This window comes from Salvelinus sp. IW2-2015, linkage group LG4q.1:29 (genome assembly GCF_002910315.2).
Source record: "Salvelinus sp. IW2-2015 linkage group LG4q.1:29, ASM291031v2, whole genome shotgun sequence".
NCBI classification, from domain to species: Eukaryota; Metazoa; Chordata; class Actinopteri; order Salmoniformes; family Salmonidae; genus Salvelinus; species Salvelinus sp. IW2-2015.
Window position 1 is genome coordinate 57,130,680 of NC_036842.1, and position 72,089 is coordinate 57,202,768.

At 42.3% G+C, this 72,089-nt stretch overlaps 1 protein-coding gene across 2 annotated transcripts; it reads right to left on the reverse strand.

The window, feature by feature from the left end:
* Positions 1 to 8,809: 8,809 nt before the first annotated feature.
* Positions 8,810 to 47,906, reverse strand: wnt7bb (wingless-type MMTV integration site family, member 7Bb). 2 transcript variants are annotated; one of them, XM_023985137.2, is made up of 4 exons: positions 47,258 to 47,906; positions 39,552 to 39,778; positions 21,042 to 21,313; positions 8,810 to 15,473 (listed from the first exon to the last, which is right to left on the reverse strand). In XM_023985137.2, the coding sequence occupies exons 1-4, from the start codon at positions 47,332 to 47,334 to the stop codon at positions 14,994 to 14,996; spliced, it is 1,056 nt and encodes a 351-aa protein (XP_023840905.1). In that variant the 5' UTR covers positions 47,335 to 47,906; the 3' UTR covers positions 8,810 to 14,993. The 2 variants fall into 2 exon arrangements, with proteins under 2 accessions (XP_023840905.1, XP_023840904.1); XM_023985136.2 differs by lacking the exon at positions 47,258 to 47,906 and adding an exon at positions 44,783 to 45,188.
* Positions 47,907 to 72,089: the final 24,183 nt, after the last annotated feature.

The window sequence follows — 72,089 nt, forward strand, 5'->3', positions numbered from 1 at the left end:
AGATATTAAGGTTCTTAGTAGGGTTCGGGACGATACCAGTATTGCGACACACGTTAGTATCATGTTAAGGAATCAAAACATCATTATGTTGTCATCCGGAGTCACATTTATTTATTTTCCAAGCTATAGCACAAACTATTTTATATTCAAAGGGTTCTACAAAGAGTTCTACCTAGCACCAAAAAGGGGTCCCCTATGACAACAAACCAAAGAACCCTATATGGTTCTACTTAGCGTCCTTTTTTTCTAAGAGTGTATGGCCATCACTACCCTGTAGATTGGGGTTTGCAGTCTAGCTAATTCTGTATTCAGTTGTGAAATGAGGGGTTAAGTTCTCCATTCCAACCTTGATATTGAGGCTAGATCCATCTGCCAAAGCTTGGTCTGAATGTAAGAAGTGTCTGGGCTCACGGTTTGTTTTGCTTCTGCATCCAGCCTGTAATCGGAGTAATTTATACCCTTTTCTACCCCTGTAATTAACAGGCTTCCTAATACTTCACCTCATACTATACTGTACGTGGGTCATTCCACAAATGTGGTGTCTTTTGAGAAGTGTAACTTGGTCAAACAAAACTTTTGATTTCACCTAATTTTAACATTCTGTCATAAATAGCACATGTTCAACTTAATAAAAATCATGTTTTCCCATCTCAAGAGGTTACATTAAAAAAATGTGTATGTGCCTATTAAGTGCAAATATAGTAACAGCGTTGACAACTTCATCTTAAATCGGCCATAAATCCCGTTGTGACAGGAGGAATGGAAGCTTGTGCAACAGGGAGCGATAATTGAATGTAAGCTTCACCAACATATTTAAACTGTTCAATAATTTCTAGCCTGTCTATCTATGGGTAATAGGGATGACGTGTTATGCTCGACTCGCTCAGTTTTCCACCACAAAACAACAGAAAATGGGCAAAAAAAGTAAAACCAGCGCACCTACTTTGCACTTAAATAAATAAGTTTCAACTTAAACGAGAGTTCAGTTCACGTAACAGTGTTGACCTTAAAATGAGGGACTGACGTAAATGAACCACTAATCACGAAATTATCTTCAGGAAGGACTTTGGAAAGCAACAAAATAACTAGGGCTTTACAATGATGGTGAGAACTTGGTGAAATGTTGGTGTTAAGTGGGTTAAAATCACGGAGGGTAATGTCAAAATGCTAATTGTTTGCCCGTCTTTATTCATACAAAAAAATAATATTTATTGAATTCTCCTTGTGTTCTATATTAAAGGGCACTTAATTTAATATAAGAGGCTTTTAAAATTCAATATTGGTGCACAATTTATATTTAAAATATCAAAGGGGTGAAAAAGGCACTCTTTTCGTGGAATGACCGACATACAGAACGTTTAACTGTCCCACATGTCAGCACAACAGGAGCTATTGAGATGTCAGCTTCAAACTGAAAACACAAGGAGGTTGCCATAGTGACAGTCATCACTCACACACTACTCTAACCACCTCCATTTCGCGGCAGTGTTTTTGTATTCTGGCCAAATCAGGGCACGTTTCTTGGAGGAAGTCAAAAGGGAAGTCTAATGTTTATCATTCATAAAAGTGAGTAGTAGGAATATGATTAAAAAGTAGGAGGCTTAGGTTTTATTCAGTCTATTGATGTTTGAGTCAATCACAGCACAAATATGTGTTTGAAGAGTCAAGACAGAATATTCTACAGAACCATTTGATCAACACTGTAAATGTCTTTGAAACTACCAGTATTTTCTGAAATAGTTTGAACTATGTTCAGAAGACTCCTCACCTCTTTCCTAGCCTTCTCTGATGAAGACAGCACACTAGGAAACCTGGCCACAGACAGACAGACCTCTGTCCGTCCAGGCTGAGGAGTTCTATCCATGCTGTCATCCATCTGGAGATGAGAACCACACTGCCGCCTCACCCACCGCCCGGTAGACAGGCTTCCCAGGTCACGTCTCAGCTAGCACGCGTTGTATGGTCGACCAGTCGGCCCTCTGGTCAGGCACCACGCCCTGCCTACAACCACTGTCTGACAGCTCCCCTCTCAAACCAACCTGGACTCATCGGAAAAGCCTGGCTAGAGCCAACCAGACAGATGCTGGGCAGGGGACAGGACAGACAGGGCCTGGGCTGCCTGGCTGGTTGTGTCTGACTGGGCCTGCCTCTGAGCCCCATCATCCTGTCCACATAGTCGTCCACATGGCCCAGGGAGCAGGCTTTTATGGCTGGGGTGATGAGAGGTGTAGCTGTGGGTCGCAGGGCAGTGAACTAACTGGCTGGGAGTTAAAAATGGATTTTACTGCTGCTGCAGAGACCTAATGGCACTTCCCAATGAGGTCTAATGCGTTTATGTATTCGTGGATTCTGTTTTATTGCAATTCTGCTCAATAAAACAGAGAAATGTAAGGGCAGAAGTTTTCTTTGGAAAGATGATACATACATGTAAAAACCAGAAGATATTAAAATTAGAAACACATTAATTTTTCCTTTTCAGCCTCAAGCCGCTAATTGAACGAACATATCCGACAACTGGTAAGGTGATTTTAAAATGAACACATAACCATGCATTGAAAGACGACACATCTGCAGTCAAAAGCATCGGCACGACTTTGAAAGTCATTTAGTCTGTCAACTCTGTCAAGTTTATGATATTTATTTTCACAAACGGCTTAAAGCTCCACATTGTATTTGCCGTGTTGTGTCGTGAGGACTCATAACAAAGGAGTTGATTAACACCCCATAATAATGCATTACCTTGGTTTACATTTCCAACACACACGGTGGCATATTCGTGATGTGTTACAATCTCTCACCCACAGAACTAAAAAGTCGAAACATCTGCGTGTGTGTGTGTGCATGTACAGTATGTGATGATGTGCCACAGGATGGTGAAAACGTAATGTAGATAGGGGATGCAAGGACGCCAACACAACACCAGGAGATTTAACCAAGAAATACATACATAAATGAAAAAAATAACACTTCAGATGCATGGGCAATGTCCAAGCCAACGCCAAACAAAGGATATAAATGGTTCTTATATTTTATTATTATTTCTTAGGGTCAACAATGACTTGTAACATAGTATCAATTAAGAAGTATCAATTTCTTATGAAATGCTGATAGTTGGCCTGTTTAGGCTAACTTTATTTTATTTTATTATTTGTTGTGATTCTAAAACCAATAAATACAAATAATTTTGTTCAAGTCCAAACAAACAGTCAAATTAGACTGTCAAATTAATTTGCCCCTGACTCAACCTTGTGTATCTCTTTGACCAAACAGCATCTATTGTTAAGCTGTCGGACACCACAAGTAGAGACCGCTGGAGAGTGTGCGTCTTCATTTGACTTCAAACAGTGGCAGAAAGCCATGTTAACTGGATGTTTTGTGGCACAAGATTTAAGGAAAAAAGTATTATGGAGGATGTGAAATATTCATTCATTGTGAGTTCACCCATCACCGGGTGACCTGCCAGAGCAATCCAGAAACAAGTAGCGGCTTATTCCCGTCTTGTGTGAATCTTGAGTGGGAGAGGGATGTGTGCAGGGGGGCATCAAATCACATACTGTATCGCAGGGTCTGATTTGTGTCCAGTTCATGTTATCTGTGCACCAGAGTTTCATTCAAGTAGTCTGTTTGGTTAGGTTTCACTGATCAGTGAAGTTACATCTTAACACACAATATAAACAAGTTGACACAGAGGTATTGGGCCTTTCTTGAGCGTTAAGGTTTGTCCTCCCCAGGCTGTACAGGCAAGTACAGAATCCCCCCTCTGTAGCAACCAGGCAGGGCAGGGCATAGCAGAGCTTGGCAAAGCAGTGTCTACGGTGCCAGAGCGAACGAGAGCTGTCCGCCTGCGGAGAGGAGAGCCTTAAACAAAGACACGTGTTGCCAGAAGATGTCAGCAGCCTGTTCCTCAGGAGGGTGTAACTCGATCCCCCACACACACTCATCCACGGAGGGCAGAGAGGGGGAGGTGGCTGGGGGAGGGAGATGGGGTTCAACGCTGTGATCAAAGGCCCAGCGATGGACCAAAGGGCTCTGTTAGATCATCAGTGCGACCTATGTGCATCCGTCAGGCATTAGGGTTCTGGATTGCGGCTAGAAGCGGACGGGTTGGTGAGGTTGGGCTGGGGGGGACGGAGGATTGGGGGGGGTGAATAGGACCAGCATAGACAAGAGGGGAAAACTGGGTGGAGGAGGAGTGGGGGGGGGGACTGGATTACAACCCAACCATCCTTTTACTTCTCCAAAACCACATGACGCTCATGTCCAATGCCCTACATATTCAAAGGCATGTACTCCAGCCAGCTCCAACCCTGTGACACAGATGGAGACCGAAATATACAAGCGCCGGGCGGCGACCGGTCTCTCTGATGTTTCCATCGGTGTGGTGTGCTCTGCTGACAGAAAGAGTTAGCCATCAATCTTCTGAAGATAGAGATAGACAAGTCCACTCGTATTTTACTTTCATACGGAACACCGCCAACTGGCTGAAAGCAGACAACGGTTTGAATCAGAACGATGTCTCTGTTATCCAAGAAAGTAATGACGGCAAGGGAATCATGTAGTATAGTGAGTCAGTTGTCCCGTCACCCAGGATGAGAGTTGAATGGTGAGATGACGCAACCTCCATTGCATACTGTAGGCCTATATGTCGTGGTAACCTCATGCTGAACTGTGGTGTTGTCGTGTTTGTGTCTTTAGACCTTCCATCCCCATGGAAAAGCAGGGGGGTTAAACAGTTATTTCCAAGTTAGTGACCCAGATCAGTAGCTTCGGCTGTAATCACCACCTCCGCCGGTATTCTTTCCACAGACAGGCCAGTCAGACCCATAAAGGAGATGCTCACTACTGGAGTTTACCCATCTCTGTACACAAGCTACCATTTACTCCAACCCAGCACCAGCACGAGGCAACGGCATGTAGCCGCTGTCATATACAATGTTTTGTAAATCAATTCCTTAATCAGTGTTTTATACCAAACATTTCAACTGTATCTGAGTTCTAGTTTAACCATTGCCAAAAGTGCCTCATTGAAATGAATGTAAAGTCAGATGTCTTTTCAATGTCGGCAGATAATTTTTTTGCTTGTTGACAACATCTCGCGTGCTGTGAGAGCTAACCAAAATGTTGAAAATTTAAATATTTTCCAAATGTCCAGGGATTTGGGCTGTGGGGTATCGAGTTCTGTGGTCTCAGCTGTGTAGCACATTGATGTTGTTTTATCAATTCAGAACAGATCACTCAGAGCATGGCGTTCTGGGCCATTTTATGGTTTGGACTTGGTTTGTAAATGCTAGAAAACACAGCATTGCTTCTTTCTTTCTCTCTTTCTTTCTTTCTTTCCTTCCTTCCTTCCTTCCTTCCTTCCTTCCTTCCTTCCTTCCTTCCTTCCTTCCTTCCTTCCTTCCTTCCTTCCTTCCTTCCTTCCTTCCTTCCTTCCTTCCATCCTTTCTGTCTCTCTTTCTTGTTCCCGTTTTATTCCAGCATTATTACCTTTGACAAAATGGCGTTTTGTTTTCTGGTGTTTTACATGTCTGTTACTGGTCCAACAGTCACTGGTGAGTTCCAAAGCATTTTGTCCTCTGTTTCTTTTGAGGAGGGTGGGCTTGGGGTTTAGAGGAGGGGGGGCAGTTTAAATGGATGTGCTATGAAAAGGGTTGTCTGCTTTTAGAACCCCAACCTCACTTCATGAAAACAAAACGCGAGGAAGGAAATATCCTCAAGGAGAAGCCGTGGCCTAGCCAACCACTGGACACCGAGCCGCGCTGCACAAAGCGCGTGTGGGCTGTCCTCGAACTCTCCCCACCAATGTCTCCATGTAGAAACCCACTTCCCTAAGGGATCTGTCTGTCTGTTCCGCACAGACACACACACATATACCGACACTCATGCATATAGACACTAAGAGATACAGACTAACTGTAGATACAGTCACACATTCCCCTCTCTCTTTCATTCCTCCTCTCGCTCTCTTATTCCCTCTTCTGAAGTTTAGAATGTACTGCTCTCCTATTTTATTTCTCCTCTTCTCTTGCTTTCTCTCTCTCTCTATCACACACACACACACACACACACACACACACACACACACACACACACACACACACACACACACACACACACACACACACACCCCCTCTGCTCAGCCTGGGGTTAGACCCATCCTGTCATGTAGGAGCGCTGATGTTGTCCTTACTGTAGCTGTGGGGCCTGACTGAGGGCGTCACAGCATAAGTATTAACCTCGCTCGTATTTTACAAGCACCGCTTACCGCCCCTGTCCAACATAAACAGGTGTGCTGGCCAAATTGGGCGTCATTACTCCCTAGGCTAATGTCTCGTCTCCACACATACAGTACATATAACTTTCACTTTCACAATATCTACGAATCTGAAATTATTTACAGTTTCAGTTACATATAGTTATTAAATATCCATTATTTAACATATTCCCCCTGAAACATATGAGTAAATCATGTTGTATTTGTATGTAATATATCAATGTATTACACATTCATGTTACAGTAACATTCTAGAGTTTTGTTCAGACTGTTATTCAATCACAAAACCCCCACCTTGTGTTTTTGTTAGTCTCAACAAGGCAATGATTATTTAGGATGAATATGCAATTCATTGATATCGGTTGACCGTTTGATGCAATTATGCATGTAGGGATGTAGCCTTCTGAACACAAGTATTGTGTGGTAAAGTTTGTACTCAAGAAGACTACATATACTGTAGTACGTGGTACTGTTGAATAAATGCAGGTCATTGAAATCTCTTTGAGGGAGAATCCAAGGTAAATCCCATAGATGAAGACTACACCAATAGATCAATGTAGTAAGACGCAGGGTAGCGTATGTTGTCAGGTATGTTTGAGAAGTCTCTGACTGGGGGCTCTGACGATATGATCCCGGCTTCGCCATGCGGTCTATGATGTCACTCAGGCCTCTGCCTTTGAATAGCCATGTGTTCCTCGCCACTAATATCAAACAGATGATGCGAAACCTCAAAATGACGGTCTTTCAGTAAGACGAGCAGTCAAAACAATGTAAAAGAACTGGTGAGAAACACCATTCTAACCTAACAGCAGATAAAAGACCACATTGATTTTAGAACTGTTGCAATCTTTGTTGCACTCAAATAGGTACCTTTTTTCTGTTGATTTCATTTATCGCAAGTAGACTTCATGAGTTTTGGTGTGTTCTTAGATCACATAATAGGACAACATGCATTTTAGAACTGAAAAACATTTTTGAGCTAATGGTGATCCTTGGACTTCAGCTGATTTACCTTTCTTACAGAAACACTGTAAGTGTAAGTCAAACTAAGATCACAATCAAATTGCCTGGTATGCTGTAAAACTTCCCAAATCATTGTTACAGTGTGCTATCATACCAGGACGGAGGGGTTCAGCAGCACGGCAGTGCCTTCAGACTCTCTTATGAGCTCATCCAAAACCAACATGTTCCTCGAATAACAAACAAGACAGGGAAGAATGCCTTAGAATGATACATCACTCTAGGGAATTTTACATATGTCCTCTATGTGTCTCCCAGGCACACTGTAATTGATGTTCAGTGTCTGGAAGACAACAGTCCTTCCTTTCTTCTCCCTGGATCCCTGGATAATCTCAAATGTCAACTCCAACGACTCCTTGATTTTAACCCCCCCCCCCCCCCCTTCTGGTTTTGAGGTAATTTATTTTTCGCCACCCTCTCCTCTCTCCCTCGCTGCAGCTGTGTCTTATCTATAAGGGTTGGGTCTCTGATCCAAAGGTTCTCTTCTGTTTCACTGAAGTTACAAATGACTGGGTGGAGTCATATCCCCTGAGCCAAGCTAGGAATCTATAGTGCTTTTGTGAATTCAGAAATGTTAAAGGAAAAGACAGGACACCCTGGCATCTAGACTGGTGTTTTTCCGGGAGTTCTGTGTGAGGCAGGACCGCCTAGTGTGTCTTTGTTACCTCTTTAGTGTCCACCCCATATCTATTCTACATAGGGCCTCTCTGAGGCCTGAGCTGTTCTGATACTTGAAGCTGACAGTTGGTTCATGTGCCTCTGGCTCAGGCCCATTAGACCATAGGTGGTAACGGTGCCCCATTTCCAGCAGCAGTGAATCAGGATGTTTGTCAGCTGAAGGAGGATAACACTGCAGTGTCAATCTGCGGAGGCACTTCATTTGGCATTGAGCAGCAGAGACTTTCAGAGAAAAGGAGCGAAAACATTCCCTCGTTTTGATCAGGACCTCACGAGGGTGGGTGTCCAGCTTCCTGTCCTCTCTTCATCCTCTCTATGCTCTGTGGGCATCTGACTGGGTTCAAATGAGACTTGGCAGCCTTTTGGGCCCCTCTTATGCTCTTTAGACTCCGAGTTCATCCCAAATGACACCCTATTCCCTACAAAGTGCACTACTTTCGACCAGGCCCCATGGGGAATAGGGTGCCATTTGGGACACATTCTCAGCCATCTTTAAGTTAAAGGATCCGCTTCTCTTGCCAAAATGGTGTACATCGGATCGGACCTCCCCCTCTTGTTTGTCCCCTCTCTAAACGCTTAATCATGACCATAGATGTGGGCTGGTCATGGGAGCAGATACAACCAGTGTCCATTCTCACTTGTTTCAATGGCTGTGTTACTTTGCAACTCTTTCTCCCCCAGCCGGTCCCTGATTTGGAAAAGCAGACACGTCGCGCTCTCCCAGTGTGAATTAGACCAGATGCATTAGCTTGCAGAATATAACCCAATGAACTAATGATTCTGTCAACTAAACAATAGCTGCTTTACAAGAAGGCACGCACACAGCAGTCTGTTTTTCTATCTCATATTTTTTTAATGTTTTTCAGAAACAAATGGATGTATTTTTCTCCATCAAGGGTATAGTATGGGGGGCGTATGTGGTTCCGGTCCCCAGGGTTTCAGACAACTAACAAAACACATCTTACTTCTGCTCTGCTGCCCAGCTGTTATGTTTTTCACATACAGGAGAACGAGTGGGAGCGCCCACCAAATGAATAAAGTAGCATGGCTCTTTTCACAGTATGTAGCGCCCCTTTATAAAAAGATCTGAATCAAAATTACGTTTAACACACAGCAACCATTTATACTTTTCACATCATGAAAAAAAAAAAAATATTATGAGATTTGTTTTCAATAAAATGTACTTTTGAAAAACAACTGGTCGTTCTGGAGTATATTTTGTACAAAGGTCAAAATATTCCACTGTTCTGTAAATAGACTTATTCATAAATATTGTCTTTATATCAATTTATCCATAATATGTACAAATAAAGGTGGACCCTTGTCTGTTCCAAAGCAGTAGATATAAATATAGCACATGTAAAATATACCATAAAACTCAACAACAACCATGGACATATTGATTATGACTCACAATCATGTAAAAAATAGTCATGTTGACACCATTTTTATGTATTGGATTTAAACAGTATTTTGTATTGGAATTTTCTGGTAATTTCGTTTTTTATCTCAATTTGGCCCAAGTAAATGTCATGTTTATTTTTGTTATGTCTGGGATAACTGACGGGCCGCTCCCAGATGGTGAGGGTAGGCAGCAACACATCCACCACGCTGACCGTCAACACATGGCACCTCAGGGGTGCGTGCTTAGTCCCCTCCTGTACTCTCTGTTCACCCACGACTGCGTGGCCGTGCACGACTCCAACACCATCAGTAGGTTTGCTGACTACACAGCGGTGGTAAGCCTGATAACCGAAGACGATGAGAGCCTATAGGGAGGAGGTCAGTGACCTGTCAGTGTGGTGCCACGACAACAACCTCTCCCTCAACGCAAGATGAAGGAGCTGATCGTGGACTACAGGAAGCAAAGGGTCGAACATGCCTCCATCCACATCGACGTGGCTGTAGTGGAGCGGGTCGAGAGCTTCAAGTTCCTCGGTGTCCACATCAGTAAGGAATGAACATGGTACACACACATCAACACAGTCGTGAAGAAAGCACGACACGCCTCTTCCCTCCCAGGAGGCTGAAAATATTCCTCAAAAAGTTCTACACCTGCACCATCGAGAGCGTCTTGACTGGCTGCATCACCGCTTGGTATGGCATCTGCTTGGCATCCAATCACAAGGCGCTACAGAGGGTAGGGCTTACGGTCCAGTACACCACAGAGGCTCAGCTCCCTGCCATCCAGGACCTCTATACCAGGAAGTGTCAGAGGAAGGCCCTAAAAAATGGTCAAAGATTCCAGCTACCCAAATCATAGACTGTTCCCTCTGCTACCGCACAACAAGCGGTACCATCTGGAACCAACAGGACCCTAAACAGCTTCTACCCGCAAGCCATAAGACTGCTAAATAGTTGGTTAAATAGTTAACCAAAAAGCTTCCCGGACTATCTGCATTGAACCCTTTTTGCACTAACTCATTGTACTCATCACATATGCTGCTGCTACTGTTTATTATCTATCCTGTTGCCTAGTCACTTTATCCCTACCTATATGTACATATCTACCTCATTTACCTCGTACCTCTGCACATTGACTCGGTACTGGTATCCTGTGTATAGAGCCAAGTTATCGTTACTCATTGATTATTCATTCCTTGTGATATTTTTCTATTATTTTTCTCTCTGCATTGTTGGCAAGAGCCCCTAAGTAAGCATTGCACTGTTAGTCTACACCTGTTGTTTACAAAGCATGTGACAAAAACAATTTGATTTGATAACTAATGCTAAAATAACAAGTTCTCAATTTTAAATGCAACATTCATCCAAATTACTCCATCAATCTGTCATGGATATTTAGAAAATGACATAACCCTTTTCAGTTCCTCAAATGCTAATTTCAAGCTGGGCTAAGTAAACAAACCCAAGTCTGGGTGAATGACTTTCAGAGTCCATATTAGAATCCATTCAACATTCAAATGAACTATCAACAACCAACAAGGGAACTAACAATTACCAACAAATGAATTGGTTCAAAGACGAGTAGGCTATTCGTTTTTATCTTACTTTTTGATCTGATCTTAAGTGGATTTGACTATTAACTATTAGAGAACACAAGAATTTCCGTTTATGAAAAGACAACATAAATGTGATTCACACCAATTTCTCTCCTCCACAGAACTGCTAGCTTGACCCAATGTTGTACTTCCTTAACAGTATCCCCACACTCTCTCTCACTTGCTGTTTCCGACTGCACATGCACATCCTTGTTCCATCCAGCCTTCCCATCCATCTAGAAAAACACACTCACAAAAGAATGACACTCGTTTGTGTCCAAAAGCAAGAAGCCAAATGAGGCACTTCTTATTCAGCACAGGTAATTTGCATGGAGCTCCACTTCCCTATTTGTGGTCCTGTGTGGCTCAGTTGGTAGAGAGTTGCGCTTGCACCGCCAGGGTTGTGGGTTTGATTTCCAGGGCACCCATATGTTTGCACGCATGACTGTAAGTAGCTTTCGATAAAAGTGTCTGCTTAAATGGCCTATAGTATTTAGTGACTCTAGGGGCCAATGCTGCCAACACAGAGAGTATGGCGAGGGTTCAGAGGGTTGAGGTTGAGGTAATCACTGTACAGGTACTCCATCAACATGTAAAGGCATCCATAACACTTGAAATGTACTTATTGATATCAATAATCAGTGTTGGGTAATAGTATTCAACTAGTAATAACCTACATTTTGCAGTGGCTTTGTGGTAGTTCATCTTAGTAGTGTTTTCAGCAGTTAATTACTTTTTTTGCCACGCTACATACTGGAACTCCTACACACTACTTTTTTTTGCAAAAATTCAATAAAATATGTGTGAAGTAGGCAACAATTTCCTTTCTTTTTCGGCATCAGATCTACCTAATTCTCCCGTGAAACATATATTTAGTGCTTAATAGTTTAAATTACACTGTTAACATCTGACGACAGAGAGATCCGTTCTTGCAATTTGTATTCTATGACACTTCAAGATTTAGTTATGATAATTTCTCACAAAGTCGTTTGGATGTAGTGAACTACTTTTTCAAAGTAACTTTAGTGAAGTAAACGATATGTTTATTTAAGGGTAGCTTAACTTCTTCCAGTGTGAAGTAATTGGTAGATTGGTAAACTATATTTTCAGAGTAGCTTCCCCAACACTATCAATAATAGGCATTTCACTACACCCGCAATAACATCTGCTAAATATGTGTATGTGACCAATAACATTTGATTTGATTTTGATTTAATAGTATCTCATATCAAATTGTGATATATTGACTACAGCAGGCATACAGTCAAGAACATGTGCAACAAATGGTGACTGAGTTAGACCGATTATTCAATGATAGAGTGAGAAGATGTGGCTTTACAGGCTGCTCTGACAATCCAAGCCAGACAACCCCAATTACCCAGAAAAGGCAACACAAGAACTCCCTATGAAGCTTTAGGAAACCCAAAGACTCTCTCTTCCACTTGCTCTCCCACTCGCTGCACGCATGTGACTGACTGACTCAGCGATGGGCCGCGAGAGATCATTTACTTTTGTTTTGTGCGTACCATAATCAAGACAGACGAACCACAGATTATTATGAACATGTGCTGTGTACAAAATACTGTCAAAGTCAGCAAGCTGGTTGATTTATTTATTTATGATATTTAATGATTTATGCTTCCTTCGCAACGCCAATAGCCATATTCGCGGTGGTTGGAACTTCTGAATAAGGGATTTTTTTTTATATAGACAATGGCGGCTTAAAATCTCTACATACAATGGCCAGACATATTAAGAATGTGTTCCATTGCAGAGAGTCAGAGCCCAAATAATAAGCCCTTTGGATATTTGGTGGAACAGTTGTCATGGGCAACTGAGATGAGCACTGACACGCAATATTATGTGAATCAACATGCACTTGGGCCAAACAATATATGGTCTTCTGCCATAAAAAATGAGATAACTCTCTGGATATTGTAGAGAACTCAAACATGGCAAAGTAAACAATTGACTCCAATTATGTTAATCAGTAACTTCAGGATTAGTCTTTCTAATATGTGGGTGTAGCGATGAGAAACTATCTGAGAGATAAATCGGATCATTTTCACACGTTTATCCCCTGGTTTGTGAGTTTATACTGTATCTTGAAATAGTAACAGGCTGCAGGGGTTTTAATCAATATTAGAACACATACTCATTTGATAAACTTTCAGGTCTAGACGGCATTAAATAGTTTGCTTTAGTCAGCAGACTATCCGGTTAATTCAACTACTATTGTATTTGAGTAGCACCTACATTGATACCATCATTGAAAACGATGAAAGCACTAGATTTACATCGATACTACAATAAAACAGCACCTTTTACCTAAATTGTAACGTTTATTATTTACTGTGCACACAATGACAGATCTGTCTATCTCATGAAAATCCAAGAAAATGAAACAAGAAAGAAACTGGCCTGTCTGAGAAGTAAACCTTGCGTCGTCATGATCTCAAATCAGCAGAAAAACAACGTCTCAAAACGTCTCATATCAACATATGAAGCTTAAGCACTAAAAAATAGATGATGAGCATCATGATCGATTATGATAAAGTGCCAAAATGATGTGTTCTGATGTTTTACGTCACTGAAACTCTATGTAACCGGACACTTTTGTATAGCATAACCGCAACCAATGAATACAGATGAGAATGAGATCACAGCTTTGTATGCAGTGAATGAATGAAGCCATTGGCTGACGCCTTGCATTTCCTCTCGAGACCAGCAGACTTCACTCACTTTGATTCTTAGTCTTGTTTTTCTTTGTAATACATTTCAAAACTCAGTCAAATTGGAGTTAATATGATTTTCATTTGAGGCGTCTCTCGACAACACATGCAGCAACATGTCAATATCACGTTAAATGAATTGAGGAAGGATCTTTGCGGTTAAGAAAGGGGTGCTCTTTCTACTGTCTTTGCCTGAAAATGCAAAATAACCCAGACAGGATGTAGGCCTACCATCTGATTCATAAATGACTGCAAACAAAAGCTATGCTACAGCAAAATAGAACCAATGTGATTGATTCTAATTGTAAAATGAACTTTAATGTTGATTTTGTTGTTGTTGTAGTCAACACACCAATAGCAATGAAACCATTTTAGAAAAAAAGGGGGATTGATAGTGGGATGGGTACCATTTTCTAAAAGACACGCAAAATCTTCAGTCAGAGTTTTCTAAAAAGTATTTTTTACACTTAGTACAAAAAAGACATTTCTACCCGTTAGTGCTTTGTTTTAAGATACTATAACATAAATAAACCATTTATTTTCAGTGTTCAAACAGACAGTTCCAGTGTGACTGGAAAACGGACATACTCTGTTCCAGTTGGCAGCAGAGGGCTTACTATAGAGACTCAGCTTTCGGTGCGCCCCAAGGCACCACGCTAACACAGCGTTCTTCATGTCTACACAGCTCCAAAAAGAAAACACCTCCTGTTTGGGGGCTAAAATATTCACCTCTGCTCTCTCCCTCTGTGGAAAAACAAAAGAAAACTCCAAAGAGTTCTTACTAGAAGACTTTTAGATGACTCTTTCCCAGAGTCTCATCCCTCAACAGTTACTGTCATTTTCTACCACATCTCCAGTCTCTTTCTGTTCCATTTAGAAGCCATTCTGGGAAAAACAGAACTACAAATCCCAGAGTGCAATGCACAGTTCCCGTCCAGGCACAATTTGTTTCCTGTAGTCCCAACTTTTAGAGTCACTTTGAATACATCACTACATGAGCACACATTATTTTGTCTCAGTCAGTCAAAGATTTGGGGTAGTATTATTACCTATTGATATTTAGCCTTTACTTTCTTAAAAAGCAAATTTTGATTCTGCTGTGCAAAACGATGCCATGAAGAGCTGACATGAAAAATTCCATTCCTTTTTTATTGTAAAATCTTTCATTGTTCCTGTTCCAAGACATGTCCATTTATCTTTCCTCTGGGGGTGTTCCTCCTCATCCAACTAGTCCTGCTACGCCCCTCCCCGTCATAGTACCGTACTGTAGGTCCGTTATGCCAAACCCTTTTATTTGCAGGTAAACACCTCCGTCCTCTCGCTGCACGTGTTGCACTTGACAAAGCAGCACCACTGGAACTTACAGTTGCACTGCCACACTTTGGTGTACTGGTGCGTGTTGTAGCCCCGGCCGCAGCACATGAGGTCGCAGCCGTCCGTGTGTGGCGAGGTGCGGTTACACAGCCTCCCCTGGGTACCCACGCTCCCCGTGGCCGCATCCTCCTCGCAGTAGTTGGGCGACCTCTCGATGTAGACGAGGTCGGTCTCCATGGGCTTGCGGAAGCCCTGGGTCTTCTTCACCTTGAGGAAGGTGGGCTGGCGTAGTCGGCTGGCCCGGACCACTTCCACATGAACCGCCTCGTTGTACTTGTCCTTCAGGATATAGCCGATCTCTCGGAACTTGGGCAGGGTCGTCCAGCAGGTCTTGGTAGTGCAGGAGCCCGACACGCCGTGACACTTACACTCCAACTTCATCCGCTCTTCCAGGACCTGCATGGACACACAGGAAGAGAGTGTCGTAAGAGGTTACATGGCGTTACATGACATTACATTGCATTCCTGTGGCAGGCCCAGCTTTAAAATACTGGAATGACCTGACTAGGGTGGAAACAGAAACCAAGGCCAGGGTGAAGAGGTTCCTAGCTCTTCTGCTAAATGAATGATGGAAAAACAGTCAACAGAAGGTCAGTGAGAAAAGATGGCCCTTGGTATAATATCATATTAAGATCGGAGTCTGTAATAAAAGACCAAGCTGTTCTCAAATGTTGTTGAACCACCGCACCTTTATCAAAACTTCTAATTAATTACCTCTTGAGACAACAAATAGATACTATTTTAGTGTGTTTGGTAATAACTACAGTGCCTTGCAAAAGTATTCACTTCATTTTTCTTATTTTGTTGCATTACAACCTGTCATTTAAATGGATTTCTATTTGGATTTCCTGTAATGAACATACACAAAATAGTCCAAATTGGTGAGAAAAAAAATAAACTTGTTTAAAAAAATTCCCCAAAAATAAAAAACTGAACAATGGTGCGTGCAAATGTATTCACCCCTTTGCTATGAAGCCCCTAAATAAGATCTGGTGCAACCAATTACATTCGGAAGTCACATAATTAGTTAAATAAAGTCTACCTGTGTGCAATCTAAGTGTCACATGATCTCAGTATATATATATATATATATATATACCTATTCTGAAAGGCCCCAGAGTCTGCAACACCATTAAGCAAAGGACACCACCAAGCAAGCGGCACCATGAAGACCAAGCAGCTCTCCAAACCGGTCAGGGACAAAGTTGTGGAGAAGTACAGATCAGGGTTGGGTTATAAAAAAAGATCAGGAACTTTGAACATCCCACGGAGCACCATTAAATCCATTATTATTCATTGAAAGAACATGTCACCACAACAAACCTGCCAAGAGAGGGCTGCCCACCAAAACTCATGGACCAGGAAAGGAGGGCATTAATCAGAGAGGCAACAAAGAGACCAAAGATAACCCTGAAGGAGCTGCAAAGCTCCACAGTGGAGATTTTAATATCTGTCCATAGGACCACTTTAAGCTGTACATTCCACAGAGCTGGGTTTTATAGAAGAGTGTCCAGAAAAAAAGCTTGCTTAAAGATAAAAAATCTTTGGTGTTCGCCAAAAGGCATGTGGGAGACTCCCCAAACATATGGAAGGTGGTACTCTGGTCGGATGAGACTAAAATTGAGCTTTTTGGCCATCAAGGAAAACGCTATGTCTGGCGCAAACCCAACACCTCTCATCACCCCGAGAACACCATCCCCACAGTGAAGCATGGTGGTGGCAGCATAATGCTGTGGGGATGTTTTTCCATCGGCAGGGACTGGGAAACTGGTCAGAATTAAAGAAATTATGGATGGCGCTAAATACAGGGAAATCCTTGAGGGAAACCTTTTTCAGTCTTCCAAAGATTTGAGACTGGGATGGAGGTTCACCTTCCAGCAGGACAATGACCCTAAGCATACTGCTAAAGTAACACTCGAGTGGGGAAACATTTAAATGTCTTGCAATGGTCTAGTCAAAGCCCAGACCTCAATCCAATTGAGAATCTGTGGTATGACTTAAAGATTGCTGTACATCAGCGGAACCCATCCAACTTGAAGGAGCTGGAGCAATTTTGCCTTTAATCAGAAAAAATACCAGTGGCTAGATGTGCCAAGCTTATAGAGACATACACCAAGAGACTTGCAGCTGTAATTACTGAGAAAGGTGGCTCTACAAAGTATTGATTTTGGGGGGGTGAATAGGTGAAGTTTTCTGTTTTTTTTGTCTTATTTCTTGTTTGTTTCACAATAAAAAATATTTTGCATCTTCAAAGTGGTAGGCATGTTATGTAAATCAAATTATACAAATCCCCCAAAAATCTATTTTTAATTCCAGGTTGTAAGGCAACAAAATAGGAAAAAAATAGGGTGAATACAGTCGTCTAATGCAAGGTGAAAATGTGACAGGATTCTGTCCAACAATCCTCCATTGGGCTTGGTAAAAGTATGAGAAATGTCATGATACTTATGAATCAAAATGCTTTAAAAACGTCCTTGACATTTTTAAAAGGACATACTCAGATAATAATCATACTTGAATACTTGAAACCATCAAGTTTAAACATCGCTCCTTATAAGAGTTTACTTAATATTCTTTAAATAAAAGTCTGGGAACATACCACACTGTTGCATGGGCGAAAAAGACAACTGTTGTCTATGTTGTATTTGCAGCACTGTTTGGACGGCATGTTTCTATGGAAGCTGGTATTTCTCTGATATAACGTCAGCTTCACAGTTCACACCAGTGCTTTCCTAGTTTGTTTTCTCGTCAGTGTTACATATACATCCTTTAGAGAAAGACCAAGAGACAATCTGAGTGAAGAGGACATATTTATTTGAGTTCAATATTGGGTCTATTAATGAATAACCAAGAGTTGGCAGCAGATGGTTGGTAAATGCACTCTTTGTTTGGAAGTGGAAACGGATGTCCGTTTTCAATGACAGATCTGTGGAATTCCAAACACATTTGTTTTGAAGTATTTTACTTAATATTGTGTTATAGAATGGGGAGTTTTGTTTTATCTGAATTCACACTTGTTGTTTGTTCTGTGCATTGTGCCACATCCACTTACGTCTAAGGGTCAAACATTCGCATCCTGGCTAAGCGTAGAGCAGGATTGTCAAAACAATTTGGCCCCGGGGGCCGTATTCAGTCTTCAACGAGGTCTGGAGGGCCGCACTGAAAATGTGTTATATTCCCTCGCCATCAAAATCTGAAGAAATTGTTCTATAACTATCGTTTTTTAAATGTTCTATGGTCCCTGACTGTCTAGCTTTCATTTAGGTGATTATTGCTGAACTGGACACAGTTCAGAAACTGTATGAATGTAGGTCCATTATCATTACTACACAATTTTGAGTTGGTTTTAGTTATTTTAAAATATATTGAGTTTGTTTTCCACCACCAATTTTTTTCCCAAAACAATATATATTTTTTCAATATATTTCATTAACTCAAACCACCCCCTGGGGATAAGACCCCCTCACGGGCCGTAGAGCGAGGAAAAATGCAATTTCTGGTAATATTCTACCATGTAATTATCCCTACCTTCCTGAAGACCACATCAAAAGCAGAGGAAAATACATCTAAATCTCATATAACCATACACCATTACACTTGAGTTAAATGTGGATCATTCGGCTATTTTATTTGTTGCAGATACGTTGGGAAGACATCCTCGACAGATGACCATTAACTGTTTGCATCTGGATCACGGTGTACACTGGGATCATGGTTTGGTTTATTAAGTAAAGAAACATGGTGTTTAAATGAACAAGCTCGATGCATGAAGTACTGGATGTCGCAATAAAACAGATCCTCCAAAACCAACACTTCAAAGTCTCTTATCTTGAATCAAAACACTCTTACATGTTCAGATAGCAGACATATCTCTTAGAAACTGAATCGTTTTTGAAATGCACTAGCACTGGTTCATTTCCCCTACCCCACGCCCTCACCAAGCTCATCTTCAGCTCCAACATGTGGCACACAGTGTAGGAGAGAACTCCTACTAAATGCCTAATCCTAGGGCATCTGGGAAATATTGTGTGGTGTCCACAGCAGTTTAGTGTCAGGAATGAGACAATCCTTGTTCTACAACAGGCTTCTAGTAACTTACTGTAGTACTGCGTTCTACCACTACAGTACAAACTGTATTTTGTAGAGAATAGAGAGGATAAAGTAATTGAGAAATAAGAGACTGTGGCTCTTGTACGAGACATGGAATACATTAACACTTCTGTAGTAGTCTTAACATGACTCTCAACCTAATTGGGCGCTTTTACTTGTAAGAACCAAGCATGTATTTGTTGTATAAGATGTTCCGTTTTGTTGGCAGGGCATTTTTCCAGAGCAGTTTTTTTTCCTGGCACGATGCCTTGCCAGCAGTAGTCATCGTTTCTATCAGACACTTACAGACACTTCTATCAGACACTTTGTACGCTGAGTTATCGATTAATACACGCCGTTAGACTCTTACATTGACACTGTATGTGATTTGAAATCCCTCATTAGCAGATATTCGATTGAAAGAGTGGGGAGAAGGTTAAAGATTTGAGGGTCAACCAACAATCTCATCACACATGGTGATTCAGAATGAGGATTTCCAAAAAAGTACGGCAGCACAACCCACAATGATTGTCTATGTGAAACAGACTGACTGAATGGTTGGAAACATTTACTTTACACTGTGTCCATCAAACCTCTTGTCTGCTACCAATTAGTCAGATATGACCAGATTTCTGCGAAATAAATCTCTGGTCAAACTAACAGAGAGACTAAATAATTCCATGGGTTTGTCTGTATTTATTTGGGATTTACAGAACTGGAGCCTACAGTGTTTGTGTCGGAATGTTCTAGATGCAGAGCGATCTTTGTAGTGGTAGAGTAGTAGACTCTCAAACTTGTTAGACACCAGAGTATTTCGTTAAATGGTCTAGGGCCAGCTTCAATCAAACCCCAAACACTGTAAAGAAAAGGACATTATTCCTGTGCTGTGAAAATGCAGCCATTCAAACTGGAAATATGTTTAGTTGAGTTTCCCTCTTGTCTCGTTAATCAACAGACTGCACTAGAAAAAGTCATTTTCCCCCAACAACTCCAGTTTCCACAGCGTGTGTTTGATTGAATCGCATCATCCATACCAAACCTCTGCCAGGCCTAACTCAGACGCAGACAGGTCACCTGACCGCGATCCCCTCATATCAGTCTGCCTGCGTTAACTCCACCATTGTCGCTGTGCTTTCAGAAACAGAATGGGTGCAGTGAAATAGCAGTGCTGTGTTTTTGGTACGGCTGAGAGAACTGCAATAATATCCTGTTCCTGACTTTACACTTCATAATTCCATGAAAGGGCTGGATGGAGGGCCATGGCAGAACTCCATCTGGCAGCTGGCGGCCGGCCGCGCTCCGCTTCCCCAGCGAGCAGCGAGCACACGATAAAACCCTGAACTTATTAATTAGATCCATTTGTCACCAGAATGCCAGAGAAGCACAGGCAGACAGTCAGGCTCTCTCGCTCTTTCTTTCGCTCTCTCTCTCTCCCTCTGTCATCTTTCTGTCATTTTTGCGCTCTCTCACTCCTTCTTTCTACATCTCTCTCTTCCTTTTTCTCTGTTGTTCACTATGCCTCTCTGTCTCTCTCTCTACCCTCCCTCCCGCCCTCTCTCTGTTATGGTTCATGTTGTTCTGTGTTCTGGGATGACTAATAGCAAACAAACATGGCCCAAGTGTGCCAGATCACTCCTAGAGAAAAATACACCCCATTATAGTAGGGGGAAAAAAACAGTAATTGAGCTAAAGCAAAACAAGCTGCTGAGAGGCTAACTGGGACTTGTCAATCAGCACGTCACCCAATCAGGGGTTCCCGCCACCAGTCTGTAGGTTTCCACTCTTTCTCAGGCCTAGGGTGTTTACACATGGATGCATGCGCACAGACACCAAACTAAAAAGACAAAGATGCATTTCTTCTATGTGGGTGTTTACCTTTCTCCCTGCCTCATTGTTGTGGAGGTTCATCAGCCGGCGCGTGGTCTTCTTGATCTCGCGGGCGTCTACGAACCTCCTGGAGAACTCCACGCCATACTTGATGTCTGCCGAGCAGCCTCCCCACTTCCAGCCCTCCTCCTGATTATAGTAACCCTGCTTCTCCCGGTCGCAGCCACACTGGCTCAGGTTGCCCTGGCTACACGCCGCCGTGATGGCGTGGGCTACGCCAGCGGCCGTGATAGCGTACGTGAACGCAGCCTCCCGGCTACCTGAGAAGAGGAGACGGGAGAGAGAGTAAGGTCGTTAAATAGTTGTAGAACTACAACGATGACAACTGAACACTATAGAAGCTGGTGTGTACTGTGACCTCGTTGCTCCCGTTTTTATTCTATTCACACTTGATCTAGACACGGAAATCCGGCATAACCCTCCAGGCAAGACCTCCCCTGCGTCCCTCCCTCCTTCCCCTCCTGCACCTTAGTAACATGGTCACAGCGCAGACCACAAAGTCCTTAAGCACAGCCTCCAAGTATGCGGTGCTGTGATTCCAGGCAGAGTGGAGAGAGGAGAGTACTGTAGCTAGGTGCTGTCCAAAGTGCTGAATTCCTCTCCTCGAGCACCTTGTATTGCTGCCCACATTACTACAGCTGTGGTCTGCAGGTCTGCCTGGCTGCTTAGTGCACTTACTTTCCTTTTATTTTCTTGGCTATCTCTCTCTCTCTCTCTCTGTCTGTAGTAGCCTGGCAGCAAAGGTTTCCCTCTCTGGTGTTCTCTCTGTCTACAGTACAGTCTGCAGTGGTTAGGACTTCAGTATTGCTGGTAAAGGCTAAGGCCATGTACGCGTAAGGTCAGAGGACAATCAACAGGCAAAAGTGATGCCGTGTGACATATGTAGTCTCAAATGAGATTTATTGTTCAGGGCCGTCAACACAGATGTTTTGTTCTACCATCCCTTTTCAAGTATGCATCCACTAGTGCTGTCCCATGGTCAGTAGGCAGTGCTCAGCCTTTAAAAGACTGCTGTGCTCTAAAAGGGTCCGTGGGCGCTGTGCTGTCACTGTGAGTGACCCAGGTGTCCCCTGAGCCGTCCTTAATGTGAGAGAGAGTAGAGAGGCTCTGCGCGTCAAAGAGAGAGGGTGGAGGGAGAACAAACGCTACTGGTGACTAACCAGTGGGTTTTAGTGGGCCTCTAAGCATTTATGAGGGGGAGTGGGGGATCTTTTCTTTTTTTACATGGCTGTTCCTGTTTCTTTTACGTAACATACTTTGCCTGTAACGTCACAGCAAGCACGCTGTAGAACTCATGGTTGTGTTTTCTTCTTACTCTGATGTTTGTTCCGTCTCATGTGAATACTATTAATCAAGTATTTCAGATATCAAGGAGAGTTTATGATCGGACCGGTATACTTTCTGCTGTCTGGTCCACATGGCCTACTGTACCAGGCTACCAGCATGAGGGAAGGGGAAAATATCTTGATGTTCAGCAATGTGTGGCCACTCCATATTGCAATGTATTTAGCCAAATTACAGAAAAAACATGACATACCTCAAACGTGAAAAGTGATACGTTATTTGCCTAAGCAAATAAATATTTTACAGTTTAGAAACTTACTAGACGTAAAATCACTGCTTAATTGTTCTTATTTTACAGCCCCAAACACTGTGGTCACAGCCAGTGGAGGCTGCTAGTCCGTGCTGGAGCTAGCCCCGGCCATGACTGCTGCTATTGCTAATGCCCTGGCCTGCCTGCCCACTGCCTGCCCACTGCCTGCCGTATGTACTGTATGAGGAATGACTCACAACCACCAGCCTTCCTGGTTACCAACAGAGATGTGACCTGCCAGCTTGTGGTTACTTAAAGCTCAGATTGACTTCGAAATTGGATGTCTGTGCATGTCCTGTGGACATCGGGGATCGCCTTCAAAACTGGCCACTAGGGGCAACAGTGAGCACTATTACCATCAAGTGGGTTTGGGTTTAAAGGGATACTTCGGGATTATGGCAATGAGGACCTTTTATCTATTTCCCCAGAGTCAGATGAACTTGTGGGGAAATAAATTCCACAAACGTGTTTGTCTATTTCGATGTGCTGTTACATTTGTATAGATGTTTTGGTTTGTGTCCGATGCACTCAGGGTGTTGTTACATGTCCACCTGAAAATCACCACAATGTTCCCACCCCCAATTTGTGAATATGTGTGATCAATCAGAGTGGTAGACACTCATTTTGCATTTTGGGGTATTAACCATATCGCAAACCTTAACCCTTAACCATTCGAAATGAATGCCTAAACTTGATGGTTTAACCCTATCCAAAAACTTTAACCCTTAACCTAACTATTTGGAATGATGTGGAGTAGGAGGAGCAATCTGGGGTGTAAAAAACACTTCGAAATTTGACGTTTGGCGGAACTTCAAAATTTGACGTTTGGAGAAACATGGTTAAACATCAGAATCTGAATTAAAACTGGTAAAACCGTGAGATCTTGTTGCTGAGCTATCCCCACCTCACGCACACAGTCACACACACGGAAACACACACAGAATCGCACACACAAAGTCACATGTACACAGACACACACAAAGAGACACATACTCAAAATATACACACACACCGAACACACACACGGCGGGGCAGTGTAATGGTAAAAACAGAATGGATACTGGAGTTTCCAGGGTAGGAAGGGTGGTTCCCTGTGCCATAGATGCAGGCCTGTTTCTGGGCCCATTCTGCCTGCACTAAAACTGGTCATGGGGAAAATGATGATGATTGGGTGGGCTGGTATTGGTTGACACCCCCTGTTGGCTCTGGAACCAGGGCCGGAACCAGAGTTTGAGTTTTAGTGAGGTCCCAGGATAATTTTTTTTGAATGTTGAAGCTCATTTACTGCATTTCTATACAATAAAACAACTTTAAAATGCTATTTGGAAAACAGGAAAAACAAGCAAAATCTACCCCAGCCATTATCACCTTGGCTGCTGTAGGTTCATTCACCTCAGTCGATCTACAAACACATAGCCTATTACCTATACAATTGTAATGTTATAACCCTGAAAGAGGGGAAATATGAGAAATGATTCACACTGACACGTAGCATCAGTAACTGTTCAGTCGGTTGTAATGATGAATTGCATAAAATCATCAAATCTTTACATAGATTGCATAGTGTTCACGTGTGTATTCCTAGGCCACACTAATCAAGCTCCGCACAAACAGACATCAACGGAGCACACAGATGATCGTTTTATCACTTTAAACATGAATTATTACAATATTACTTACGATTCTGTATTAATATCAGTGATGTAGTGGTAAAACAAAAGTGGGTAACGGATGAACTATAAACTGCAGTGGGTGATCGAGATAAGATGAACAACCACCGATATAAACGAAAAGGTAATGACAACTTTTGAACTGTATTTTTTGCATTTTGATTGCATTTTAATGTAGGCCTAGGCCATGTCGAGATGATCATATTGAAACATATATTTTTTTTTTTAAAGTTACTAACCTGTTTGACAGATTTTCTCAGGGGACCCCACATGGGGACTGACCCCCAGTTTAGGAACCACTATTACAAACCTCTCTCTCTGCTTGCTTCCTCTCTCTCTCTGTTTCCTCTGCTTCCTCCTGCATGCATTGCAGTCTGCCTCAGCCTCACCAATGAGCGCCACATCACTGTCTGTCTCGGTAATCTACTCTCTGTAAAGCAAAGTTATTATAAGAACTTAGTAGCCATTTTTTTGTGCTCCTGGTTAATGTTAGCTTCTTAGTTCATTCTTCTAGCTGGCTAAGTAATACTAGCCTGAGCCCTTAAATGTTACTACAATAGAAGTGTCTAAGGCAGCTAGCCACCTGACTGACTGACATATAAGCGGCTATTTACCAGTTGTCCACTCATTCTCCGAGAGTCAGTTTTTGTTTGTTTGGGGGATGTCTGTACACAGGAGTCGTGGGTCGGTTTTAAAATGGCCTTTTGTCCAGCATCTCGCAAACACATTGTCAGCAGCGTCTCTAGTTGCCTACTTGAGCCCGGAGACATTTGGGGTAGTTGGGGTAGTTTGTTTCGTGTCTCACTCATTCGCAAAGAGGCAGGCGCAATCAGAAGTCAGTTGATCACGAGTATAAATGTTCTGAGCTTTGATCGACGCCGGGAGCAATATTTAGATGTGTACAAAATATTGTTTTTTCTATATATATTTTTTTTAATTACGGAGGTCCCAGACCTCGGTGTCCTCATATGTAGTTATGGCCCTGCACGGAACTGCCAGCCAACACTAAGAGTGCTTAGTCTAGTAACGAGAGAAAATGGTAGGAAAGCAGCACCCACTTTATTCTGCTGCAGTGATCCTATGCACATTCGGGAGTTCCGTTTGTGGGAATCAGCATTATCCATCACACAATGACGTCAACATCATGCTTGCATGTCTTTATTCACATTTTAATTCACACAACTGGTATTCTTGAATCAGACTGTTTACAACTGTGCAAGGAATGTTTGCAGACCCAAGACCCTAGGGAGTTGCTTGATGCTTGGACTAGCTAGCAGAATAACATGTGTTGATACTGCTTCCATGGAGGAGATGTTTGATGTTTGATGCTGCAACCTTGAGATGCCCCATTTCTGTGTTTGAGTCTCTGAGTATCAGTGAGTGTAAGGTTTGATGGAGTAGTGTTGGTGATGAAGTTTCATCATTGATCCGTGAGGTGATTTATTTTGTATTGATAAGCCAGATGTTCAAGGCTGTGTTGGTGTGCTGGACGTGATGCTCAAAGAGATGTACAGTATGAATGGGAGTTGTGTACACGGAGACCCCGCTTGATGAACAGGAATGTGGTTTATGAAAGAGAAAAAGGCTAAAGAGGCAGCAGGCCCCAGAGTCCTGACAGGATTCCAGGAAGAACCACCCTGGGATAGCCTTCTCTGCTGCCAGTGGAAAATTGGACTGACCAGAAAAACCTCAATGAACTTGGAACAGTCTGGGGAGAAGAATAGGGGAATATTAAACCAGATGTTTAATGGAGTTTAGTGGCAAGTGTCTGTGACAGTGTCCAAGATGGAAACTAAGGAAGGGAAGGAAGGCACAAGCTTTTCCCTGAGAGCAGGTACCAGTCAACATCCCGGGGCCATACAGGATGGCTCGCTACACCCTGTATGGAGGAATAAACCTTGTATGGAGTGGGTGTGAGAGTGTGGCCTTCGCATAAGCTGACCACTGCCTGGCCTCTGCGTGTTTGTCATGTCTTGCCGTACCAAATGGACCCAAACATTTCTGGATGTGGTAGCCGGACACTTTTACATCAATCTGTGTTTAAAACGGAGGCGAGTGCACCACAAAACAAATTTCACATGACACAGCAATGGAGTTATAAGCCTGAGAGAGTACAGACAGTGCTAGGGCACACTAGCAAAGCTCTCCTCGTGACAAAGGAGATGATTGTGGACTACAGGAAAAAGAGGACTGAGCACGCCTCCATTCTCATCGACGGGGCTATAGTGGAGCAGGTTGAGAGATTCAAGTTCCTTGACAGTAGTGAAGAGGGCACGACAAAACCTATTCTTCCTGAGGAGACTGAAAAGATTTGCAATGGGTCCTCAGATCCTCAAAAGGTTCTACAGCTGCGCCATCGAGAGCATCCTGACTGGTTGCATCACTGCCTGGTATGGCAACTGCTCGGCCTCCGACTGCAAGGCACTACAGAGGTAGTGCGAACGGCCCAGTACATCACTGGGGCCAAACTTCCTGCCATCCAGGACCTCTATACCAGGCGGTGTCAGAGGAAGGTCCTGAAAATTGTCAAAGACTCCAGCCACCCTGGTCATAGACTGTTCTCTCTGCTACCGCACGGCAAGCGGTACCGAAGCACCAAGTCTAGGTCCAAGAGGCTTCTAAACAGCTTCTACCCCCAAGCCATAAGACTCCTGAACACCTAAATCACATTGCCCCCCCCCCTTCACCCTTTTACACCGCTGCTACTCTCTGTTGTTATCATCTATACATAGTCACTTTAATAACTCTACCTACATGTACATATTACCTCAACTAACCGGTGCCCCCGCACATTGACTCTGTACAAGTACCCCCTGTATATTGTCCCGCTATTGTTATTTTACTGCTGCTCTTTAATTCCTTCTTACTTGTATTTCTAATTCTTATCAGTATTTTTTTAAACTGCATTGTTGGTTAAGGGCTCGTAAGTAAGCATTTGGCCTTTGTTGATGTTGTTGACAAGGGAGGAAAATAGGACACAAAGGGACACAGAAAGGATACATTGGGGACAGTCGCCGTAGAAACCACGGTTGGTTCACAAGTACTGAGGTTACTGCCAGCCCCTGGCCCTCTGGCGAGCTCCTGGCCTGGACACTGTGCTGCCTGGAAACACTACAACTAACCATCGCTGTGCTATGGACTGGCAATGTGCTTCCTCTTTAGAGCCTGTGTTTGTTTGGAGCTGTGTACGTGATGGGGGACAGAGGATCAGACCAAGGGGCCAGGGTTCCGGTCTAGAAGCATGGTTTCGACTGCTCCTTCAGTCTTGTACTGCAGTTTAACTGAGTCTCTGGTTCAAAAAGAATTTCTTTAGGTGGCCACATAGAGAAGTCAGACTGGAAAATTCCTAATAAGACACTTTAGTCATTACCTTTGTGCACAAAACATCCATTGAATTATTCAAATAATTGTCGCTGAGGCTGATTTTTTCCCCCATCATTAACATTTTATATTCATCCAATGTCTGCCATGTTTTTGGATGACGTGATGACGTCGTCGCGCCCCTCCCTGGTTGCGGTCCAATCGTGTTATTTTTACCCCCTCAGCCCTCGCGCTAGCCACTTTCCCTCAGGAGAATCCCGGTCGAAACTGGATGCAGACTGATTGACATCTTATGTGGCGGTCCAATTCACAAAAGTTTCTCCATCGACCCTCAAATTAGCTCGAGGGCGAGAGTGAACAACTTTAATCACTTCTGGGGTTGATAAGACCAACAATTCAAAGCAAACTGTAGTCACATGTCAAACTCCATTGGCCGCAAAGTGTCAAATTGAATCAACACGCTGCATTTTCGGCACGTGAGACAAAAATATACAGATGACATTGATTTTAGCGGTGGCAAATGGTAATATGATGCTCAAAGTGACTTCATAAACATATTTTGGGAATTCTGAAATTTACTGGAATAAAAGACCATAAAACTAGCTAGCCAGCTACCTGACAGGAGTGCTAGCTAGCTATGTTAGCTTGCTAGGTACATCAATAGCTTCAGATTGGTTGTTTTCAGGCTCAACAAGATTTCCACCGATCATCACTCTCCCTCGCTTGGGCAAGGGACATTTAAGGTACACTCGGTTGTGACGATGGCAAACGTCATTCAAGGGCTGAGGGTTGAGGTCCGAGGGCTGTCTAATTCACGTTTTGACCGCAGCCCCTGTATGCACATGTAAAGTTGGACTGCGTAAACCGGATGCAACCTGGACATAGACGGTCCATGAATCGGCATATGTGAACGTGAGTAGATTACGTTGACAACAACGGTCGGACACCTTGGACGCGGTCTCCAGTTCTTTATACCTCAGTGGGTCAGACAGAGAGCTGTCCCAGTGAGTCACAGAGCACACGAATGACTTAATCACTGCTCTGGGGCCGGGGCACAGGGATAAAGAGAGAGGAGGAGGAGCTGGGGAGAGGGGAGTGGGCCCCGGACGGAATCAGGGTGGGAACCCAAGCAAAGCAGAGGCAGAACACACACACTCACGCACACACATACACACAGACAGATACGGATACATCGATATACCCTTGCATGCACGCACGCACGCACGCACACACACACACACAAACACACACACACACACACACACACACACACACACACACACACACACACACACACACACACACACACACACACACACACACACACACACACACACACACACACACACACATACACACTAAGCTAAGCTCAGCAGTGCAGACCAGTGGCCTCTACACACAAGCCAAGCGCCTGTAAAAGAGAGGGGGGAGGCCTTTGCTGCCGGAGAGGAAGGCCCCTGTCTCTAAATGCACTCAGAGAGGAGGAGGAGGCGGAGGAGGAGAGAGGAAGAGTGTCTTGCTTACAGCATGGAAGCATTACAGTTGAGGAGGACAGTTCTATAGTTCTATAGTTCTAGTTTGAAGTAATCTGTTAAAGCACAGACTGAGAGCCCATAATGTACAGCACACATGTAATCATTGACTTGGAACAAAGAAAAAAGGTGGCACCTGCTGGTAGCCACAAGGTGTTGCAGTTAGGCAGTGTGGTTTGTGTTTGCTTGTGTTTGCAATTCAACTGCAACCACACAGGCATGAAAAGGCATTGCGGTTTCAGAGAGTCAGAGTGCCACTAGGAAAAGGGTTGAGCATTATCCCGAAAAAAGGAAAGGCGACTAAATACTAATACTGAATCAGTGTTTCTAATGATAACCCAAGAAGTTTATGCCATACATGTATGTACTCCACACGTCCCAAAACAACAACACACAGTCCGCACCCAGTGAGTTTGCAGTGCCCTAGTGCTGTTACTTACCCTCTCTCTCCAGGGCCCCAGTAGAGGAAAACCCTTGCTTTGTATACCAACCAATTTCTCTCTTTCTTTCTTTCCTTCTCTCTCTCACTTTTGCTCTCTCTCTCTCTCTTTCTCTATCTCTCTCTCCCCGAGCTGACTAATGCACTCTGCACTACTGTTTTTCGTTCCGCTTTATGTACCGTTGCTATGAACATATGCTCTGAGCAAATTATAGACAAAGTTGTGGTCCTTGAGGTTTGCAGCTAGAGGAATTAGTGCAGCCATGTTCCTGTACAATAAAATAATATTGTTTTACCAGAAGTACATACTGAATACACTCACATTGCAAAGCGCGTATATATACTGTAATGCTGTGGGAGTCACACACTCAGGCAGGCGGAATAAGTCTTAAGTTCTGGTCCATAGGACGATGACGAAGAGAGAACGAGTTAAGTGTTAGTTAGAACTGAAAAACAATATGAGGGCATTCGGGGCGTAATGGTTTTAAATACTGGGAAGCCAACCAATCTGCCTCTCTAAGACCCACAGTTGGATCACTGTTCATGTGCCCGAACTTCTCCCATCTATCTTCCCCGAGGTGAAGATAAAGATTCTGACACAATGATGACTCTGCCCCCCAAAAAACTTGCCAAAATCCATCAAACTAACTTGAACGGAAAATCCTGTAATGAGTCGGGACAGGTCAAGACCTCATCTAATTGAGCAACTCAGAAAGTAGTTCATTTGATGTCATTGATAGAGGTTCTAGTCAATTTGAATGATTGGCATCTTGTTTGTGTGTCAACTGTCAAGTAGTACGCTGCCTAGATATCCAACGTACTGGTTAAACTGTAACTCAACCACTCACTTGAGTCTCAGAGGATATCTGATCGTCCCGACATTAACAACATGCAAAGGCTCCCACTTTCATATTGTCACCTCGATAAGGGGTTAAAGCCTCTTGAACATTTCCACCTCCAAAACCTCTCTGTATCTGTCTCTCAATCAACTCTCTTTAATGTTCAATAGTGCTGTGATTGTTGGCACATGTAAATGTGCTCTGCCGACTTGCGTGTAGTGGATACTGTTAGTGCTGGGATTGTGTGGAACAAAGCGCGCTTTGAGATTACAGTTGATCCTCTCACATCCTGTTCCCCCGCGTCTGGCGGCCAGGCGGACACAGACGGACACAGATCCCAGCGGACGATAACACCACCCGGGTTATCCACCCACCCCGGCCCATGGCATCAGGCCCCCGGGGGGCCGAGGGGTAGGGCAGGCCAGGACACCCAGCTCCTGTCAGCAGACAGTATACTCTGTAGGTGAGAGGGGACCCCCATGCTGTCTGAGAGAGAGGGGGAGAGGGGTAGGTGGAGAGAGAGAGCAGCCGTGGGGACCAGACACAACTGGTTCCCCGACGTAGGAGGTGAGGCCTGCCTAGGCAACAAACACATTATGGAAAACACTGCCCAGTGTCTAAGGCGGAAGAGATCCTGATGACCCTGATAAAGCCTACAGATGATGCTACACATACCAACCTTTGCCATGCCTTGGGGACTAACAACCCACTCTCTGTAGGTCAAACCACAGCCAGACTACTGTACCTGATAAAGGCTACAGATACAGCCCACACTGTAGTGGAACACAGCCAGACTCACCACATAACAGCACAGTACCTGATCAACTCTAATGATCAACTCTAATGATCAAATCCAATGATCAACTCTAATGATCAACTCTAATGATCAACTCTAATGATCAACTCTAATGATCAAATCCAATGATCAACTCTAATGATCAACTCTAATGTGAAAACTCTAATGATCAACTCCAATGACCAACTCTAATGTGATAAACTCTAATGATCAACTCTAATGTGATAAACTCTAATGTGATCAACTCCAATGATCAACTCCAATGATCAACTCTAATGATCAGCTCTAATGTGATCAACTCTAATGATCAACTCTAATGATCAACACAATGATCAACTCCAATGATCCACTCTAATGTGAAAAACTCTAATGATCAACTCCAATGACCAACTCTAATGTGATAAACTCTAATGATCAACTCTAATGTGATAAACTCTAATGTGATCAACTCCAATGATCAACTCCAATGATCAACTCTATATGATCAGCTCTAATGTGATCAACTCTAATGATCAATTCTAATGATCAACTCCAATGATCAACTCCAATGTGATAAACTCTAATGATCAACTCCAATGATCAACTCCTTGATCAACTCCAATGATCAGCTCCAATGATCAACTCCAATGATCAAGTCTAATGATCAGCTCCAATGATCAACTCTAATGTGATCAACTCTAATGATCAACTCCAATGATCAACTCCAATGATCAACTCCAATGACCAACTCTAATGTGATCAACTCTAATGATCAACTCTAATGATAAACTTCAATGATCAACTCCAATGTGATAAACTCTAATGATCAACTCTAATGATCAAATCCAATGATCAAATCCAATGATCAACTCTAATGATCAACTCTAATGATCAACTCTAATGATCAACTACAATGATCAACTCCAATGATCAACTCCATGTGAAAAACTCTAATGATCAACTCCAATGACCAACTCTAATGTGATAAACTCTAATGATCAACTCTAATGTGATCAACTCCAATGATCAACTCCAATGATCAACTCTAATGATCAACTCTAATGTGATCAACTCTAATGATCAATTCTAATGATCAACTCCAATGATCAACTCCAATGTGATAAACTCTAATGATCAACTCCAATGATCAACTCCATTGATCAACTCCAATGATCAGCTCCAATGATCAACTCCAATGATCAAGTCTAATGATCAGCTCCAATGATCAACTCTAATGTGATCAACTCTAATGATCAACTCCAATGATCAACTCCAATGACCAACTCTAATGTAATCAACTCTAATGATCAACTCTAATGATAAACTTCAATGATCAACTCCAATGTTGATAAACTCTAATGATCAACTCCAATGATCAACTCCAATGATCAACTCCAATGATCAGCTCCAATGATAACTCTAATGTGATCAACTCTTAATGATCAACTTCAATGATCAACTCCAATGTGATAACTCTAATGATCAACTCCAATGATCAACTCCAATGACCAACTCCAATGATCAACTCCAATGTGATAAACTCTAATGATCAACTCCAATGATCAACTCCAATGACCCTGATAAAGCCTACAGATGGTGATACACATTCTACATGTTTCCATCCTGTCAAGTTCCTCGTCCCATTCTGTTTCCCATGGCCTCAGTGGCTTGACAGGGAGGAGCGGCCAGCGGATTAGGCCGACCCACATGATGATGGCTCCAAACATAGGTATTTTATTCGCTACCAGTCTCGCATAGCACAATGCAAGCATCATCTGCATAGGGTTATCCACATGATATGAGTTACTTGGCTATGGTTGATTCCGTTTACTGAGTGCTGTACGGGCTTTATGTTGCACATTAAATCAAGTTCTACAGCGTTCTCATCTTTCCATGATAACGCTGTAGAAAGTCTGATAGCATATCAGCTTTGATTGCAATAATTTGCTTGAGAGTAATATAGCCAACAGGAAGAGGAGAGTGGTCCAGTATTGCTCAGTTAGTGCAGCATAGCGCTTTCGCTGCCAGGGTTGTGGGTTCGATTCCCGGGGCCACAAATAGGTAAAATGCATGCACACATTACTGTAAGTTGCTTTGGATAAAAGTGTCTGCAAAATGGCATATATTATTATAAATAGTGAAGTTAAAAGGAATGGCCTCTGTAGTTGTATACTACTAAAGTGATGAATGATATTTTGGGAGAGTTCATCGGTGTCAAAGCATCCACTTACGTTGCTCTTACAGTCTTAAAAAATGTGTTTTTCCTCTCTACATTAAACAAGGATGGGTTGGTTAAACACTTGGCTGTGGAATGGAATGTGTTAGGTTACGAGCTGTGTGTCAGCAGAGACTTTTGCAATCAGATGGGGCATCAAATCATTATTCTAGCAAGAATTTAATTACTACATTTCACTCCCCACCAGTCTGTTGGATGTAAAATATGGGGAGAGAAGACAAGCCAATAAACGTAAAAAATAGATGACCACTATCATATGATAATGTACAGTCACTCCTTCCTGGGATTCAATGACTCATTTATAGTGTTTACTTTGCAAAGGCTGACATTTTCTGACCGGCTCTCTATGATCTTTTACATTTCGAATGCCTTGAGGGGGGTTCCCAAAAGTTCATATTTGAAGGGAATATGTTTCTTTTCAGATTTGTATTTGACTTTTCCATTTAAATGAAAACATTTGTGGTTGTAGAAAACTTCAGCTGGTCATAATGAATATTCCAAAGTGCCTTTCCTTTAATTTAGTCAAATTGGATGAAATCATGCAACACATGCATAAATTAAACCATATGTGTATGTTTTGATCATAGCAGTGCATTTAAATACATTGTTAGGTTTGGGAGGATAGTCACTCATAATTAGGATCAGATTCTATGGAGATACTGTCTGTGTTTGCATTCTTTTACGATACAGTTTCACCACAAATTACGAAGTGATTCTGAGAAAAGGAAGGAAATCTTACCAATTCATTTATAATTGGCATGGAGTATTTAGTTGCCCCGCAATTGTGACCTTCAGCTATATTACAGTTCATTAGACAAAGCTATACTTTCCTTGTTTGACAAATGACCAAATGACCAAGAATAACAAATCTACACCTGAAATGTATTGCTACTTCAATGATAGCATCTTATCTCATTAAAAGGACCACAGGAAAAAATGTGACATAATTGGGAGACATTACATGGCAAGGAATTCATTTGGACTGAATTGCCAATAAAGACATGATTTATTTCAGCCTCTGTGAGCTTAGCTAGCCTATGACAGCTCAATCTCATATAGTACATCACAGTATAACAGTGGAGTCCTTTAAACTGATGATAGCTGATAGCACTCCTTCCAAGAGTTGTCAATGTACAGATGCATGAGCAACTTGTAGAAAATCATGATTTTCATGAAAACAACCTCCATTGTGGAACGAGAGACAAACCCAACCAACTCATCACTGATTTGATCAATTTATGCTGCGGGCTGATATTAGCATAACTTTTGCAGAAAATGCATGTTCTGTGCACAGGCACAGTATTCCTTTAAATAAACACGTAGAAAATTGAGAAGAATCTTCTGCATCTGACCAGTGGCAAAAATATATACCATTTTGCTTGTGAGTCACCTGTTGAAGTCAAAACTTGAACATTATTCACCTTTCCTCTGTTCAGCCCACTTCTAAACAGAGATAAAAACCCACTCTAATCAGTCTGACTTATGGAGCGAGGTGATCTGTTGACTGTGACCCTTCCCCCTCCCTGTCTGATGTCTGATCCGGGGGAGCTGGTCTGTTTAAGGGAGTAGTAGTTTGCATCTTCAGCTCCTGATCAAGTATGTGCCTGTCCTAACCCTTTCCTCTCAAGTGGCTTCCAATGAACCTGCTGACTTCCACATCTTTTATCTGTATAGACGTCTGTTTGGCTCGGGCCTACCCCAGCCGCCCGGCCGCTGGGCAGCAGTAGCACTCCCCCTCTACAACCCTCACCCCACCCCCCAGGGGGATGTGTGGGAGTGAGAGAGCGCTTCATTGGGGAGACGATACTGTATTGTATGCGCCCAGGCGAGGGGAAATAGAGACGGAACCACCCCCATCCCCTCCCTGATACCCCCCACCATCTCCCACATTCCACCCCAGTTAAGTTTTTCCCTCTTTTAAAAGCCCCCAGACCTCTCGTCCGCTTGCTAACCAACCGGTTGGAGCTGCTAGGCATTTTTCATGCCGTCCGTTTGACTCCTAGCTGGTCGTGCCTTGGAGTGCCTCTCTCCAGAGTTGTACTCATGGAGTCAGGCTCAGCGCTATAACTCAACTCACTGCCTGCCTGTCTGTCTGTCGGCTGCCTTCAGGCTGCTGCTTCTAAGAAAAGGTGCAGCGAGAGCAGGAGGCAATGCAATGTAGCCCATAGAGCAGAACGGCCTGCTAGTCTGACAGCTTCTCCTCTCTGATGATTGAATAGATGTTTGTGTGTGAAAAGCAACTTGGTCAAAAAAACGAAGGGACTACTACTGCATTGCTTTGTCATTAAATGTAGGATGTAGATTGAGGTCTCCAGTCTCTAATAGATTCTAACAAGTGGATTCCCCAGCCCAGCCCGGGCTTTTAGTGTTGGTATGAAATAAAAGCAGCATTCCTATGTCGTGCACTGAGAGGTTCACCTGCCCCTGTCCTGCATCCATTCTCCATTCTTGTGCAATGAGCCAGGGGCCAGAGTAATTGAACTTTTGCAATATTTCACCGCTGAGCACAACAAGAACCTCTTTGAGATGAAAAGCATGAATCACTATGGTGACAAACTGGTTGGAAAGTTAAACAGAAAGTAACCAGAGCAGGGCAGTTATACGACTGGGCCTACGTCTGCCTTTGATGCTGAGTGTAGCCGTTGAAAGGTGTCTGTTTTCATACTATAATCGCTAACGTCAAGTGCTCTGCTCTTCTGTTCAGGCTGTGAAAGCTGTTAAAGCTGAAGGTGCCCAGGCTCGGGGGCTCAGGATATCTCTGGTGTAGATGCTCTCCACAATCTACCATATATCACATGAGATAACATCAACTATTTCCAACTGAAGACGGCATTTTTCATCCTAACTGACCAGTGAGCAACAGGCCAAAGTAGACAGCAGTGTTAAAACTGATAAGGTGTTGACTTCCCACAATGAAAAACTAGGGTTAAAATTATGGTTGTAATCAACCCACCATACATCACTTTTATTCAGCACTGTATTAAAACCTTACTTCTGAGTATCACTCTCTTGCCATTTATCCTGGCCTTTTCCACGTCTCCGACCAGCCCTACTGCAACAATCTGCTTTGACTATCCATAGCCCCTCCCTGCCTTGATGATGGATCTGACTTCAGTTGTATTATTTACTGTTAATAGAGGGTAATATACCATTCAATAACACCCACTTCTGTTAGCACGGGATAATTCACTCCATATTTTATGGGCTCAAGGTACAGAGCAGTGCCAATATCATTCTGCTAAGGCACATTACAACGTGAGTGAGTGAGATTGCTATAGCTTCTGTGTCCAGAGGAGGAAACACAAACATATTTTACTACCCAGCATTCAGTGTTTATGGCCTTGTTCTCCAATGTGTCAGTTAGAACATAACAGGAGAGCCAACGACTCTTTGCACAACAGAGGAACTGTTGAAGGACGTGACCGTAATGAGTATTGTTCCATCCATGTTTCCATCCATCCTTTAAAGTCCCATCGAACTAACAGAGCTGCCAGTGTCAAGGAAGGCTGTGTTAGGATCAGCAGATAAAGGATGTATATATATACAGTATATATCTATATTTACAGTATAATAACACAGAAATAAGTATCAAATGAATGGCCTTTTTTTAAACAGAATCTTTCCTTGAATCAAGAATTTTGGGGTTCTGTCCTACTCAATAACCCAGCTATTAATGTGTACTTTCTTGGAAACCGAATGCAATACCACGGAACCCGGCCAAACTGACCGACTCCATCCAAGTGCAAGCAGCGCAGAGAGAAAGCATTAGGCTTGTGGTTCCCTGATCTTTAACTCTTCAGAAAACAACGGCATCTCCCCCGATACAAAACTAAGACTGGATCATTGAGAATAGGAAAGGTTTAGTGTTCATAATTTGGGGGATTTGAATGAAAAACTTCAGTGGGAGTGGAATATGCATTTTTCTCCTTGCAGTTAATTATGATTATGTGGGAATTTGCAGATTCGGGAGGAGACGGACTGTAACATTTGTCTATTGAGGAGGTGTATTCCATGACTTCATATGCCACGCTGAACAACACTACTGTCATACATACAACATCATTAAAGAACACGGCTACTCTCATCATTCACTAATTGCACAAATCAAATTAGTATCAAAAACAATCTATGGCGTATTGACAATAAAACCCTGAGATAAATAGTCAATAAATGGTCACATCCATCCACTGACCTTTCTGCCTACAGTACTGGAGCGGTTGATCTCACGGGTAATTGGCCATGGCAGCAGCCAATCACTAACCAGTATGAGTCAATCTCTACAGTACCAGTACCCACTGTCTGGCTCTAGCTCTGAGAGAGTGTAGTGAAACATCCCTGGCTTCGCTGTCAGTGAGTATCATGGAGGAAAGTATGGTAGCACAGTACGAGAGAAAAAATAAATCTGTCTCATCTCTGCCTCCTCTAGAGAAGAGGTTCTCTCTCTCTCTCTCTCTCTCTCCGGGGGTGTAGGATGGAGGAAAACATCCGCCTAAAGTTAAATCGCACGACTAACTAAAGGCTTTGACCAGAGATGTGGCTGGTTCATGAGTCAAGTAGTTCGAATTATTCATGCAAATGTTCTAAAAACATAAGCAGCGTAGTTCACATGCAGTATCAGTAACCTGATCGATTTCTCAGTGATAAAGCAAGGCGTGACATGTGGTACTGTTCAGTTCAAGTCTCCCTGAAACTTGGCAAAAAAGAAAATATGAAAAAAAGGAGTGCAAAAGAGATGCTGAACGCAGAAGAAAATGAGACGAGATCCATTACAAAAGCGCCAGATTTACAACAAAGAGAAACGCTTTTAGAGGGGTTGGCGCTAAGTCAGCCGCTCCTAAATAGCAGTGATTGTTAACAGAGCTATTGGATTAAATGCATAGTCGAACCGCACTTTAACAGCGACAAACATTTCTAAATGAAACAAATGTATAAAAGTCCCTGTAAAAAAAAACATACAAAAGAGGTCTGCGGAATTCCGTTTCAAACAAAAGCACCGTAAATGTAAATGTTTGTCTGCTTGTAGCTTGTTCTGACTGTCTGTACATGCACGCACATCACAACACACACACACACACACACACACACACACACACACACACACACACACACACACACACACACACACACACACACACACCACACACACACACACACACACACACACACACACACACACACACACACACACACACACACACACACACACACACACACACACACCCAACAACACACACACACACACACACACACACACACACACACACACACACACACACACACACACACATGAACCAAGCAATGGACACAACCAATTTCCTAAGATTAACAACAGATGTGTCCATCTATTTCTGTTCAACAACGTTCTCTACAATAATACCATTGGTTGTCTCCTCATTTGCTATATCATTTTTCAACCATACTTTTTCCCCATTAGACTTTGGTGCTTCTGGTAACCTTTCCATAAGTTTGCTGCAGCTAGCAATGTATGGCATGCTTTTAACCAGAAGTTCAACGCAAATCATAAGTCAAAGGAAATCAAGCCACGCTGCAGAAATGTAACGGTGTGATTGAAATGAGGACACATCGGACTGGAATCTGTTGTAACGGTAACATATGAAGTCATCTTGAGTTTGAGTTTGCCAACGTGTATTGTTATACAATAGAGAGTCAAAGACGTTGTGTGCAGTTGGTTAATGTTTGACTCTGTGATGTGCGCAGCTTGGGTTTGGCTTGTGAAGAGGCTTGGGTGGTCGGGGCTTGGTAGTGAATTGAGTTCTACTCTCAGGCTACCATTTGGAGGAGATGGTGACATCCTCAATCCAAAATGTAACCTGTTTTACATCACAGCTTCAATCCTTTGCCCGAAAGCAATGATCAATGACTACCATTGCCATCCAGTCCTCCCTGCAAATAAGATTTGAAGTAACTCTTCAAACGTCAGCCTTATGCCTCCCCACAAATGTAGCAAACGTATTGCGCCACACATTTACAGTAGGTCTATGTCCGCAAACATGCCTTTCAGAGTTGTGGACATTACAGCGTCAGTCCACGGTACAGAAGACAACGAGCTCTCCCAAGGTGCCCAGACTAACCTACTCGCAGCTCCTGTCCGAAGACAGTCCTCTCCCCCAGGGCGGAGCAATTCCACCGGCCGTAGCGAAACTGGTACTGACACTCATTGATGCCCAGCTGGGCGCCCTCCCCCACCACGATGATGGCGTCCGGGCGGCTCTGGCAGATGGCCCGTTGGCGAGGGGCCAGCCCAGGGATCTTGTTGCAGATGATGTTGGCACCCAATGCCACCACGGAAGACAGGGCCCTATGGATGGAGAGGTAAACATACACACACACACACACACGCACACACACACACACACACAAACATAGTCAGTTAGCAGTACTGGAGGACAGATAGACTTGAGTCACATTACATAGACTTTATGCCTCTCCAGACCAGGATTAAATTCAACCAAAGCCTTGATGAGCATTCCGTAGGCACTCAGTGCTGTCTTGCTAAAAATATTACAATTTCATGGATCAGAGGTGAATCAAAGAGAGCATCTGAAACCATTATCTGATGCGAAGCTGAATAATAACACTACACAGCATGGGAAAACAGATCCAAAGCAGAAAATTACATTGTGTTTATTTGCTTGCTGACCATGCCTCTCCGCGTTGGTTTGGCTCGTGATCGTAGAGAAATGAGTTGGGGTTTTGCGTTAATTGTTAGGTAACGTGGTTAGAATTGTTTCCAGGCGTGGGCAAGCCGCACGCCGGCACAACCGTGCCTTCCATTTGTAACTGGGCTTCTCAAATTTAGGCAGGGTTCACTTCTCAACCAAGAAGTCACACAACTATGCTATCCTTATTTCATTTGATATGTATGAGTTTAAAGCTCACATGCGGCATAACACACCGCCTATAAATATATTTCCTGTGCGAGACTTCTTTCATTTATCCACATTTGTAGAGCAATGCCACGGTATGCCTGGCAAGTACGCAAGGTTTCCGACACCAGCCCTCCTGCACGCCCTATGAAGTGTTGTTCCTCCAAGCGTAAAGATGAAGCAGTCATTTAACCCATGACAAGACACTTAGGAGCTTCTACTACTGATCGTCGCTTTGGGAGTTAATATAATCCCGATTGCTGACACATGTTGGATGGGTTTGGAACAGTCACGTACCAGAAAACAGACGGCTTAACAAATGGGGTTATTTCTCCATCAGTGTGTTTATAGCCATCCAAACCCTGCAGATACATGCCTTTCAAACATGTCAGTAGGAGCCGTAAAAGAGCATGAAGACGAATGCCAGCTTTGATGTCTGACGTAGGCCTTCAAGGGCTTTACCACAAGCAGGGCAGGCTGATGCAGGCAAGTTGTGTGTCAGCAAAAAAATGACAGAGAGGGAGAGAGAGGGCGGAGAAAGGGGGGGGGTCAGAGAGAGGGGGAGAGAAGAGAGGGAGAGAGAGAGGGAAGAGAAGGAGAGAGGGGAGAGGGAGAGAGAGGGGGAGAGAGAGAAGAGAGGGAGAGAAGAGAGGGAGAGAAAGAGGTCGACTGCATTTGTGGATTACCCTTCAAAAGGATTATGGAACAAAACCATACTGCCCTTATGACTCAAAGAACAAAAAGAGTGAATGTTGACCTAACATGTTCCTCTTCTGTTGATTAGCTGTCTTTCTTTCTTTCTATCTTTCTTTCTTTTAATAGTTTACTCTCCGTTAGTCAACACCTCTATAAAACAATTTGGGTTGTGCGTCAGCTTACATTTACATTTGAGTCATTTAGCAGACACTCTTATTCAGAGCGACTTACAGTAGTGAGTGCATACATTTTCTATGTGTTTTTCTTTTTCGTGCTGGTTAAAGCTCATGCCTTTTACTAGATTAGCTGTCTCCAGACAAAAAATAAACCTTGAATGCAAAACCACATGACATGTTCAAATTAAACTATAACTGCAACATGACATGTATCTTTGGCAAAACAGAGCTTTTTCTTATTCACACTATTTGGTACTTCATCTGCACTAGAGGAGAATGTACTATGGATGTAATGTGAGTAAGTGTCAGTTCTTTCCATCCTTGCAAAAGTTGTTAAAATGCTTAGAAATGCTAATATTTGAGTCCAGGGAAGTCAAAAGAAACTGCAAAGGATTTCAATGGTTCACGGGAGACGGTTCAGACATCCCTTCTTGCTTCAAAAGTGCTGCACCATGAGCAGCACAGACCTCTCCTCTTTCCATATCCAAAATGATATGCTAAATTAGGCTCACCAATGCTTTGACCTTTGCAAAGATAACATAATCACCATTACCAGGCATTGAGAAATAGGTGTATAATCAACCAAAGTCTGGTCAATGCCGTTGGAACGCTCTCAAGTGTAATTGAAAATACAGTATATTTTTCATTTATATCAGTTCAAAACTGAAATTGAGATATAAAGCAAAGAATTAGTGAAGCACAAAGCTCTAAAGTAACTCTTTACACCTCTCAAACCCTCTGGTTCCTTGATGTCTACTGAACAAAACAATCAAAATGCTCCACCAACCTTCTCTATTGTAAAACAACCCCCATGGAGCTTGTGGTTTAAATGTGTGGTTCATATACTGTATGATGCTACTATTCATGAGGTCAGGTGCACTGTAACTGATGCTCTAGGAATGTACACAGATGCTCTGGATTACATCATGTGCATAGATCCTAAATATCCCATAACAACAGCAATAAACGTAATACCTCTCGGTATCTTCTCGGGCAGCAACAAGTCACTGTGCAGCTCACTGTCTGTTAAAATGGTCATGAGGACTTGATGATGATGTTGCTACTACTCTCCTGTATCATCATATCCCGGCCATTTTCACCTGCCAATTCCCAGCATCACTGTCTAACATGGGCTTGCAAAAGCATCAGACAATGCAAAAACAGAGCATTCCTCAGTTAAGCTGTTAAATCCCTGCAGCATCAAAGTGCACACATGCGATTATGTTTGCTTAGTGGCGACTCTGTGTGCACAGTGTCAGTCCGGGAACAGCTAGCACTCCAATAGACAGATACAAAGGGAGAAAACATAGATCACAAGCAAAATATGTAAATTGGTAATCATGCTGTATATTAATACAAGTATAATGCACATTATATACACACATTTATATATATATATAATACAGCTATATCATCTACGATAGCTACAAACAATTCTTCTCCATATGCTATAGGCTACAGTATGTAACGATGTTAACAATAGCAAATCCAGGGATTCCCACAGTATATTATAGTGCACGCTGGCCACCAAAGCGAAATAACCTTCCCCCAAACTTTACATTATAAGGTGGTGGGTTCGCTGACAGGGTGTTGTAAAGGGGGAGGGACGCATGGTTCTACACACCGACACACACAAACACACACCTATTCCATCAGTCGAATGCCTTTGATGTGACACAGAATTAAGCTCACAGGTATGTCTCACTGAGCAATATCTCAGCCACAATTGTCTCACAATGCAGGTAATTCGAGTGGATTTATTTGGTGAGATTTGTCAGAATTGTTTCTTGGGCAAATTTGCTGAAATAGCAAGTGTGAAAATGAAACAAATCTACAAGATTTGTCTAAACTAAAGATATGATATCAATTCATATTATTTACTTTAAGTCAAAACAAATGTTTCTGTAGTCAAAAGCTTTTAAATCTTGACTGTCCAGTCTAACACCCTTGTATGTATTTGTGTTATATATGTAGGTTATAGCAAATTTGTGGGCAATTTAAACAAATTAACAGTGCAGCTTGTTTTCATTCGAAATGTCTTATTCCACTTTGATGTTACTAGGGTTTAATATGGAAATCGAAAACGTATTTCTAAAGTTCCCCATTTTAAAAACCTTATACTGATCATATTTGGTGAGGTGATGCAATAATCACAACTTTAAAGGTGTGATTCACCTAACATTTGCATATTTCTTCCTGGAATGACGGCGTGTTCTGACTAATACCTCTGTCTGAGGATGAGTCATTTGCCACCCATGTAGTTCACCGAATTTCACTGTTAGATTAACACGCATTTAGCTGCACATGTAATGAGAGAGGAAGGAACACTATGGAGGATGGGGATCACATTCCTCCGTGTTTCTTATTCCACTTTAAAATCATCCTCATCCCTAAAACCTATTTCATTTGCGGTACTGTACTGTAATAAAGCATGTTTAAATTATGAAAACAAAATGATATATGTAGTTTATAATGTGCAAACGAATAGGCTACTAAACATAGATCATAGCCACTTTTAACTGCAACCATAAACCACATCTATTTTAACATTACGTTTGGGGTCTCCAGCACGGGGATGGATACAACGTATGGTTCGGTAATTATTTTTAAGGAAAAAATAAAACGTTCTCCTGCGTGAGCAACTCGTTATTTTAATTCAATGATACAATTATGACCAGTGTCAATCATGTGCGTGTCATAGACCGATGTTTTACAGCTACTTTTCCAGATGTGGCTTTAAATTGTAACTTGGTAAATCTGCATAATACTATGGTGATGTAATGCATAAAGCATAATCCCTATCCACAAATTGTGACAGGTAATCATCCACCGCATGCGTAAAAGCTATTCATAAAAGGGAAATAATGAAATAATGTTCACTCTTCATTCAATTGTCTTGAACATCTCTGCCACTCTGTGGCCAAATGAAACCGTGTCCAACCGTCATTACAATGTTGTAAAAGAGGATTTGGGTCCTAACTTTAAAAAAAATACTGTATTATGTCACCTCATCGAACTACATGCCCATAAAATAAGACGTCAGGTAATTAACATCGACTTCATCCGTTGTTTCCCACGTGGACCGGAGGGATGCCCTACCTACCTGAAGCATACGCAATGATAATGAATGTATTTCGAGTATCCTTTAGTCATTTTAAACGGTAACGTCTAGAACATCATCGAATGTGGGTAAATACAAAATAATACATCAAAGTCGGTGCGTAAAATACACACCCAAGTGCACAAAAATAAAAAATTATATCTCCATGTTGCATAGCCTAGTTGTCTTAAATGACTAGTTCTAATCAAGCATGTTGTAGGCTATATTTTATATTAAAACCGTTAGGATAAGACTAGGATGTGCACTGTGAAGCAAACATCATCCATCATAAACACGGGCTACCGTAACCAACAACCTGCGGTAATATTTCGGAGAAAGATTTAACAATGACAATTCTAAAGCAGAGTACATATAATCGAAAATGAAATGCATTCTTAGTATGTCTCCAAACCCAAAATCACACCAGTAAGCAACTAAGGGTTCGGGTGATTGAGTCAACTTACAGGTAGCTCCCACTCGTAAGTATGAGGAAGATCTGTGGATAGTAGACTGACAGTAGTACACTGCGCGACGAGAAGATGATCATGATGACATTGAACAAATGGCCGCTTTCTGGTGGAGTGAGAAAAATTGTGGGATAGAGTCCTCTTTAAATCCTTGATGTCGCGCGTTTTAGTTCCCCTTTGCTCAAAAATCAAAGAGCTGACACCCGGGTTGGTGCGATGCGTCTGCGGTGCTCGCTTGAGTGGCGGTGCTATGCAGCTCCTAGCTCCCAGTCCCAGGGCCGTGAGTGTGCAGCGGGCGCGGAGATTGGCTCTGTCATCTCTCAGCGGTAGAGGCTGTTACAGAGTGTGGTTCCCGAGACGGAATGATGATGGTTTTAGGGATTTTGGATGGCAGAAAAGTGCTTTTCTCCACACTCGTGAGAGTCGTGGCTGCCATTGGGCAGAGAGAGACACTGCTATCCGCCCACTTCTGCGCCACAGCAGGACAATAGGGTGACAGTGATCCGCTGCTCCCCTGGACAGGGCTGCCTTTCATTCATCAAATCAGGCCTAAAAGTAAACAAACACTGGCGCACTCACTGACTGTTTCATCTTCAGGCCTACTGCTTCACACTAACACATCATCAGGCAAAACAAACGTATGTGCGTAATGTGCATAAAGCATTTGGTCTTGCACACATTTTATCCAATGCTTTAAAAAAGTTAAAACGTTGTGAATAGCCTAAAACGTAACTACATATATATTAACACTTGGTATGATGTGTTATTAATGACTTTATCCTATCAATAAAAGAGCAGGCTACTGCAGGTTTTAAAGCAGGTTAGCGTTTTTCATCTTGTTCTGGAGGCAGCACTGCAGGGTGGTCACTAGCTGGCACAGCCACAAAGTCATACAATCAGTTGTTCAACCTAACCTTAACCTTAACCACACTGCTAAACCTAATGTCTAAACCTATCCTTAAATTAAGACCAAAAAGTTAATTTAAGTTACAATATCGACAATTTTGACTTTCCAGCTGGCCTATATAAGGAGAAATCGCTCAGTTTCGCTTCTGGGACAAGATTCATGACAATAAACATCAACCTGCGGTTTTAACACAGGATCTACAGGGCGATCTTGGTGTTGAACCCGGTGAGTGAAAAGCTCTGTCTGCACCATCGCTTCAGCACAAAGTGATGTCACTCGTCACCTGTAGACTCCAGTCATTGTGTGTGAAGAGGGTATCATGAAAGATTTTCCCAGGCTAAAGAAGGGGGGAGTACGCGCGGGAATGAGCTAACTGGTTTGGCTTGATAAAACCCTGAGATATCTCGTCACGCTTCACTTGATGTGATTTTTTTTCTCCCTATTTGAACTGTTAAGATATGAATACCTGTGGAGGTTACCCGTTAGGCCTATTTCACTTAAGGCTTGTGTAGGAGAAGGAAAGGTGAGCTCCCACCAATGGAACGCGCTGGGAGATGACACCTGCTGTTTTTGTTTAGATAACCATGACTGGCTATGGATGATGAGGAACACTAGCCTGAAAAATGTATGAGTAAAGAAAACAGGACCTTGAGCTGTCCAAGGTTTGACTCTTGTTGAAATATCCTAACGTTATATACGTTGTGTATAAAAACATTTTTTACTGGTTGTATATATTTTTTACTCATATCAATTCAGTCCAAACCATCAGGCTACCTTGCAGACAATACAGACCTACAACACAGACAGGTAAACAAAATTCTCTAACCGTTTGTGTAATATCATTTGTATTTATGCAAATAGAAATGAACAATACCCTGGGTAGGAATAGAATAAAGTCCAAAAAGGTGTATTACTCATGTTATCCGTTTTTCTTTTTGCACACACACAGCATATATAATTCCTCTGTTTTTATACATCAAGATGAGCTATTGCAAAACAAGTAAAAACTCCATCTGGGCTGTGGAATGTGGAAATACAACTCAGCCAGGCTGCCTCTATTAATGAAGGTGTACAGCAGTGAGCCAGAGCCCGGCTGAGGGGTCAAACGATCTATAGAGCGACAAACCAACAAGACTCTGATCAGATTAACCACAACCAAGACTGAATATGAATTCATCTAATATTTGGCCAACCGCAACAACAACAAAAAATGTGCACAGCTTTTACGCACATCCAGCCGTTGTCCTTGATGGCTATGGGTGTGAGGTTCATTTCAACACTGACATGGATGGATTAGGCTAGCATCACACTGAGTTTTTGAGATTGTTTGTAAAAGTCAGAAATTGTTTGTAAAAGTTAGTGAAGTCAAAAGGGCAGTTGCGTCTGCCGCCCGCAGAAGAACACTGCGTGTATATGGGCATTCAGAATACACATGAGGCTGGGCATTCAGAATACCCATGAGGCTCAGCATGTTGCAGGTTATATTTAAAACCACAATAATAATACAGACAAGAAAGTAACATACACATATAAGCAGTTGATATAAGTGTTACATTTACACTTACCCAAGCCTTAAGTAGATGATGCCAAAGCACAAGAAGACGTAGAAATTCCACCTTCGGAGGGGTCTGTGCATGATCATAACCGCTTCTGGGACGGGCCATTCACTAGAATGAAGTGGTCATTCTTGCGTTCACATTGGCAACACTACAGTATCTAACCTTTCCAGATGCAGATATAACTTCTCTTTTCCAAAATGTCAAATCTAAACTCCTTTGAAATCTTTATCCGTTTAAAATCCATAGTCAACGGGTAACAGGTGAGTCAGAGAGTGATGGTGATCCAAAACGTGGTTGTTAAAGAGTTCGACAACAAAACACTTATGAGAGAGCGATGGGTCGAGGAGTAAGATGAGTTCTCGAGTGAACCATTCTTATATTTCGTCCTTTGTATCAAAGTAGGACAAGTTATGTATTCTCACTTGTTCTTGCGTGCGCCAGGTACATTTACACCCGGTGCAATGTCCTCCTTTTCCTCCCCTCGTCTGTATTGAGGCCGTAACACATCGGTTGCAGTTCCTCTCCTTTGACGACATCTTAAATTCTTTCCATGTAGCTGCAGGTATTCTAATGCAGGTAACAAAAGCCCTATCCACGCCTCCTCCTTTGAGCTGGTATGGATATGCAAGGATTGGGACGGGCTTCTGGGTTGAGCTGAACACGTGCAGTTGTTGTACAGCTACAGTAACATACAGCGAAACTCACCGAAACTTCCTTATATAGGCTATTTGAGGTTGCAACCTTGGGTGTTGCACAACAGGAGATACTAGACTACTCTCATCAAGTAGACAAATAATCCTAGCGATTAGTCCATGCACCAGTTTACAATATGAACCTTGAGTAGAATTCTAGAGTATTCTGTGGCATTTCATATGTATAGCTTAACCGATCATAAATTCTACTTGTTTGCCACCTGTTATGAATTAATCTATAAATAATATTTAAAGATCATTAAGGAAATACATTTCTTATTATTTATTACATCAAATCATAGGGCTCGTTTTCAACAAATAGGCGACAGAATTTCCTACTATGACAAATGCGTTTTAAAACAACATGTAAAAATAGGCAGTTGACTTTGCACAGGGGGACCATCATTTCAGGACGCGCACAATCTTGATGCTTCTTGAGTGTCTGTCCCCTGTGGTGCCCTTTTGGTGTATAATACTCCCCCTGGTGGCTACAGGAGACAACTGTTGTCGTACTGGTAGGGGGAGGTGTCTTCTGTGTTACTATAGAGGCCTGTATGATGTGAGTGAGTGTGCTTTTGTATGCAGACAGTTTGGCTAAGTTCCTGCACTTATATTTTAACATGATGTGCACTTGTAAAATCTTTAGAAAGTGTAAATCACCATAAAAATGCAATATGCAAATGTATTTAAATATGGTCCTGTTAATTTATGGGTTTTATTGCTGCATTTGAATGGTCTTGCAAAGAAATGTAATTCGTTATTCAAGATTCTATACGATTTTTGATTATAACGCACTTTGTTAAAACAACACATGAACCGTAAGTCATATACCATATTAGAACAAAACTATACGCATGAAAACGTCTAAACTGGAATAATAATTACAGCATAAACTAAAATGACAGACATCAGACCCATCTCTTTAGTTCTGAGAGTTGTTGTTGACCACAAGAAACAGACAAACCACAGAAACCTTTGTTTCAAGACATCCCTGCTTTGTGGTCTCCAGGCCTTTTTCTTCAAAACATGCCCATCCAAATTCCAGATGGATTTCTGAAATAATGAATGTCAACATAAAGACCCAGGGTGACATAAAAAGACACGTATTGGATGTATTCCTGTAATATATGGACTTATTTCTCTCTCTTCAAATGTAACTCTTGGTAAAGGCTGGGTAGGGATGGTCCTGTTTAGTTTAATTAAAATGTTCAAAGGAGCGATTGTGCATTTGTGCGTTCAAACACACACACACACACACACACACACATACAGTGCACACAGACACACACACAACACCAACACCACACACACACACACAACACACACAACACACACACACACACACACACACACACACACACACACACACACACACACACACACACACACACACACACACACACACACACACACACACACACACACACACACACAGAGAGAGAGACAGAGAGAGAGAGAGAGCATTTGGGACAGGGAGGACTCATCAATCTAGCCACGTCATATGCCACATAACACAATGCACCGAGTGGTTTAAAAGGGAAAACTGTGGTGATATTCATGTGATTGTAGTTCATGTGATAATTAATTAAGACAGTCAAGACAGTTGCAGACAGTCAAGAACATTTAGATATTGATGATGTTCAAATTAGTTACATATTTACAGTGCATATCATATGTAGGCCCAGGAGTTTTTCCTGACCACCAAACCTTGGGTCCCAACTACGTAATCAGGAAAACTCCCGGACCTATTTGGTTTTGTTTAGTCTTTTTGACCACTTCCTCTTACCTGTAGATAGAGTCACTATTTGACCCAATCACAAACATTATGTTGCACATATATACACTAAATTGTATGGACCGTTTTGGCCCATTTATATTGTGTTTCTAAATTCCAGAGGCTGTCCCGTGAAAGGTTCTGATATCTCTACAGTTTGCTCCTCTATCCAGCATTGCTTTCCAATGTGAAGCAAAACAAGTTTGAAGATTGCACAATTGTATCTGCTTCTTTAAATTTACGATCTTTTAAACTGCAGGAGGGTAGAAGGAAAGTGAAAAAAATATTGGTCTGTATTTTGGCAGATGTCAGATGATATGTCGTACTGTCTTCTTGAATATTATTAAGTACTCTTGACCGACAACTAAATAAGAAAACCCACCAGGCATCCATATGTTTGTGTGGGAGCCCTGTCAGCTGGAAAGCGGCTGCAGCAATGCACTGAAATGGATGAATGCAGCAGCATGCCAAACCATGGAGCGGCGTCTGGGGCTGGGTCCGCCACATCTACACAAGGCCCCAGGCAGACACAGGCAGGAGGGGGAACCAACTGGCTATTATGCTGCTCCCTGATGGCCCGGGCTCCATCAGCTCCACACTCTGTCTGCCTCCAGATTTTAACACTTCCCTCAATTAGCCCAGGGAAGATTTCGTTTGGCACGGACAAGGTCTGGATGAAAGGGAGCTTCCTATCCCTGAATGGGGGCCCCAGCCCATGGTCTGCCTGAGAGAGAAGAGACTGAGACCAGGATATGGATCACATCAGAGAGAGGAGAGAGAGGGAAAGAGAGAGAAAGAGAGGGAGACAGGGTTAGAAAGAGACAGAGACAGAATGGGTGAGAGAGGGAAAGAGAGAGAAAGAGAGGGAGACAGAGCTAGAAAGGGACAGAGACAGAATGGGCGAGAGAGTGCGTGACCTGGATGACCTTGGCAGACAGCATCACCTCGTACATCACACAGTGAGGTATTTTCACAATTCTAAGGTCAAATGTCAAAAACTGCCCCAACAGGTCCTCCACTCCTCCAAACCAGACAGATGTGATTGAACTCCACCTTTTCTGGTCGGGCACAGCTGTGGATGCCCGTATGGGGGTGTGGAGTGGAGCGCGGCCTGATTAATTCCCCAACATGCCCACTTATATTTTGGGTCCTGAGAGGAAGGGGCCTGACTGGGCGTGTGTAGATATGCCAGACTGTGTCCACATGCGGCCCTGCTAGCTCCACTGGCTGATTAGTGCAAGCTGAAATGCTCCATCATGCCCTCTCGATGGAAAGCAGGTTTTCTGAGGTTCACCGTTGCTTGCCAGAGCCGAATGCCACATCGAGCGCTTGGATAAAGATTAATTAAAAAAAATCTAAAGTCAGTGGTGTTTTTGCTCATGTTAAACCTTCAAACGCTAATCTGAGATGTTGCTATTTTAAATATGGCTCACTTCTCACCGGAGCCCCTTGCCAACCTTTCAAGTGTGTTTTTCTGATCAGCCGATCTCAGAGACAGTGCAGAGAGACCCGGTTCGATTTACCCAGATCTGACAGTGTGGGACTCAAAGCCAAAGCCCTTTTTTCAATAGCACATTCACAAAAATGGTCTGGTGGCTTAGAGGGGAAAAAAGCGTTCGGTTTCAAGCTGGAGAGGAGCTCTCTCTGTCTGAGATGATATTAGGATGGGCTGCTACTACTCTGTCCTGGTCATGGTGCGCTGTGTGTTGAGTAGGTTCAGAAGTTTTTCGAGAACAAATGACCTGATTAGGAGAAAATGCTTGTTCTTCCCAGTCAGGTCACATCAAAAGTTTCTCTTCTGAGGTGAGTGACCAGAGATTTCTCATCTCAGTACAACAAAATGGTCCCAATATTTAACTGAAGGCCTCGTATGTAGAGTGGTGACTCTGTATAGGATGTCCACCAGTGGAGGCTGCTGAGAGGAGGACGGTTCATAGTAATGGCTTGAATGGAGTCAAAGGAATTATTTCAAAAACATCAAACACGTGGTTTCCATGTGGTTGATACCATTCCATTGACTCCATTCCAGCCATTATTATGAGCCATCCTCCCCTCAGCAGCCTCCACTGGTGTCCACCCACTCTGCCAAGAGTATTTGGTAAAGACCAAGTCCACTTTATGGCAAAAACAGCTCAAATAAGCAAAGATAATTATTTTAGATATGAAGGTCAGTCAATACGGAACATTTCAAGAACTTTGATAGTTTGTGCAGTCGCAAAAGCCATCAAGTACTAGGATGGAACTGGCTCTCATGAGGACCACCACCTGCAAAGGAAGACCCAGAATTACCTCTGCTGCAGAGGATAAGTTCATTAGAGTTTCCAGCCTCAGAAATCGGCAATTAACTGCACCTCAGATTACACCTTACAGAGTTCAAGTAACAGACACATCTCAACATTAACTGCTCAGAGAAGTCTGCGTGAATCAGGCCTTCATGGTCGAATTGATGCAAAGAAACCACTACTAAAGGACAACAATAATATGAAGAGACTTGCTTGGGCCAAGAAACACGAGCAATGGACTTCAGACCAGCGGAAATCTGTCCTTTGGTCTGATGAGTCCAAATTTGAGATGTTTGGTTCCAACCGCCATGTCTTTCTGAGATGCAGAGTAGTTGAACGGATGATTGCTCCATGTGTGGTTCCCACCGTGAAGCATGGAGGAGGAGGTGTGATGGTGTGTGGGTCATTTGCTGGTGACACTGTTTGTGATTTATTTACAATTCAATACACACTTAACCAGCATGGCTTTCACAGCATTCTGCAGCGATACGCCATCCCATCTGGTTTGAGCTTAGTAGGACTATCATTTGTTTTTCAACAGGACAATGACCCAACACACCTGCAGGCTGTGTAAGGGCTATTTGATCAAGAAGAAGAGTGATGGAGTGCTGCATCAGATGACCTGGCCTCCACAATCACCTGACCTCAACCCAATTGAGATGGTTTGGGATGAGTTGGACCACAGAGTGAAGGAAAAGCAGCCAAAAAGTGCTCAGCATATGTGGGAACTCCTTCAAGATTGTTGGAAAAGCAAAAGTTGAAGCTGGTTGAGAGAATGCCAAGAGTGTGCAAAGCTGTCATCAAGGCAATCGGTGGCTACTTTGAAGAATCTCAAATATAAAATAGATGTTGATTTGTTTAACACTTTTTTGGTTCCTAAATTATTCCATATGTGTTATTTCATAGTTTTGATGTCTCCACTATCATTCTACAATGTAGAAAATAGTAAAAATGAAGAAAAACCCTTGAATGAGTAGGTGTGTCCAAACTTTTGACTGGTACTGTATATATATTTTTTAACATTTTGTAGTCTGTGGGTCGCAAAAAGCTAAATTGTCATGACAGGAGCTGAATTAAATGTAAAAGACTTTGAAAATAAAAGCTTGGTATGCAATCAGTGCTCCGTACATTTTTTACAGAGATACGTTTCTTTTTTGTTTGAAATCTTTGAAAAATAACAGGAATTTAGAAATAATATGAAAAGCATACAGTAAACTATGTCATGTGTCAAAATCCATCTTACCTCTTTATTGTTTTATGTCCTGCGGTTTCGATAAGAAAGATTGCGAGTTCAACGCGAACGTGAGCCTGTAGCCTATAGCCAGTATGGATTTTTTTGATTTTTGCCAAAAATGACATACCCAAATCTAACTGCCTGTAGCTCAGGCCCTGAAGCAAGGATATGCATATTGTTGGTACCATTTGAACGGAAATACTTTGAAGTTTGTGGAAATGTGAGTTGAATGTAGGAGAATATAACACAATAGATCTGGTAGAAGAAAATACAAAGAAAAAACCAACCAGTTTTTTTCTACCACCATCTTTGAAATGCAAGAGAAAGGTCCCAGTTCTAGCCATCACTCGTGTTGTAATTCCGATGTCCACAAGATGGCAGCAGTGTATGTGAAAAGTTTCCGACGGATAACTTGAAGTATGAGCAAACTACATGACATATAGTGTGAAGTCACCCAGGTACATTTGAGCAAATCGTGAAGGGGATCTTTTTCTGCAAGAATATCGTCAAATCTGTATACTTGGACTTTGATTTAACAAATTTGGTGTCCTATAGGACATACTACACTCCTAATGATATAGTGAAGTCTGGTTACATTCTAGGATCTCTGAGGAATAAATACGAACGTGATTTGAGTAGTTGAAACAATGTTTAGGGTTAGATTTTCACAGATTCCTTTCTTTGCAAATTGAACCAGTGGAAATACAAAATCGATCGTGCATGCTATGTGGACCTTTTTAGGATATGAAAAATGACTTTATCTAACAAAATGACACTCCATGTTATCTCTGGGACCCTTTGGATGATAAATCAGAGCAATATTTCAGAATGTAAGTACACATTTAACCTTCAGAGGAGAATTTATCAAACCTATCGCGGTGAAAAAATTGTTTTGTTGTTAGGAGCTCTCCTCAAACAATAGCATGACATTTTTTCGCAGTAATAGCTACTGTAAATTGGACAGTGCAGTTATATGAACAAAAATGTAACCTTTCAGCCGATATAAGACACTTATATGTACCGACATTTGTTGTTTCTCTAAAATCTGCGATCGTGACACACGGCACTGCATGATTTACAACTGTCCCGTTGACGGGACGCCGATCCCTAAGAAGTTTCAGCCCAGCTGGCGCTATGCAATTTTCTTAATTTTTGACCAGTTTTTTTCTTTGGCCTCCATTGATTTAGTCACCTTAATTCTGGCAGTCCTACCAGGGTAAAACTCCAATACATTTTGAGCAAATTATGATAGAGACATAAGGTTCAGACCATTGGTTTTCTTAGTGGTTTATCTACATTTACATTTACATTTAAGTCATTTAGCAGACGCTCTTATCCAGAGCGACTTACAAATTGGTGCATTCACCTTATGACATCCAGTGGAACGGCCACTTTACAATAGTGCATCTAAATCTTTTAAGGGGGGGGGGGGTGAGAAGGATTACTTTATCCTATCCTAGGTATTCCTTAAAGAGGTGGGGTTTCAGGTGTCTCCGGAAGGTGGTGATTGACTCCGCTGTCCTGGCGTCGTGAGGGAGTTTGTTCCACCATTGGGGGGCCAGAGCAGCGAACAGTTTTGACTGGGCTGAGCGGGAACTGTACTTCCTCAGTGGTAGGGAGGCGACAATTAACATTTTACACAATTAACATTTTATTTTACCCGTTGGCCAATCTTTTATTATCTTACTAGGCAAGTTAGTTAAGAACAAATTCTTAGTTTCAATGATGGCCTAGGAACTGTCTTGTTCAAGGGTAGAACCAAAGATGTTTTACCTTGTCAGCTTAGGGATTTGACCTTGCAACGTTTTGGTTACTAGGCCAACGCTCTAACCCCTAGGCTACCTGCAGCCCTGAAATTTGGTAAAAGATGCGCTTTGATTGGACAACCTACTCTCTAGTGATGGACTAGTCACATCCCACATTACCCCTACTAGTCATAGTGATTACAGGGGAAAACAGTCAGTTGATGACTTATGATCCCATCTGGGAGTCCATTGTGTGACGTGTCCTCCCCAAAGCTCTGAGATAATAGACTCAACAAACACTTTGGCCATATGTAGTACTGCATGAGTCCCACTCCCTGCAGCATACCAGACCTCCACTTAATCATCGTCTCCCAGCCATGTTGAATATGTGAGTGCCCACAGCATCCGGACATAATGTGCCTCTCTTAAGCCCCTTAGATCCCGTCATTATGTATCAATACTCCAATTCATTCGAGGGATAGAAGTCTCCTATCCCTGCTCACAGGGCCTCTGCAATAGTTAGAGAAACAATTTGTATGCAGATGTTTCAATTGAGATCAGATGGACAAGAGGCCATCGCCACATTTGTGTACGGGGATTGTCTGATGGAATGAGGACGTCCATAAAGGAGCATGTGTGTTGTGTTTTGGGATGTGCGGTAGACAAATGGCTGCATTCAGCTTTAGTTACTCCTGTTTTCATATGCTGCCTATGGACAGGGTCCAGTTCGTCTAATAGCGGGCACGGGCAGAAATCACTAACTGTAGTCATATGTGAGTTCATCATTCAAAAAACAAAACAAAAAATGATTGCACTTACCCAAAAAACTGAAACCGCATTAATTTGCTGGTCTGCAAATGAAACTGAAGAATTTACATTCACAATAAAATCTGACAGACATATGGCTTATGTCTTTAAGGGCCAAGGTATTATGTGCAGTTGAGGAAATACGACCAATGCATCTCTATGTTAATAACTCACTGTATATGAGAGAAAGTTTTAGAACAGACAAATAAATGTAATTTAGTGAAGTAAAATGTCATGCAATGACATTTTACGAGCATTATACATATTTTATTTATGTCCAGAGGCAAGGGCGTAGGAGCCCTAGGGAGACAGGGGGGAGACACATGACCCCCCAATGTTAGAAGCAGGTAAAATGTATAATTATACAAACATAATAATAATAATAATAGGCAAGAGTTTAATTTAGAAAAATGAGTCGCCAGATTTGTCGAGGGACTTTTATTTTGAAAAAGCCTCTGTTGCTGGAACTTGTGTCACTTCCGCCGCCCCCACTGACTGCTCTGTTCTCACTCTACAAGCAGTGTGGCAGTGTGTGAATGAGAGAAAAAGCACTGTGCAGCACCACCTTCATTACTCACCGCACCGGGTAAAGTAATTGTTTTTGCAACGACAAAGTCAGTTTAAGTAAAAAGTTTATGGATGTGAATAAATCAAATCAAATCAAATCAAGTTTATTTTATATAGCCCTTCGTACATCAGCTAATATCGACAAAGTAAATAAACTTTGATATAGAATGAACATGAGCAACCATAAGCTTTCTCCTGGCTAGTAGCTTGTTAGCTTTACATTTACAGTTTAGTCATTTTTAGCTGTGTCAGGATATATCTAACTAGCTAACGCTGGCTAGTCCTGGCATAGCGTGAATACATCTCAGTTCTCCAAGCTGATAGAGTTCATAGATAGATGATCTGTCATAGCGTGAAAACATCTGAGTTATCATATATGATCTCTGGTGAAATGATAGCATCTTAAGTCGAGAAGGTATGTATTGCATGTGTCAACTTCATGCAGGAGAGAGGCAGCCATGATGATGTTACATTTTTGATAATTGTGTAGAGCAGAGATTGATTCTTTTCAGTTTGAGCTGTAATACCTACTTAACATTTTGTTTTTTTTAAGTTAACTATGTATGTTGCGGGTTATTATTACAGTATAATAACTGTATTCTAAGTTGAAAATATCACGTTACGTTTCAAACCAAAAAGTATGTAGAGCAGCAGTAGAAAAATACTAGGAAATGAATCATACAGTAGCAGAGAAAGAGTTCAAAATGGTTGTTTAATTGAAAATATCCACATTAAGTCACACTGGTATTCAGTACAGTATGAATGGCCCTCAGACTGATTGGACTACCAGAGTAAGTGCACCTCTGCAAGGCCCCCCTTATCCTTGTACATTTGCCCATTTGTAAGTTAAGATTTGTCTCTATCCTTTTCTCGAAAGTCACTACAAATTAGCATTTAAAACCTGCTTAAACCCCCCAATCCTACCCTCGCCCCGCCTTATATAATTCATTTTAGTCTTATTTTCAAATACCTGTAGACGGAATGACAGAGATAGACAATAATAACCTACATTTAATAGATTGTGCTGATTTCCATAGTTGTGTCACCGTTGCAAGTCTTAAGGCTATCCAGTAAAGTAATGTCAATGAAACAAACCTAATGTCATCCAACTAATATTAATGTGTTGCTTTGTTGGTATTGATTTATTTCAGCGGATATTGCCAGGTAGGTCACAGTACTGTCTTTGAACTCTTTGTCATTCCTTGGGCAATACTTACGCGTACATCAAATGAATGGGATTCCGCATGAGTTTACATACCTGAAAAAGACTAACAGACTTCATTGACTCGGGTGCGGCCCTGCAATCGTACCTGACCGCAGTTACGGATGGACCTCTCGACACACACACGCACACACGCGAGCGAGAGCACGCACACACACCCGCACACACACACACCCACGCACACACACACACCGCTCCACTCCCTCTGAACAGCTGGGGGTGTTTGCTGTGTGAGTAGGTCACCTATTCTCCTCTCCACTCTCTCTCACACCATAGCCCCGTGTACTGTCTGTGTTTGCTCCGCGTCCAGTTCAAACAGACAATGTTTCCATCCCCAGCTCATTCAACCATACTCAAAGCTTGGCTTTTGTTGCTAACACACATTGCAGCGAGAGAAAAATAGCCTAAGAGCAGAGTTACTTGAAAAACAAGAGCCTCAGTTCATTGAGAAATCAATCGGAATCCTAGTAATGTACCGAATATGTTCTCTCAACGTTCTGTGTCATCTATTGACAATGTGTTGGTATTCCAAGCACTTTCTCACACCATATGAGCATGCTGAGTATGACTTGGGTGCTCTGCAGAAGAGAGATATGTACAGTGCTAGGTCAAATAAATGATATTACTTTTCAGCTTGTTTCAGCATACGGTTTGCTCTCTTTCCCCTCCGTCTCACTCTCTTACTATAACATCTACCTGTCCTTATTTAAATCTCACTGTTTATCTTTAACATTGTACTTGGGTGTTTTTAAGGATCTTATTCCAATATGGTATGGGCTGATATGTTTAGCTATAAGATTGTGGTTTTCTTTCTTGGCATTGCAACAAGGTACTTTCATTTATACTATCATAACATCAAACACGCCGTATTGATATCACGGCCGGCAGGTCCTCTGTTATTTCCTCACGTCCATTGATGGCTTGGCATCGCAGCAAGAGAGGGAGCCTTCTATTGGACTAACGTATTACTGCAGGATTGAGAAAGTACAGACAGTTTTTACTGACTTCTAAGCCCATGCCATTCTCAAAGCTCAAGGGCACGGTAGGTCATGTGCACTACATTACATACATAGTCGACAATTTGTTTAACAAGTTTACTTCAAAACCTTTTGTCATGATTAAGCCAGCTCTTATGCTACAGTATACTATTGCTACAGGGTAAAGGTTATAGCCTTCACAGAGCCAACAAAAGTTTTCATGGTCAGGTCACATGGGCAGACAAACCTGCTATTCCTATGCTTAAACACATAGTTTGAATATACTGTGCTGTACGTCACAGCAGTCTACACAACACACTGTGACAAATTGCTGTTATTTTACAGCAACACATTTACAGTTATCTACTGTAATTCAATATTACAGTACAGTACTGTAAAGAGCAATGTATTATGGGGGCTCAATGGCATTCCACTACACTGCTGTGGGTGGGGGGAAAACTCTGGCTCATTAAAATATTTGGAGACGTGCCTCGTAAGAGGCTATATTTGTTGCACCCGTTAGTGAGAATGCTGTACCCCACAGAACACAGTACTGTATTTTTTTAATTTGAAAATCTTTTCTTGTAACTATACAATAATTTACTGGCTACTGTCTTGCCGGTAAATGACTGTAATTCACTACCACCCCACAGAATACAGTACCGTACCATATTTTGACAGCGCCAAAAACCTCTTGAACGCTAGTGGGTGCATGGTTTTGTTATTCCATTTCATGAACATATTTTGAGGCGTGCCTCGCAAGAGATTATATTTGTTGCACCTGTTAGTGAGAGCGCTGTACCAAGTTAACCAAGTTAATTGCTGTTTTGCTGTATATGTACTGCACCAATCTGTAAATGATGGTGCATTGTGGAAAAAATCACTGGCTCATTAACATAAACTATATATACAAAACTATGTGGACACCCCTTCAAATTAGTTGATTTGGCTATTTCAGCCACATAACATCGAGCACACAGCCATGCAATCTCCATAGACAAACATTGGCAGTAGAATGGCCTTACTGAAGAGCTCAGTTACTTTCAACGTGGCACCGTCATAGGATGCCACCTTTCCAACAAGTCAGTTCATCAAATTTCTGCCCTGCTAGAGCGGCTCCGGTCTACTGTAAGTGCTGTTATTGTGAAGTGGAAACGTCTAGGAGTAACAAAGGCTAAGCCGTGAAGTGGTAGGCCACACAAGCTCACAGAACAGCATAAAAATGGTCTGTCCTCAGTTGCAACACACACTACCGAGTTCCTAACTGCCTCTGGAAGCACAAGAACTGTTCATCGGGAGCTTTTTGAAATGGGTTTCCATGGCCGAGCAGCTGCACACAAGCCTAAGATCACCATGCGCACTGCCAAGTGTCGGCTGGAGTGGTGTTAAGCTCACCACCATTGGACTCTGGAGCAGTGGAAACATGTTCTCTGGAGTGATGAATCACACTTCACCATCTGGCAGTCTGATGGATGAATCTGGGTTTGGCGCATGCCAGGACAACGCTACCTGCTCGAATGTAAAGTTTGGAGGAGGAATAATGGTCTGGGGTTGTTTTTCATGGTTCGGCGAGGTCCCTTAGATCCAGTGAAGGGAAATCTTAACGCTACAGCATACAATTACATTCCAGATGATTCTGTGCTTCCAACTTTGTGGCAACAGTTTGGGGAAGGCCCTTGACTGTTTCAGCATGCCCCGGTGCACAAAGCGAGGCCCATACAGAAATGGTTTGTCGAGATCAGTGTGGAAGAACTTGACTGGCCTGCATAGAGCCCTGACCTCAACCCTATCGAACATCTTTAGGATGAATTGGAATGAGCCAGGCCTAATAGCCCAACGTCAGTGCCCGACCTCACTAATGCTCTTGTGGCTGAATGGAAGCGAGTCACCACAGCAATGTTCCAACATCTAGTGGAAAGCCTTCCCAGAAGAGTGGAGGCTGTTATAGCAGCAAAGGGGAGAACAACTCCATATTAATGCCCATGAATTTGGAATGAGATGTTCGACGAGCAGGTGTCCACATACCTTTGGTCATACAGTGTGTTTGGAGGAGTACCTTTTAAATGGCTATATTTTTGTTGCACCCGTTAGTGGGAATGCTGTACCAATTGAACAGAAACAGTTTACATCCACTTAGGATGGAGTCATTAAAACTCATTTTTCAACCACTCCACACATTTCTTGTTAACGAACTATAGTTTTGGCAAGTTGGTTAGGACATCTACTTTGTGCATGACACAAGTAATTTTTCCAATATTAGTTTACAGACAGATTATTTAACTTATAACTCACTGTATCACAATTCCAGTGGGTCAGAAATGTACATACACTAAGTTGACTGTGCTTTTAAACAGCTTGGAAAATTCCAGAAAATTATGTCATGGCTTTAGAAGCTTCTGATAGGCTAATTGACATCATTTGAGACAATTGGAGGTGTACCTGTGGATGTATTTCAAGGCCTACCTTCAAACTCAGTGCCTCTTTGCTTGACATCATGGGAAAATGTAAAGAAATCAGCCAAGACCTCAGAAAAAAAATTGTAGACCTCCACAAGTCCGGTTCATCCTTGGAAGAAATTTACAAACGCCTGAACCACGTTCATCTGTACAAACAATAGCATGCAAGTATACACACCATGGGACCATGCAGCCGTCATACCGCTCAGGGAAGGATACGCGTTCTGTCTCCTAGAGATGAACATACTTCGGGGCGAAAAGTGCAAATCAATCCCTGAACAACAGCAAAGGACCTTGTGAAGATGCTGGAGGAAACAGGTACAAAAGTATCTATGTCCACAGTAAAATGAGTCCTACATCGACATAACCACAAAGGCCGCTCAGCATGGAAGAAGCCACTGCTCCAAAACCGCCATAAAAAAGCCAGACTACGGTTTGCAACTGCACATGGGGACAAAGACCAACTGTTTGGCCATAATGACCATCGTTACATTTGGAGGAGAAAGGGGGAGGCTTGCAAGCCGAAGAACACCCTCCCAACCGTGAAGCACGGGGGTGGCAGCATCATGTTGTGGGGGTGCTTTGCTGTAGGAAGGACTGGTGCACTTCACAAAATATATGGCATCATGAGGCAGGAAAAGTATGTGGATATATTGAAGCGACATCTCAAGACATCAGTCAGGAAGTTAAAGCTTGGTTGCAAATGGGTCTTCCAAACCCCAAGCATACTTCCAAAGTTGTGGCAAAATGGCTTAAGGACAACAAAGTCAAGGTATTGGAGTGGCCATCACAAAGCCCTGACCTCAATCCTGAATAAAATGTGTGGGCAGAACTGAAAAAGCGTGTGCGAACAAGGAGGCCCACAAATCTGACTCAGATACACCAGCTCTGTCAGGAGGAATGGGCCAAAGTTCACCAAACGTATTGTGGGAAGCTTGTGGAAGGCTACCAGAAACATTTGACCCAAGTAAAAAAAATTGAAGGCACTGCTAACAAATTCTAATTGAGTGTATGTAAACTTCTGACCCACTGGGAATGTGATGAAAGAAATAAAAGCTGAAATAAATCATTCTCTCTACTGTTATTCTGACATTTCACATTCTTAAAATAAAGTGGTGATCCTAACTCACCTTAGACAGGGAATTGTGAAAAAACTGAGTTTAAATGTATTTGGCTAAGGTGTATGTAAACTTCCGACTTCAACTGTATGTGGCAGTAGTGCCCTAACAATTCAATGTGTATAGGGATCAGATTAGTGGCAGCAAGTCTTAAACTGTTACTGGTTGAGTGTTTTACCCTGTAATTAGAGCCAGTTTGAAAGCCTTTGTTCAGGCCTCTAGAAGTGCAAGTGGTTAAAACAAAAGTAATCATACATATGCTCTAATATACAAATAACCAACAGCCAACCTGCATGCACCAATCCCATGTAATTACAGTAAAATAAAAATATGATTACAGTAGCATTTCCTAGTGCTGGGGAAACGAAGCGTCCTGAAGCATTGACGCTTTACAGCCAATTGTGTCGAAAATAGGTTAATTACGCAAGGCTTTGATCAACACAGTGTACACTAGTGGCACCTGCTGGTCAAAATAATTTAGAGCAGCCAAATTATTATAGATGACATCCCACACTCGCTAGCACGTGTGCAGCGTAACCTTCAGACGTCATTCATCACGTGCTTCTGTTAAAGTGATACAGGCATCGGCACACTGCTTCGAAGTAAACTTCTTAGTGATTTTGACACATGCCGCAAACGTAACATCAAGAACATTTACTTTCTAACAGTATAGTTTGATAATTTTACAGTATTGTACTGTATCGTTGTTCTGATATTGCAGTAAATTACAGGAAGCTGGTGACAAGTTACTGTGAATATTACAGTCATTTACTTGGCACTTGCCAGGGATGGGCATCTTCTTCGGTGAGTTTTAACTGCGGTTAGCCTCCAATATGTTGCATTATCGACCCCAACTGAACTATGGTATAGATCTGTTACACTTTGGGATGCAAAAATATAATTAAGTTAAAATATACATACATTTTAATTACCCTACCAATACTTATTAAAACCCATCGCCAATGGCCTGAGAGGACAGGACACTACCACTCAACACACTCTGTAACTCTGATGTCAAATCTCGTACCCCCAAATACTTCTCTGCAGCTGCCACCACAACATCTATTTTCTGTTATTTACGTAACCATTTCTGCGGTACTGTTGATAGCCATTCCTATGATTGCTAAGAAGCCAATCTTACTGAAGCATATACCACTCATTGGCCTGTCCCTCTGTGCTGGCACATATCTACTATTCAGAATCCTTCACCCTTGACTCGTCCTCTACTTTCTTCACTGCCTCAGCATACGACACCTTCTACACTACTCTGACTCTGGCCACCTCAACCTGCCTCTCTCGCACCGGACACTTCCCATCCCCAGCAAAATGTGCACCCCTACCGTTGACACACACAACTTTATTCACTGAAACGACACAATCCTCTATCCCATGCCCTCCTGCGCACTTCACACATCTTGAAATATCCCTCCTACACACTTCTACGACCTTAAAAGTAGCACCTGATTCGCCACAAACGCTCTAACAGGATTACTGATATATCCTAACATGACCTTGTCGGGTAAAGACTCTGACTCAAATACAAAACACCTTGAAGAACGGTTACGGGAACGTTTTACTTGCTATGACTGTGATATGTGTTATTTTAATCAACCTTAGCTTAACTCGCTCTGGACAAGAGCGTCTGCTAAAATGACCAAAATGTAAATGTAAAAATGAACACTTACAAAGCACACTGCTGGGTATAATTCTAATGAGCTCCGCCCTCAAACTATTTGTATTTTGATCAAATTTGGCTTCTTTGGGGGTGGTCATTAGAATAATACCCAGCAGTGTGCTAGGCAAGTGTTCATGTTTACGTTTACATTTTGGTCATTTAGCAGCCACTCTTATCCAGAGGGACTTACACTCAGTGAATTCAACTATGGTAGATAAACAAGAACATATCACAGTCATAGCAAGCAAAAATATGATGTTTCCGTTACTGAGAATGTTGTTGTAGTTAATCGGGCTACTTATAAATTTGCTGCAATATTATAAAATACACATATTTGAATTATAGTATTCAAATTAAATGGTTATGACATACTTGAGTTGCAGTTAAGGCCAATGAAATACAAATGTCAAAATAAGTATATAAACTATTGAAATACCTTTATCAAATGCATATCACAGAAATACTGCCCATCGTTGCCTCTAGCTGCCTGCACTGTAAATCTGCAACGGTATCCAATCTACTGCGTTTCCAGTAATGCACTGTAAATTCTCTAAATACAACATGTTGCTGTTGTCAGGTGCTCCAGTAATATGCTGTAAATTTGTGTTTCATTAAAGCCTTCTGTGCTGCTAGTAATTGACTGTAATAATATTGATATTAAATATTTTACACTGCAGTATCTGAGTCGTGCTATTGTGCTTCTGACCTACAGTATTATAAGTGAGGTGGATGTCCTAGACTTCTTTAGTTCTAGTGTGACCTAGTGTGTGTGTTCTTTCTGGCCTCAGGTTTGGTATGGTGCTGTATGTCAAACACAGGTGCCTTTGTTGTGTCTGTCTGCAGTCCAGGAGAGTGCTTCTGCCTCCACAGGGCTTCACACACAAAGGAATGTTTAGAGGGATATATTACACACTGACTGCTTGTTTGTCTGGGACCTCGCAACAGCAACCTGACGATATCCCAGTCAAGTCAGGGAAGGATTTCAACCTCTACAGTAGAGTGAATGTTGAACCTTTTTCACAGGATTTGATGTTAAGTTTGAGGACATGACTTTAAAAAATACTAAAAAAGTTCTCAATGTCTTCTAGCTACCATTTGTACTCAACACACACCCTATTTCAACCCCCGTCTTGTAGATGGCCCGTGGTGAACCCCAAGTTCTTCCCAGTGTTTGTGAGTTGATGAAAATGCTGCTTTCTTGTGTTTCAGTAATGGAGCGTCACATTGAACTTGACGTCCTCACAGAAATGACTGTTATTTCAACTCAAGACAGTTTAGTGCTTGTGGTCGGTCTGTCTGTCTGTCTGTCTGTCTGTCTGTCTGTCTGTCTGTCTGTCTGTCTGTCTGTCTGTCTGTCTGTCTGTCTGTCTGTCTGTCTGTCTGTCNGTCTGTCTGTCTGTCTGTCTGTCTGTCTGTCTGTCTGTCTGTCTGTCTGTCTGTCTGTCTGTCTGTCTGTCTGTCTGTCTGTCTGTCTGTCTGTCCGTCCGTCCGTCCGTCCGTCCGTCCGTCCGTCCGTCCGTCCGTCCGTCCGTCCGTCCGTCCGTCCGTCCGTCCGTCCGTCCGTCCGCCCCCTGGCTTTTCCTCAGCCATGTGAGACTGAGGATGGAAAGCGGACAGTTTCTGCAGCACAGAAGAGTGACAGTCACTATGGGCGACCCAGATTCCCCACCGAGAGGCTGAAGTCTAGTGGAACTGCAAGCAGAAAGCATTCTGGGGGTTTTGGTGACAGAAGGTCAAAGGACACATTTGGGTTCTGTTGTTGGAGTTTGTCTGTGGTTGCGGTGACAATTATTTTCTCCTCTCCCCTCCTCCTTGGCTATTTTTTTTATTATTTTCATCTGTGTCGCTCAGTCTGCTGTCTCCATCTTGTTTCTCTCCAGTGTGTGGCCGAGGTGACAACAGATGGAGGCGGACTCAGAGAGGGAGCCATCTTCAAGTCTACGCTGAAGCCATTACCTCAGCTGCCACAGAGATGACAATGACATTTTTAGTCACCGCGTAACTCAGCTATAAACTGGAGCTGTTTGACATGAAAGGCATCCATTTCGTTTTATTTTGCTCTGGTGCATGAGTTCACTACATGCGTTTTCTTTGAGAATTAAGTAACAGTTTGGTCTATAGTTAAACAATTACTCAGAGGCCACACTCAAGTGTAAAACAGGCCACCGTCAGGTCCTGCATGCACGAGGCCCGTCTAGAGAGACTCACTGGGGAGCCATGTTGTTATACAGTGTGATAGGTTTATGTGGAATAAGTTGCAATGACTTTATTCCAGAGGCCCTCTTGAGGCCCTTTGCTCCACTAGGAGTTAAATGTAATAAGTCAAGTCTTTATTCCGAATCCAGGGGCCTTTCTTTAATACCGTAAAACAAGCTGGGATCAATAATTAGTATAGTAAGCATAACTAGGTAACAAATCAAATCAAATTTGATTTGTCACATACGCCGAATACAACAGGTTACAGTAAAATGCTTACTTACAAGCCCTATAGCCCAATAGTTAGTATAGTTAGTATACTGAGGCCCACAGCGACCTATTAAACCAGATGGCGATATACAAGACACAGCTTACCTTGTGACACACTGTCTAAGAAACGGTTCGTTTAGATAATACCTCATTTAGCCTCTGTTGCTGTAAATAAATAAATACAGACGCACATGTAAATGCTGAAGTGACTGTTGTGAAGAGAGGCTAGAAATAGCATGCAGTGGCTCCAAACACTGTTCCCCTGGGAACTTATTTCTTCTTCAGTGAATTTATTTGCTTTATGGTCAAATCGGCCACCTCCGTATCTGGCGAAGTCAACGTTGCACCAGGGAGTGGTTGGCTATGAATGGATTAAGACTTTTCCATTGACCAGCGGTTTACAGAGGTTATAATCTTGGGTCCCATTGAGTGATTTCCCGTTAAGCCCAGGAAAGCTGTCAAATGTTACTTACTGGAATCCAGTGGAATTTGTAGCTAGCGTTGAGTCGTTGGCAGTGATGTACATGGACACAAAGCTCACAGGAAGTGGCAAATAGGACTGTCTGTGGACAATGAGGTTCTCTTTTATATAGTAGAGAACAGAACAGAACAGGGCAACAAACTAGTATTTATTTGATCATAATGTTTTACTGAAAACATGGCTGTAATGGCTCCCGAACGTACACAGATCTGGCGCCGAGTGTTGTTGGACAGATGAATCATTTCCTAACCAAGTGATTTAATAATTTGAGGGATATATTGAAGCTAGCGGGTGGTCGGTCTAACCCTGGCAGTCTTACATGATATTCAGACCTGCCTTTCATGCACATTGTCATTCTATGCATGTTAACATAAGATATCTCATCATGTCTGTGTGGTTCAATACAGTGAAGTCTTAAAGCAATATGTTGTAAACTATATGTTTCGATATTTAACCTCTGTATTTTGTTGCCATTTCTGTTAAAATGATTGAGTAGCTGGCCATTACTGTATGTTGGTGAATGCACGCTTGTGTAATGTCATAGTAACACACACATCCACTGCCATAGTCAAATATTTTGCAATCAAGCTGTCTTCATCACCCATGGAATGTCCTCCACTGTTGCATTGAGAGATCAGTCAGTCTGCTTGTTGAGTAATGGCTTGAAAGAGAAAATCAGGTTGCCAAAGAAATCTAAGTAAAGAAGAAGTTCCTAACCCTCCCATAGATGAAGACAGAGTAGGGTGAGCAGATCTAAAATGGACTAAAATGGTTGAACATTTATTCAGGGAGAACGCTGTATGCCTAACAAGTAATATCACCACAGATGAAGAAACGTGATGTGTATTATGTGCTATAGATTGGATGATTTTGCATGTGTTCTAGTTTGAGAAGCCAAGTGGCTAAACCTTTGCAGGAAATTCAAACGGCAGATCATACAGGATTCACACACACACAAGCACGCCCGCCCGCCCGCGCGCACACACACACACACACACACACAATGGAAGACAAGATCCATTCGATTTTACAATGCAGTTTATTTTCAGCACCCGATTTGCATTAACGCCTTGAAATCATAGGAAGTTTTATTAACAATGCCCACCAGAGGGTGCTATACCCTAAGTATTCACAGTAAGCTAAGCAGGAGGTCCTGATTCAAACACCCTCAACAGTGGAGTAAATCTGAGCTGGAGTTACAACCGTCCTCCGGTCATTCCGCCATCTTAATTGCAGCGGTCTTAGTAGGAACGCCTCGCGCCATTATCGAGGCGTTTTCGCGCCACATCGACGGCTACTCACGGTCATAACTGGGGCTTAATTTCGATGAAGTGTGAATAGGTGGGTGGTGGTTCTGTTGACTTTCTACATCGTCTGTGTTCATTATTATCATAGCATATGCTTACTGTACACTAAAGACACTCTGGTTAAGAGCACATATGTTCCATATTCTTCTTATTATTTGCTACAGTCAGGCAACATGTGGAGGCTAGGTTGAACTCACTGTCTGCATATAATCATGTATCACTAATGTATAATGAGCACTACCTTCCCTTGTCCTCAGGCTCACAGAGTATCTGGATAAAAACTCCCTATTTAAAACTGTATATCAACCCCAGTATTTTCTCAGTTGGTCGTTGAGACACTTCTCTGAGACTGCTGCTGTGTGCCAAATGGCAGACTATTCCCTATAGTGCTATGGGCCCTGGACAAAAGTAGTTCACTATTAAGAGAATGGGTGCCATTTGGGATGCAGCCTGGTGTTGCATAACACAAAGTCTGGTGGAAGCCTCATCTCCCCCACCCTCAACTCCTCTCTCCCCCTGACTGGGTACTTTGATTCCCCCTTCCGTCTCTTTCTGTCTCACTGTTAAAGTGGGTCTAAACTTACAGATTTAGCCTCGGTTTCAATCGTCCTCTCTAGGAAATGCAACAGAGAACGAGATTTGGGTCACGAAGGTGTGTTTTGATGTGGGTGTCTCCTATGTGTGTGTGCTTGCATGTGGGAAGTGTTTGTACATTCACTCTGCCAAAACGGTATACAGTTACAGTCATTCACCCTTCTAGATAACCTGAAACAGCCTAACTACATTTTGTGTCTGGAAGTAGCCAACGTCTTTCTCCAATTATCTTCAGCCGGCCGGTGTGCGACCGTGGCAAAGTTGGAGCTGACTTTGGATAGATCTATGGGGCTAGTTAGGAACCGTCAACAGGGGCAGTTCCTAACTTGCTACTTACATGCTACTGACACATAACATAGGCAGTACACTATAGTACAGCGTTTCTCAATTTGTACCAGTGAACAGTGAATGATTGTCCTCCTCTTCTTTTAATAACCAGTTATTTTTAACCAACTCATGTTTAAGACAAATGTATCATGTAAAAGCACCACAGGAGATAAAACTTACTACCAATATTACCTCTAATTTTCCCTCTGAAGGTCTGCTGAACGCAAACTTCCAGCACGCGTTGACTGTGAACACTGAGGCTGTACCAGCTTTAAGTTACAGTTTCAACAGTGGCCATGTAGGCTACTGTGGCTATTTGATCATATTATAGGCCTACCAGGGTGTCCTACCATCAAAAACAATGGAGAAAATGCATCCTATATGCATGGAAATAGCTGTTCTATCATTCAGCTTACAGTCGTAGCCAATGTGTGGTGTTCAATGTAAGCCTACATTCCATTAGACTTTTGAGAAAAAAAATGCTGGGCTTGGCATTAACTTGTTCATCCACTGTCCTTCAGACGAGGGGGGAACTGAAAATGTTGTTGTCACGTTCTGACCTTAGTTCCTTTTTTATGTCTTTATTTTAGTTTGGTCAGGGTGTGAGTTGGGGTGGGCATTCTATGTTGTTTTTCTATGTTTTGTTCTGATGTTCTATTTCTATGTGTTTGGCCTAGTATGGTTCTCAATCAGAGGCAGGTGTCAGTCGTTGTCTCTGATTGGGAGCCATATTTAGGTAGCCTGTTTTCCTTTGTGTTTGGTGGGTGGTTGTTTCCTGTGTCTGTACCATACGGGACTGTTTCGATTTTTGTTTGTTAATTCACTTTGTTCATTCACTGTCACTCACTTTGTATTTTTTTGTAGTGTTCAGTTTTATATATTAAAATGGACACTTACCACGCTGCACATTGGTCCGATATCTTTTACTCCTCGTCAGAAGAAGAGGAAAGTCGTTACAGTTGTTGCAAGAAACCACTTTACAAAATAAATTATTACAGAGAATCAGACAAATTATGCTACTCTCTGCCTATTGGCTACTTAGCTTATTCAAGCCTGTCTCAAAATACAACACAAGACAAAAAAAATCAAAATGTACACATTTTGTGCTCTTGTAAGAAGCAATCACTCCCCTATTGCTGACTACAAATGATCTATAACTGGGCTAATAACTCACTAAATAGCAAAGTATTTTAACAAAATGTGCACACGTGGCTACATGCAGCTCTTGCTTTGATCTAAAAACAATCTACTCACGACCGCTCATGCTGTAAACACAGTCCAGTTCAAAGTAAATATCACAGATCCATATATGGCAATGGTCTATTTTTATATAGGTTTACTGCAGCTTTGATTGTTTATGCTGCACTGGTCTGTGTAGAGTAGGGGCTGAGTAGTGCGTGTCAATGCAATAGAATCCTATCCAATGTATTCTGCCTACAACAAAATCTCTTGCATAGTTCGTTTTGTTTCGGAATGTTGCATTGAAGTGGCTAATATTGCATTGATTTGATCACAATTGCCACAGTAAAGGGAAACATTAGTAGTGTTAACAGGGAAAACTCTAAAACAGTGGTCACCAACCTTTTCTGAGTCAAGATCACTTTGAGTCAAAATGCAAGCCGAGATCTACTGCTCAGATTTTTTATTAACGTGACTTAAAAAGCGTAGGCCTATGCGACATTAACCAATTAAAAACAGTACTGTATCAAAGAGGTTTGTGGAGTAAGCCATAGGTCCAGTACATTATCACCTCATATTTATTGAATTGCCTTGCCAAAGCAATGTTGTTCAGGCTATTTTTGTAAATTTATATATTTTTAAATGAGGTAGGCTATATGATTACGACGGTAGTAGATCTGTTGTTGTATTACTTGTGAAGCACAGCTGAGTGAGCATACATTTAAATAATTCGCTTTTTATTTTTATATGTCTGCATCTGATGGTCAGTCTCAGTGGAGGGAAAGAGCAGCAGACTGAGGGGTCCGCCTCTCAACATCCCTCCGCTCTCCCATTCCTCCACTGACACTGACCAGAAAGTATCACTACCTTCCAGCTGATGGCGAAACTCGAGAAGCATCTGCCTCATGCACAAATTCATGTTGTTACTCCTATGAACAGAGAAAGTGAAATATTCCTCGATATTTAAAAAGACTCAAGCGGCTAATAATAACAACACAAGCATGTACAGTTGATACACTTCCCTACTCATTCATTACTGCTGCACTGCTTGTTGTAGCGCTGAGTGGAACTGAGAAGGACGTGCATTTTAGGGCTTATAAAAGTGTTGACAGTGCTGAGTAAGAACTTAAACTTGAACTTCACTCATAAGAACAGCATCTCTTCGCTGTATTCGTTGACAGTTTCTGTAATATATTAGCACACTGAGGCAGGGATGTGGTTACAAGAACAACATCAGATGTTATGGGTTTTTCAACATAACCTAAGACATCAAAATTGTCATCACATTGTTATTGTTAATGTATTTTCAATGTTTAATTTATTATTTTTCTTCTTTTTTTGAACAGTCTTTTCAATATAGTCTTTTCAGTAGTGGTAGCYTTTTGGCATTCTGATAGCGAAATCATAGCGAGTTGATTTCACTGGTGTGTCAGTGTTTACATTGTTGCTTTCCACTGTTTGTTTTGGTGTTGTTGGTGCTGGAGAACACACTAGTGAGTAGTTTTCTTCCAGGCTGACACTTGCTTCAGGTTCTCTTTCCACAGTAAGTCCATGATGGTTTCTGAGTGTCTCTCTGGGTGTGTTYTTTCATGTGTTTTTAACAGGAGTCTCCGGTTCTTTCTGTAGATTCTTTCGTTTGGTGTTTGTACTATGTATGACCCTGGCTGGTCATGTTTTTCAGGTACAATTGCTGGTTGCCATTTGCTGTCTTATCTGATCCTGACTCGTTCTCCTTCCTTCATGACCGAAAGCTTACGTGTGCCTTGGTCAAAGTCGTTTTTTTGTCTCGGTTGTCTGCTTGTGAGACGGCTCCTAACAAAAAAAAAAAAAAGTTGATCTTAATTTAACCAGGTAGGCTAGTTGAGAACAAGTTCTCATTTGCAAATGCGACCTGGCCAAGATAAAGCAAAGCAGTTCGACACATACAACAACACC

Coding starts and splice junctions, on each gene's coding strand:
- wnt7bb (XM_023985136.2), bottom strand. CDS start 44,865: ATGATCATCTTCTCGTCGCGCAGTGTACTACTGTCAGTCTACTATCCA. Junction 39,779..44,782: donor CTTACGAGTGGGAGCTACCT/GTAAGTTGACTC, acceptor CTCCATCCATAG/GGCCCTGTCTTCCGTGGTGG. Junction 15,474..21,041: donor ACAATGAGGCAGGGAGAAAG/GTAAACACCCAC, acceptor GTGTCCATGCAG/GTCCTGGAAGAGCGGATGAA.